Here is a 72,089-nt window from a genome sequence, read left to right on the forward strand (position 1 = left end):
CCCGGGGAACAAGCACACGGCAAAACAAGAAGGGGAGAGAGGCTTGGAGCATCTTCCCTGGGTGACCCCCATAGGGACTCAAAGTCGGGGTCACCCCAAACCACCAAGGGCTAAGGAAGGCGAGTTTGTAGTCACCCTCATACAGTCAGCCGGAAGGATACCTGGTTCCCACCTGGTTCATCCCAGCTACGCCCGGGTTACTCACCCTGCCACCTGAAGTGAGTAAAAACCCTGAAAGACACTCTGCCTGTGTGTGGTCATTCTGCGACTTGTGGTACTACAGCTTTACAAAGGGCCCTGGGGCTTGCCTCACTCTCAGGAGGCTACTACACCCGACTGCACCCACCATCAGCCCCAGGCGTCCTCTAACCTGCAGTGGCGGTCCCCTCTGACCGCAAATACTGAGAGTGGCGTCACGATCAAAAACTGAAGATTCCCTACCTGTGACCAGCACCAGCTACGTGGAGTCCCTGAAGGTATGCACCGACACAACACCTGCGGGGCTTCACATCATGATGTAGACCGTTCAGAGCAGAAGAGAAGGAGCTGCTCTGGTGACATGATGTAGACCGTTCAGAGCAGAAGAGAAGGAGCTGCTCTGGTGACATGATGTAGACCGTTCAGAGCAGAAGAGAAGGAGCTGCTCTGGTGACGTGACCAAGGAGAGTGGAAAACAAGAAGCTGCTCTGCTATAATTTCCTTCACACTTCACAAATACTTGCTCTTTAGTGTTGTTATATCACATAAAATCCCAGTGAAATACATTTAAATTTGTGGGTGTAATGTGAAAAAAAAGTGGTAAAGTTCACAGGGTATGAACACTTTTTCACGGCACTGTGTATATATATTTATTCTCACCGGAGCAGGTTGTGGTGACAGTTATCATGTTACATCTCACGGTAATTGCTGGTAATGAGTTTATATCCTGTATTACTCAGTATATTGAGCTATAGACTCGTGTAATGAAGGAAGTCACATAAAGATGGTAGAAACTTAGACCGATCTAAAGAGGATTTCAGATTTATCAAACGGAATGGACCTCCTTGAACATGAAGATACATTATTCGGGACACCCGCCTTTCAGGAGACTGGGAAAGCTGGATGACAACTGCTGAGGAAGTAGTAAAAATGGAAGCCACCCGACTCTGGAAAAGCTCTAAGTGGATAATATAAAACAAACAAACAAAAAACAAAACAAAACCAAAAACCCATCATAATAAAAATTAAGTAAAAACATCAATCAAAAATGTAGGTCAAAGAGAAAACACAACTCAGCATGACTTTGCATTTATAGTGCTCCAAACGCGAGCAGAGACTGGTGCGACCTGCCTTATCCCGCAGACTTCACACTAGGACCAGTGCTCGGTCTCCAGCTGTTTGGGACACTACAACCCCCAGCATGCCCCGACAACCACATATTTGTTTTCACCTTTAAAGCCAATAGTAAAACGATCCACATTACAAAAACCCTTGTTAGATGGGTCTGACAGTGACATGACCAACACACGTTATTCTGGTGCCCCCAGCGATCAACTGTGATCTGTAACGGAACCTGGTAGGAAGTATTCAATTTCCCTGCAGCGCCTCCACAGGATAAATGAGGTATTACACCATTCTCATTGAAATTAATCACCTGTCCATGGAATTTGTGGATATGATGGGTTCTAGAGGGTTCTTGAGAGTGGAAGAGAAGGATCTGCTCTGGTGACATGACATAGACTGAGCAGAATGGAAGAGAAGGAGCTGCTCTGGTGACATGACGTCGACCAAGCAGAATGAAAAAAAAGAAGCTGCCCTGGTGACATGACGTCGACCGAGCACAGAGGAAGAGAAGGAGCTGCTCTGGTGACATGACGTCGACCGAGCACAGAGGAAGAGAAGGAGCTGCTCTGGTGACATGACGTCGACCGAGCACAGAGGAAGAGAAGGAGCTGCTCTGGTGACATGACGTCGACTGAGCACAGAGGAAGAGAAGGAGCTGCTCTGGTGACATGACGTCGACCGAGCACAGAGGAAGAGAAGGAGCTGCTCTGGTGACATGACGTCGACTGAGCACAGAGGAAGAGAAGGAGCTGCTCTGGTGACATGACGTCGACAGAGCAGAGCAGAAGAGAAGGAGCTGCTCTGGTGACATGACGTCGACTGAGCACAGAGGAAGAGAAGGAGCTGCTCTGGTGACATGACGTCGACAGAGCAGAGCAGAAGAGAAGAAGCTGCTCTGGTGACATGATGTCGACCGAGCACAGAGGAAGAGAAGGAGGTGCTCTGGTAACATGACGTCGACCGAGCACAGAGGAAGAGAAGAAGCTGCTCTGGTGACATGACGTCGACAGAGCACAGAGGAAGAGAAGGAGCTGCTCTGGTGACATGACGTCGACCGAGCACAGAGGAAGAGAAGGAGCTGCTCTGGTGACATGAGGTCGACAGAGCACAGAGGAAGAGAAGGAGGTGCTCTGGTGACATGACATAGACCGAGCAGAGCGGAAGAGAAGGAGCTGCTCTGGTGACATGATGTCGACCGAGCACAGAGGAAGAGAAGGAGGTGCTCTGGTGACATGACGTCGACTGAGCACAGAGGAAGAGAAGAAGCTGCTTTGGTGACATGAGGTCGACAGAGCACAGAGGAAGAGAAGAAGCTGCTCTGGTGACATGACGTCGACTGAGCACAGAGGAAGAGAAGAAGCTGCTCTGGTGACATGACGTCGACTGAGCACAGAGGAAGAGAAGAAGCTGCTCTGGTGACATCACATCGACTGAGCACAGAGGAAGAGAAGGAGCTGCTCTGGTGACATGACGTCGACTGAGCACAGAGGAAGAGAAGAAGCTGCTCTGGTGACATGACGTCGACTGAGCACAGAGGAAGAGAAGAAGCTGCTATGGTGACATGACGTCGACTGAGCACAGAGGAAGAGAAGAAGCTGCTATGGTGACATGACGTCGACTGAGCACAGAGGAAGAGAAGAAGCTGCTATGGTGACATGACGTCGACTGAGCACAGAGGAAGAGAAGGAGCTGCTCTGGTGACATGACGTCGACAGAGCAGAGCAGAAGAGAAGGAGCTGCTCTGGTGACATGCACATAATGTACAGGAATGTCAAAAGTATATTGCTGTGTATTAACCATTTCAAGCTGCAAAAGACATAAAGTGGTTAAAAAAAGTGGCACGCTCGCCGTTCTTTTGGCTAAAGTCACCCGCTATTTAAAATTTAAACAAAAAAAAAGATGATGCTGGTGGAGTAGAAAAAAACACCAACAGCGATGCTTGTAGACGCCGGCGACTCACAGAGTTTTACAAGGATAAGACGCTTCAGGAAAATCTAGAAGACATTGTGTGCACATACCCTAAAGGGGTTTTCCATTTTCAGAAAAAAATTCCCGATGTCTGTGATTGTCTGCAGCGTTGGCACAGGCGCAGTGCCGGAAACTCAGCGTTGGACCAGGGGAGGGGGAGTGAAGAATTTTTATGTTAAATAACCTGCAGCCGGGGAACTGGGGCTTTGTGAAAGCAGAAAACCCTTCAATAAACCTTGTGGAGCTCAGTGTTTTGTTGGTTTTTTTTTTGCATTTTTCCCCTATAGACTTCCATGGGAAGCGTGAAAAGTGCATTCAAATTGGTCAGATTTGTTTTAAAAGGCAGACATCTCTAATAATTAAAAGTATTCTGTCAATAAAGTGAAAACGTAGAATACTCTGGTGTTTTCATCTGTGGGAGAAATGCAGTTTCCTCTATGTGTTAATATAGACTAAGTGATTTTTCACCACAGAGGTCCTTCTGTTTTTCCTTATTTGCTAAGGTTGTATTCACACTTGCAGTTGAAGACTGAGGTGAGACACATTGCGCTAATTGGCCCCATTTTTTTTTATGTCCCTGCCCACATTATATGACCAATTCCAACACTCTATGATTAAAACACAGTATGGAGGGCCAATAACAAATGGCGTCTGACAACAAAATAGTTTCTACACAATTTGTAAGAACGGAACTCCGGCAAGATGGCGCCCATACACTGCGGACACAATGAAGGGACTGAAAGTTTTACAGCTTTTACCTTTGTAACGCTACTACCGTGACGTCTCACAGCGTTATCCAATGAGACGTCTCGACGGAGGAGGCAGACCCGGAAGTAAGTGTTTGTCTCCACACGTGGAGTCTTTACCCTCTGCTGGCGGCTGATGTGAGGTTTGTTTCCTACTTAAATTCCCTGCCATCTTCTTGTCGATAATGTAAATAGTGCGAAATTAGATAGTGACGACAGCTGAGGGTTTGTTGCATTATTACAGTCTAAACAATCAGAATGCAATGCAATGGTGTTTACAGCAGAGGATTGATGAGACTGAAAGCATGGTGACAGATTGCAGCTGTGTGAACAGGACTGAAGTCACAGGTGAGATAAGGGTGTGTGGGTGAGTGTACTGTATGTGTGTGTATATATGAGTATATGTACTGTATGTGGGTATATGTACTGTATGTGGGTATATGTATGTGCATATGTACTGTATGTGAGTATATGTACTGTATGTGTGTGTATATATGTGTATATGTACTGTATGTGGGTATATGTACTGTATGTGGGTATATGTATGTGTATATGTACTGTATGTGTGTGTATATATGTGTATATGTACTGTATGTGTGTGTATATATGTGTATATGTACTGTATGTGGGTATATGTACTGTATGTGGGTATATGTATGTGCATATGTACTGTATGTGTGTATATGTACTGTATGTGTGTGTATATATGTGTATATGTACTGTATGTGTGTATATATGTGTATATGTACTGTATGTGTGTGTATATATGTGTATATGTACTGTATGTGGGTATATGTACTGTATGTGTGTGTATATATGTGTATATGTACTGTATGTGTGTATATATGTGTATATGTACTGTATGTGGGTATATGTACTGTATGTGTGTGTATATATGTGTATATGTACTGTATGTGTGTGTATATATGTGTATATGTACTGTATGTGGGTATATGTACTGTATGTGTGTGTATATATGTGTATATGTACTGTATGTGTGTGTATATATGTGTATATGTACTGTATGTGTGTATATATGTGTATATGTACTGTATGTGTGTGTATATATGTGTATATGTACTGTATGTGGGTATATGTACTGTATGTGTGTGTATATATGTGTATATGTACTGTATGTGTGTGTATATATGTGTATATGTACTGTATGTGTGTATATATGTGTATATGTACTGTATGTGTGTGTATATATGTGTATATGTACTGTATGTGGGTATATGTACTGTATGTGTGTGTATATATGTGTATATGTACTGTATGTGTGTATATATGTGTATATGTACTGTATGTGGGTATATGTACTGTATGTGTGTGTATATATGTGTATATGTACTGTATGTGTGTGTATATATGTGTATATGTACTGTATATGTGTATATGTACTGTATGTGTGTGTATATATGTGTATATGTACTGTATGTGTGTATATGTACTGTATGTGTGTGTATATATGTGTATATGTACTGTATGTGTGTGTATATATGTGTATATGTACTGTATGTGTGTATATGTACTGTATGTGTGTGTATATATGTGTATATGTACTGTATGTGGGTATATGTACTGTATGTGGGTATATGTATGTGCATATGTACTGTATGTGTGTATATGTACTGTATGTGTGTGTATATATGTGTATATGTACTGTATGTGTGTGTATATATGTGTATATGTACTGTATGTGGGTATATATATGTGTATATGTACTGTATGTGGGTATATGTACTGTATGTGTGTGTATATATGTGTATATGTACTGTATGTGTGTGTATATATGTGTATATGTACTGTATGTGGGTATATGTACTGTATGTGTGTGTATATATGTGTATATGTACTGTATGTGTGTGTATATATGTGTATATGTACTGTATGTGGGTATATATATGTGTATATGTACTGTATGTGTGTATATGTACTGTATGTGTGTGTATATATGTGTATATGTACTGTATGTGTGTGTATATATGTGTATATGTACTGTATGTGGGTATATGTACTGTATGTGGGTATATGTATGTGTATATGTACTGTATGTGTGTATATGTACTGTATGTGTGTGTGTATATATATGTGTATATGTACTGTATGTGTGTGTATATATGTGTATATGTACTGTATGTGTGTGTATATATGTGTATATGTACTGTATGTGGGTATATGTACTGTATGTGTGTGTATGTATGTGTATATGTACTGTATGTGTGTATATGTACTATGTGTGTGTGTGTGTGTAAACTCGGCAAGCACCAGTCTTATCTGTTTTCCGGTCCATAGCTGGTTGCCCTTTTTGCAGAATGACTTCCCCATTGTTTCCATCAGGACTGAGCCTTATGCACAATATGACAGATCAGAAGTGTAACTTTGGACATTTTTCCTTTTCATTTCAATTAATTAATTTAGAAACTGATGGTAGAGACATATCTCCAAAAAGTTAGGACGAGGTTAACAAAAGGCTGGAATAGTAAGCGGTACTAATGGAAAGCTACTGGAGGGTCAAATTTCAATGAAGTCACATGACTGTATAAGAGAGAGGCAGAGTCTCTCAGGAGCAAAGATGGTCAGAAGTCACCGATCTGTGAACAACTGTGACTAATGAGAATCGTAATGCATGGCCTGGCTAGCCTCTCTCCTGACCCAAGCGTGACAGCGTGGATTTCTATGCAGCTCTCGCACTCAGGTCAGGAGAGCTGCCGTCCAAGCCATGCACTACGATCGTCCATGTTACTGCGCCTGAAAAATTTCAGAAAAAATTTCCTTTGTGGCAGAGGGTCTTCATTTTTGCTCCCGCTTTCAAGGCACTGGTATGTCATAATATTTGCGATGCCTAGTAAGCGCTGGGGATGGCATGGATTCCTGGTGAAGAAGTGATCGCCTTCCACACCGGACCAGTGCAGATTGGATTGCTCATCAGAGTATAACTTAAAGGGTCTCTGTCAGGTGTAATATGCACCCAGACCCAGGATCAGTTCTGGGTGTATATTGCTAATCCCTGCCTAACTGTCCCTGTATACACTAGCATAGATAAAGAGATCCTTAGAAAAAATATTTGTAAAGATCTTTTACTGTATGCTTATGAGTGCGGGGACTAGTCCCCTGTGCATTAGTTCCCCTGGCTAGTCGGCCCTATTAGCATATTAATACACCCCTGTGGGCTTGCTATCATGCTAATGAATGTGCAGCATCACAGGATGATCACTCACATGCTGGATTTTGTCTCAGAAAGTGCACATGATCCCCGGAATTTGGGACATGCGCACTACTTCAGTTTGAAGCCAGGACGTGTACACCCGGCTTCATAGTGCGCATGAGCGAGACTCCGGGATCATGCGCATTGAGCTGAAATCCGGCGATGGCAGCGGGGAGGTGAGCTGCATATTGCACCTGACAGGTTCCCTTTAATATCTTTAATTTCAGCGCTTGAGGGTTGCCAAATAAATGTACAGCTGAACAATCCCCTTAAAGCCCCCTCATAGAATAGTGTATACAAGGACTCGGGAGGGGGGGGGGGTGTAAAGCGCCCTAAATCTATAAACAGTAAAAGCCATTCGATGGTGAAAGGGAAAGTGTCTGTTATTTCAGACCTCATTTTATGTTGAAAGTTGCGAGGATTCGACCAACACCAGAAACTCCTTCTTGTATGGTCCTAAGTGGCGGGACGCCCTCGTAACGTCTGCATCTAAGTCGCAGGCTGAAATTGTCTTCTGCATTGTAGGAAAAGCACAAAGCAGTATGAAGAATGAAAATGAATCCTAAACAAGGACGGACGGGGAGGCGGAGGAAGAAGAAAGTTCTAGAAACATCCACAGGTAACCGATGCTTACATAGCACCCGCCATTCCCAGCCCCTGGGGCCGTGTAGTCTCCTTCTCCCTACACAGACTGGCGATATGTCCACACTAAGCCAATGTATATATGTGTGTAGTCAGACATCTGGGTCCAGGCCCGTATAATGTGTGACTATGGAAGTCTGCCATGTTGTCATCGCAGATCTTCTAAAAAAAATGCTTGCGTTCCTTATTGACTTCAATTATACTCGTTACACAAATCGCGCCTGTTCGAGCATCCAACTGCTCATTATGAGCACACGAGCATGGTAGTGCCCGCTCATCACTAGTTACGAGTACTGAGTACCCGAGCATGGTAGTGCCCGCTCATCACTAGTTACGAGTACTGAGTACCCGAGCATGGTAGTGCCCGCTCATCACTAGTTACGAGTACTGAGTACCCGAGCATGGTAGTGCCCGCTCATCACTAGTTACGAGTACTGAGTACCCGAGCATGGTAGTGCCCGCTCATCACTAGTTACGAGTACTGAGTACCCGAGCATGGTAGTGCCCGCTCATCACTAGTTACGAGTACTGAGCACCCGAGCATGGTAGTGCCCGCTCATCACTAGTTACGAGTACTGAGCACCCGAGCATGGTAGTGCCCGCTCATCACTAGTTACGAGTACTGAGCACCTGTAAGAAAGAAGGGGTATACCAAACACGGGATCACCACAATTATATGTTACATAGAAATATTATTTTATTGCACACAAAAACAACACATGTCTCCCATCAGGAGTGCTGGACACACAAGGATTCAATTAAAAACACTTAAAAAATGCCCATGGCATGATAAACCAACACATTGGAAACATTAGTGTCAATGTTATTATACACAATACAAATTGCTTCTCCCCACAACAATGATTACACCTATATTTCTAAAGATAATACACTGGCCTTGTACCGTTTAGTGTTTTAGATACCACAATTGGTCCTATTGTATCACAGACCAAAACAAACCCACTATCTGTAGCCTGTATGGGATCCCTAAGGAACTACCCGAGGTCCTTGTGAGATGCTGCAAAAAGACCTAGTATTGATCAAAGATCTATCATACCATCACAGACTGTATAGGTCTGTCTTTATCAGCACCAATATCCACTGGCCATTTAACCTCACTAGCGATGTGTCACACTAAGTCTTAATGCCCACAGTTCATAAGGAGGATACTATGCTTAAAGTGACGCGGTATAGAACTGTGACATTCTACACAATCTACTAATCAGTCAACCAGGACAGACCAATGCCTTGTATTAATGCTCAGCATTCAGCCGTGCCAAACTATACTCACTGTCCGTGACACATCGCTAGGATGAGGAGAGCCATACAGGTATAGGTGACATGTGGAGAGAAGTTTTCCCAATGTGATAACCCCACGCGTATCGCCACCTCTCAGGGTGGCTTCCTCAGGGGAAAGAGAAGAGCTGTGTAATGCCTCCTCGCGTGTCCTATTTAAGGAAGTGTAGTCACACTCACCAATGATGCAGCTGGAGAACCTCGTGCATCGGCAGCGTTCCGATGGCCGTCGCCATCTTGCCTGAGTCACGTGGTGCCCTGAAGGTTCTGCCCTCAGACCCCTTCTGCGCATGCGCACCCCATCAGAGCGGACGCTTCTCAAAAATCATGCTCGCGTGTCGTTAAAGCTTAGCACTATGGATGTGTGTTGTATTACTAAGCTCCAATATCGTATTTATTATTTACACAGAGTTTAACAACGCCTAGCAAAGCCGATCGTTGTCACATGACAGATAGAACCACCCCGATCCCATAATGCGCATGCGCGGGTTCTTGATGCTTATTACGCTACCAGGCTGCAATCATACCTGGCGCGCTACACAACGGATACCTCCCATCAGCACACCATATATATATATCCTGAATGTCTAACATGCAGGCAAGTTCACAGTATGTACACACGGGAGGTCCGAATCTGGTTCCTCTATACGTGCAGTTGCTTCAGCACCTATCATACATTCACATCCTCAGGCTTAGGGTACATGATACATGATCTCATTAACCCTTTGAGAGGTATGCTTGGGGAAAGATAGCATATACCTTGTTCCAAGAACAAATTTGGTTATTGATCATTTGCAAAAGGTACAAGGCCAATGTACCTGACATTATACTGTAACATTGAATAAGTATAGAGACCTTTTCCAGTCAGTACATGGCATACCACACTGATTGCTGCATATCAGAGCCCTGAGAGCAGCTAGACCTGATACAATACATCCTGTTCTCAAACAGAGTTTAGTTAGTTAGTTATTTATAAGAGGTACAAGACCAATGTATCAGACTATCCCATACTGCAGCACTGAGTAGGTGAGATGGCCTCTCCTAGTCCATGCACATCTCACCACATCAATAGCTGCATATTCGTGCCCCATACACAGATGAGCCTGACCCGTCATGTAGCCCCGTCCTCAAGCCTGTGGTATATAGTACCCGATCTCAATAGACTCTAAAAAATATATAATCAGGCAAGATAGAATTCTGCCCCATTTCAAAACTGATTTTAGTCATATACCATCACCAAAGAGTACACCTACAAATTAACATCAGACATTTTTGTATTATACACCATTGAGCCCATACCAAGGCCCTCCTACCCAGTATACAGCCTGCCACACCAAAAAACTGCATATTGAGCCCCTAAGAAGCACAAACGTACTCCAAGCTCTAGGCTCCATACAGGTGACTGGATGCAATCACATCTCCATCAGGGAAAATTATTAACCGCTCAAGGGATAAATATCCCGTCATCAAGCCTTCTGATATTCCAAGATTGATTTGCATTCAGTAGTATGTTCAAAACCAAGCAAATCCAATTTCAACGGTCCCAATCCATGGAACCTACGGACAAGGAAGTACTGCATTTAGTCCCGTGTCTCCAGTTGAAGTCCACTCTTCTTCATGGCATCTCATTTAAGACCAGAATCCTTCAATGAGATCATGTATCATGTACCCTAAGCCTGAGGATGTGAATGTATGATAGGTGCTGAAGCAACTGCACGTATAGAGGAACCAGATTCGGACCTCCCGTGTGTACATACTGTGAACTTGCCTGCATGTTAGACATTCAGGATATATATATATGGTGTGCTGATGGGAGGTATCCGTTGTGTAGCGCGCCAGGTATGATTGCAGCCTGGTAGCGTAATAAGCATCAAGAACCCGCGCATGCGCATTATGGGATCGGGGTGGTTCTATCTGTCATGTGACAACGATCGGCTTTGCTAGGCGTTGTTAAACTCTGTGTAAATAATAAATACGATATTGGAGCTTAGTAATACAACACACATCCATAGTGCTAAGCTTTAACGACACGCGAGCATGATTTTTGAGAAGCGTCCGCTCTGATGGGGTGCGCATGCGCAGAAGGGGTCTGAGGGCAGAACCTTCAGGGCACCACGTGACTCAGGCAAGATGGCGACGGCCATCGGAACGCTGCCGATGCACGAGGTTCTCCAGCTGCATCATTGGTGAGTGTGACTACACTTCCTTAAATAGGACACGCGAGGAGGCATTACACAGCTCTTCTCTTTCCCCTGAGGAAGCCACCCTGAGAGGTGGCGATACGCGTGGGGTTATCACATTGGGAAAACTTCTCTCCACATGTCACCTATACCTGTATGGCTCTCCTCATCCTAGCGATGTGTCACGGACAGTGAGTATAGTTTGGCACGGCTGAATGCTGAGCATTAATACAAGGCATTGGTCTGTCCTGGTTGACTGATTAGTAGATTGTGTAGAATGTCACAGTTCTATACCGCGTCACTTTAAGCATAGTATTTTCCTTATGAACTGTGGGCATTGAGACTTAGTGTGACACATCGCTAGTGAGGTTAAATGGCCAGTGGATATTGGTGCTGTTAAAGACAGACCTATACAGTCTGTGATGGTATGATAGATCTTTGATCAATACTAGGTCTTTTTGCAGCATCTCACAAGGACCTCGGGTAGTTCCTTAGGGATCCCATACAGGCTACAGATAGTGGGTTTGTTTTGGTCTGTGATACAATAGGACCAATTGTGGTATCTAAAACACTAAACGGTACAAGGCCAGTGTATTATCTTTAGAAATATAGGTGTAATCATTGTTGTGGGGAGAAGCAATTTGTATTGTGTATAATAACATTGACACTAATGTTTCCAATGTGTTGGTTTATCATGCCATGGGCATTTTTTAAGTGTTTTTAATTGAATCCTTGTGTGTCCAGCACTCCTGATGGGAGACATGTGTTGTTTTTGTGTGCAATAAAATAATATTTCTATGTAACATATAATTGTGGTGATCCCGTGTTTGGTATACCCCTTCTTTCTTACATTTGCATAGTTTTGTATACCTGGAGATCCCACGGGTTGGTGCCCTTCCCTCCCCCCTCCTTGTCTATAATTGGTTTGGTGCGATTCTTGGCGCCTTTTCTGGAAGGAGGCACACCCTTTTTCTTATTGATGAGATTTATTTTGTTATTTAACAAGTGGATAGATTATATTCTGTGATACAACAAACCACATGGACCTAGCGGCAAGAGAGGCAGCGTGGTCTTGTCAATCTGTAGATATTTTTGGTGCCGTCCCTAATCCTGGAGTTACTAATGCATTGGGGAATCCCCAGGATGAGAACCAACAATTGATGCAAAGTATAATTAACCTACACAAGAGAGTAGTCAAGGTCTGGTGGAACATTAGAACCTTAGAAGAATACACAAAAAACTTAAAATCACACCAAGAGGGTTGCGGGTACAGATATTTCCTGCCTGGGAGACAGATGCGCAGTTTAGAGTCACATGGGAACAGGGGCTGCAAACATGCTCAACAATACTCCTGGATATGCTTGTTGAGCATGACCGCTCCTTGCTTACCCAATTGAAGGAAGAGATAAATAATAAAGAACATATATTGAAACAGCTAGACGCACAAACAGTGGTAGTACCATTCCAAAATAAGCTAAAAAATATTCTTGACACATACGAGAAGGACATAATTAAGGGCAAAAAGAGTAAATTTCAACGAGACAGGAGCGATTACGCTGAAAACAGGGCCTACAAGTGGTTGCATAGGGGGAATAAGCGCAGACCAGTAAATCGAGAACCAGATAATTTGTTGGTGGCTACCGAACCGTTGAGCAGTGATTTTTTATCTACGGATACAAGCGATCCAGAAAGCGTACCAGGAGGGGCCATCGGAAACCAAAGCAACAAGAGAAAAAACAGGAGAGCCCAACCATGGCGGTCACCTCCACAGAGGCAAACGAGGAGTCGGAGGCAGAACTGGTAACAGGTAACATACATGACTTGCAGATAGTTAACCTTTCAGGATATCAACTGACGGAAGCAGAGACCAATCTGCTCACTAGAGGATTATCTTTTGCACCTATGAGCAGATTGGACAAATTTACTGTGACCAAGGATGTTTACCTCTTCTGCAGACAATTAACCTTTAAATATCTTTATAGCCGACCCGAGGTCATCGACACATTGCCTCCGGAGGATCGCCAGGTGTTTAATGATCTTTTGGACCTCCTTGAGGAGAATGAGCGACAAACAGGTACAAAGATCCCCTTTACAGGACGACTGTTGTCCCAAGCCACACCCCCCCTAGGTCTCTGCCCGGCAGTTGGAATCTTTTTCAATAAAGTATGCAGGGATATTGAGAAATTGAAATTAGATAACAACAGAGCCAATAATTTAACTATAGGTGAGAGACGGACTCTATCTAAATTGAAAAACAACAATGAGTTCCTAATAAAGGAAGCAGATAAAGGGGGAAATGTGGTGTTATGGCCGACAGAAATGTATGTAAGGGAAGCGAGGAGACAGTTGGCCAATAGTGATTGTTATACAATACTTCCATCGGACCCCACGAGTACCTTCAAGAAGAACTTAGACAGATTTGTGTCTGCAGCCCACGACCAAGGGACGATAACTTTGAAGGAAAGGAATTTTTTGATTACAAAAGACCCAGTAGTACCAACATTCTATATGTTACCCAAAATCCATAAGGGGCGTCCGGAACCTCCGGGCAGGCCTATAGTATCAGGAATTGGGGGCCTGTTTGAGAGGCCAGGTATCTATTTAGATTTTTACCTTCAACCGCTGGCACAATCTGCCTTATCCTATGTGAGGGATTCCACACACCTCATTGACCAACTGACGCACTTGGAAATTGCACCGGAGGTTCTTTTGGTAACACTAGATGTTGAATCACTCTACACCTCAATTAGCCACGAGTTGGGAGCCAAGGCAGTTTCGTTCCATTTGGATAGCAGAACAACTGGGAACAGGAGACACGATTCCTTTATTCTGGACTTACTTTATCTAGTGCTAGATAGGAATTACTTCCTGTTTGATAGGGTGTTTTACCGTCAGAGATCCGGGACCGCTATGGGGGCTTGCTGTGCACCACCCTATGCTAATATCTTTTTAGGGTGGTGGGAGGAGACACAGGTTTACATCTTGGAGCAGTACAAAACTCACGTAGTTGGTTGGTATAGGTATATCGATGATATACTGTTTTTTTGGTCAGGAACTCTGGAGGAGTGTGAATCCTTCATTGCCACACTGAATGATAATGTCCTGAACATTAGGCTAACATCTAACATCTCTACAGAGACAGTAGAGTTCCTAGACCTTCAGATCACGAAGACAGAGGGCACTATATGCACGTCTCTATACCGAAAACCAACAGCGACAAATAGCCTGTTACATTACAGCAGTTTCCATCCTATGTATGTTAAAAATGGTATCCCCAAAGGACAGTTCATGAGAGTAAAAAGAAATTGCAGCAAAAACGTAGATTTTGAGTCGCATGCCCTTGATCTGTCCAACAGATTTTACAAAAGGGGATATCCGAAGAAAGTGGTCTCTGGAGCCCTTCAAACCTGCAAGACCATGGAACGGCAAACTCTACTGCAATCAAAAATACGGAAAAAACAAGCGACAGTGAGTATCATTACGCCCTATAACAATCAATGGCAGGACCTTTATGGTATACTCCAGACTAACTGGGATATTTTGAGAAGTGATAAGAAGTTGATTCCCTTTCTAGGCGAAAAACCCAGACTCGTGGCGAGGAAAGCCCAGAATTTACGTGGCATACTTTCCAGCAGCCACTTTATTCGATCAAAACAGAGTCTGGGTTCAGGTGTGAAGCTAAGAGGGACTTTTCCTTGTGGAGCATGTACAGTGTGTCCGTACATGGTCGCGGCTGATCATATCTCTCTACCGATTGCTCCTAGGCGGATCACTTCTGAGGCGTATTACAACTGCCGGACCAGGAATGCAATTTATGTCCTTATCTGCAGCTGCCCAAAAGTGTATGTTGGTGAAACCACGCAAGAGGTAAGAAGGAGAGTACAGCAACACTTTTCGAGCATCAATACGGCCAGTGCAGACCTTAAGAAAGGGAAAACGCTTACTTCGGTAGCGGCGCATTTTCTTACTTATCATGGGGGGCGATATGGTACAATGAAGGTCATTATTGTTGACTCAATAAAACAGAACCTCAGAGGTGGGAACTGTACCAAAGAGCTCTTACAGAAGGAATCTCGATGGATCTATACCCTTAATAGCTTGGCACCACATGGGTTGAACGAGGAACTACTGTATACCGGGTTTTATAATATTATTTAATATTATTTAAAACTGTAGGGTTGCGTGAAAATTCTCTCAACTTATCCGTCTCCTTCTTTTTAGCCCTCCTTACCAATCAAGGAGAATGATTACGAACAAATGGAGAAGTAAGAGGACTGTTCAAAAATTAAAGAAATTTAAAAGTGAAAAATGTCGAATGGGCAACGAGATATGAATTGTGGAGTCAAGAGGATACTGGATAGATCTGTTCCCCTCGGCTCGCTGTTTTGGCCAGCCTTTTTCTATATGTGGCATCATTGGGCTTGGCGAAGTGGAGGATCCATAATATGGTGGCGGGATCCGAATAATAAGAACTAGAATAAGAAATAAAGGATGTAAGAAGGATTCTGGTCTTAAATGAGATGCCATGAAGAAGAGTGGACTTCAACTGGAGACACGGGACTAAATGCAGTACTTCCTTGTCCGTAGGTTCCATGGATTGGGACCGTTGAAATTGGATTTGCTTGGTTTTGAACATACTACTGAATGCAAATCAATCTTGGAATATCAGAAGGCTTGATGACGGGATATTTATCCCTTGAGCGGTTAATAATTTTCCCTGATGGAGATGTGATTGCATCCAGTCACCTGTATGGAGCCTAGAGCTTGGAGTACGTTTGTGCTTCTTAGGGGCTCAATATGCAGTTTTTTGGTGTGGCAGGCTGTATACTGGGTAGGAGGGCCTTGGTATGGGCTCAATGGTGTATAATACAAAAATGTCTGATGTTAATTTGTAGGTGTACTCTTTGGTGATGGTATATGACTAAAATCAGTTTTGAAATGGGGCAGAATTCTATCTTGCCTGATTATATATTTTTTAGAGTCTATTGAGATCGGGTACTATATACCACAGGCTTGAGGACGGGGCTACATGACGGGTCAGGCTCATCTGTGTATGGGGCACGAATATGCAGCTATTGATGTGGTGAGATGTGCATGGACTAGGAGAGGCCATCTCACCTACTCAGTGCTGCAGTATGGGATAGTCTGATACATTGGTCTTGTACCTCTTATAAATAACTAACTAACTAAACTCTGTTTGAGAACAGGATGTATTGTATCAGGTCTAGCTGCTCTCAGGGCTCTGATATGCAGCAATCAGTGTGGTATGCCATGTACTGACTGGAAAAGGTCTCTATACTTATTCAATGTTACAGTATAATGTCAGGTACATTGGCCTTGTACCTTTTGCAAATGATCAATAACCAAATTTGTTCTTGGAACAAGGTATATGCTATCTTTCCCCAAGCATACCTCTCAAAGGGTTAATGAGATCATGTATCATGTACCCTAAGCCTGAGGATGTGAATGTATGATAGGTGCTGAAGCAACTGCACGTATAGAGGAACCAGATTCGGACCTCCCGTGTGTACATACTGTGAACTTGCCTGCATGTTAGACATTCAGGATATATATATATGGTGTGCTGATGGGAGGTATCCGTTGTGTAGCGCGCCAGGTATGATTGCAGCCTGGTAGCGTAATAAGCATCAAGAACCCGCGCATGCGCATTATGGGATCGGGGTGGTTCTATCTGTCATGTGACAACGATCGGCTTTGCTAGGCGTTGTTAAACTCTGTGTAAATAATAAATACGATATTGGAGCTTAGTAATACAACACACATCCATAGTGCTAAGCTTTAACGACACGCGAGCATGATTTTTGAGAAGCGTCCGCTCTGATGGGGTGCGCATGCGCAGAAGGGGTCTGAGGGCAGAACCTTCAGGGCACCACGTGACTCAGGCAAGATGGCGACGGCCATCGGAACGCTGCCGATGCACGAGGTTCTCCAGCTGCATCATTGGTGAGTGTGACTACACTTCCTTAAATAGGACACGCGAGGAGGCATTACACAGCTCTTCTCTTTCCCCTGAGGAAGCCACCCTGAGAGGTGGCGATACGCGTGGGGTTATCACATTGGGAAAACTTCTCTCCACATGTCACCTATACCTGTATGGCTCTCCTCATCCTAGCGATGTGTCACGGACAGTGAGTATAGTTTGGCACGGCTGAATGCTGAGCATTAATACAAGGCATTGGTCTGTCCTGGTTGACTGATTAGTAGATTGTGTAGAATGTCACAGTTCTATACCGCGTCACTTTAAGCATAGTATCCTCCTTATGAACTGTGGGCATTAAGACTTAGTGTGACACATCGCTAGTGAGGTTAAATGGCCAGTGGATATTGGTGCTGATAAAGACAGACCTATACAGTCTGTGATGGTATGATAGATCTTTGATCAATACTAGGTCTTTTTGCAGCATCTCACAAGGACCTCGGGTAGTTCCTTAGGGATCCCATACAGGCTACAGATAGTGGGTTTGTTTTGGTCTGTGATACAATAGGACCAATTGTGGTATCTAAAACACTAAACGGTACAAGGCCAGTGTATTATCTTTAGAAATATAGGTGTAATCATTGTTGTGGGGAGAAGCAATTTGTATTGTGTATAATAACATTGACACTAATGTTTCCAATGTGTTGGTTTATCATGCCATGGGCATTTTTTAAGTGTTTTTAATTGAATCCTTGTGTGTCCAGCACTCCTGATGGGAGACATGTGTTGTTTTTGTGTGCAATAAAATAATATTTCTATGTAACATATAATTGTGGTGATCCCGTGTTTGGTATACCCCTTCTTTCTTACATTTGCATAGTTTTGTATACCTGGAGATCCCACGGGTTGGTGCCCTTCCCTCCCCCCTCCTTGAGTACTGAGCACCTGAGCATGGTAGTGCCCGCTCATCACTAGTTACCAGTACAGAGCACCCGAGCATGGTAGTGCCCGCTCATCACTAGTTACGAGTACTGAGCACCCGAGCATGGTAGTGCCCGCTCATCACTAGTTACCAGTACAGAGCACCCGAGCATGGTAGTGCCCGCTCATCACTAGTTATGAGTACTGAGCACCCGAGCATGGTAGTGCCCGCTCATCACTAGTTACGAGTACTTAGCACCCAAGCATGGTAGTGCCCGCTCATCACTAGTTACGAGTACTTAGCACCCGAGCATGGTAGTGCCCGCTCATCACTAGTTACCAGTACAGAGCTCCCAAGCATGGTAGTGCCCGCTCATCACTAGTTACCAGTACTGAGCACCTGAGCATGGTAGTGCCCGCTCATCACTAGTTACGAGTACTGAGCACCCGAGCATGGTAGTGCCCGCTCATCACTAGTTATGAGTACTGAGCACCCGAGCATGGTAGTGCCCGCTCATCACTAGTTACCAGTACTGAGCACCTGAGCATGGTAGTGCTCGCTCATCACTAGTTACGAGTACTTAGCACCCGAGCATGGTAGTGCTCGCTCATCACTAGTTAGGAGTACTGAGCACCCGAGCATGGTAGTGCCCGCTCATCACTAGTTAGGAGTACTGAGCACCGGAGCATGGTAGTGCCCGCTCATCACTAGTTACGAGTACAGAGCACCCGAGCATGGTAGTGCCCGCTCATCACTAGTTACGAGTACTGAGCACCCGAGCATGGTAGTGCCCGCTCATCACTAGTAGTAAAACATAAAAAGCCTATAAAATTTGGTATCTCTATAACTGTTCTGACCGTGGAACAAAGGTAATTTTTACTGTCCAGTAAAAGTGGTAAAAACAAAACCCCAAAGACAACAGAAAATGGCATTTTTTTTTCACAACATTTTGCTGTGGTTTCTTGTAGTGAATGCGAGTCATGAATGGCGGTACGTCCGGCTGATGAGGTGGATGAAGGAGAGAGGATTTCGGGACAAGCGGCTGAGGACGGCACATTTCCCAGGTAACAATGATGAAGATAATGAAGCTAATCTGCCATATTGGAGTGAAAGTCCTACGTGTGTATTTACCAGAAAATGGCGGCCTAGAGAGCCAATTGCCACCCAAGTAGTCACAGGTATAATCACATCAAGGCATTTTTTATTTCAAAAAGTCACAAAAAATGTATTTATCTCATGTATTCGAGCGTATGGACGTCCTAGTATGAGGAGGCCCCTTTATGAGGCAGACTCCTGTTTCGTAGGCTGCTGTTCCTCAATGTGTGACTTTTCCTGGTGAAAGCAGTTGCCATGGCTACTAGGTGATCTCTCCTTTCTGAAAGGGGAACTGACTACATACTTTGTGTATCCAGCTCCTTGTCAGACCATTGTGTCTCCATGGTTACAGACTACAAACAAACCCTGTGTAGTCTGATCCTGTTTATCTGCCTCCTCTTATTGCGGGCCTATACAGCACATTGTTCCCTCTGTTTTCCTCATTCACGGTTCATGTTTAACTCCTGGTTTACTTTGTCTTCCAGATACAGGGAGGGGACTGATGAGCGCTCAGCGGCTGCAGGTCGGTGAGGAGATCCTTCCAGAAATGATTATTATAGAGCTTGGAATTAAAGTCGTATTCAGGTCTAGATAGGTGATAATTATTAGATCAGAGTGGGGGCCACCACTGGAACATCTCCGATCTCCTGATCCTTGTGTCCTCCATTCTCCCCTGACAACTAGACCACAACCAGGAGGGGCTGAATGAAGCGGCAGGCGTATAAACCACTCAATCAACTCTCTGTCTATCTCTCTCTCTGTTTGTGTCTGTCTGCCTCTGTCTCTCTTTCCCTGTCTCTCTTTCCCTGTCTTTCTTTCCCTGTCTTTCTTTCCCTGTCTTTCTTTCCCTGTCTCTCTTTCCCTGTCTCTCTTTCCCTGTCTGTCTCTTTCCCTGTCTCTCTTTCCCTGTCTCTCTTTCCCTGTCTTTCTTTCCCTGTCTTTCTTTCCCTGTCTCTCTTTCCCTGTCTCTCTTTCCCTGTCTCTCTTTCCCTGTCTGTCTCTTTCCCTGTCTGTCTCTTTCCCTGTCTGTCTCTTTCCTTTTCTCTTTCCCCGTCTGTCTCTCCCTGTCTCTTTCCCTGTTTGTCTGTCTGTCTCTTTCCCTGTCTCTTTCCCTGTCTGTCTCTTTCCCTGTTTGTCTTTGTCTGTGTCTATCTGTGTCTGTCTCTTTCTTTGTCTGTCTGTCTCTGCCTGTCTGTCTTTTTCTCTGTCTCTTTCCCTGTCTGTGTCTTTCCCTGTGTCTATCTGTGTCTGTCTCTGTCTCTTTGTCTGTGTTTGTCTGTGTGTCTGTCTCTGTGTGTCTGTCTCTTTCCCTGGATGCATTGTGACACGCCAGTATTCCCATTCAAGGGTGTGGCTGCGCGTTCTTCTGAAGTTCTGGCTGCATTGTGGCTCCCAGCTCCATTGACTTTAATGGAGGCAGATTTTTTGGTGAACAACTGTAAAGCGCGGGGTTAAAATTTCCCCATCAAAACATAGTTTATGACGTTCCCTGAGCCAAATGGGGTGTCTGTGCAAAAGTTTGTGATCGTAAATGTGACGGTGTAGATTCCTTTAGTGGACACACACACACACACACACACACACACACACACACACACACACACACACACACACACACACACACACACACACACACACACACGAACACACACAATCAGCTGAAAGGAGCACAGAAAATGACAGCTAGGAGAAGGAAACTCTCCTATTATACCATCAGGATGAGCTCACTGATTGTTTCTCAGGTAACTCATTTTGCAGCCAGAAATTGACTGTGCAACACAGAGGCTAAGGATGCAAACTGGTGATTTTATTAAATGAAAACCGGACTACAAAATGGATTTTTAGCCAAAAATACATGTATTTAAGTAAGAAAATGGCCCTAATGGTGGATAACCCCATAGGTGCATGGCTCATTGTAAACTATGCTGCCTTGATTTTTGGTAAATTTCTTTAGGAAAAGGAATATGTGACCTGAGACTCCATGTTCTCTGATTTCTGTTCTTTTCCCAGCCAGGAGAGCTGATCATTTCCTTACCAGAGTCTTGCCTGCTGACCACCAGCACCGTCCTCTGCAGTTACCTTGGCAACTATATCCGCGGGTGAGGATTTCATGACTCCATTTTGGTTTTGGTACCTATCTACCATTAAGGTGGATAAGATGTGACATCAAAAACAATTGTTTTTCTTTTGTGTTTCTGGCTAGGTGGCGCCCGCCTGTGTCCCCTCTGCTGGCTCTGTGCACATTTTTGGTCCTTGAAAGATATTTAGGAGAACGGTCCCCATGGCAACCGTACTTGGATATATTACCCAGCGCCTACGACTGTCCAGTGTACTGGGAAGCGGAGACTGTGAATTATTTGCCAGATCCTGTTAAACAGAAAGCCGTGGAGCAGCGGCGCGCGGTGCAGGACTTCTTCTCCTCAGCGCAGCCGTTCTTCAGGTCCCTGGACCCCTTGTTTCCGAGGATCCTGGAGGACATAGTGACCTATGAAGCCGTGCGGTGGGCCTGGTGCACGGTGAATACAAGGACAGTGTATAAGAAGCACGTCCACAAGGAATGTTTTTCTGCTGAGCAGGATGTGTACGCTCTGGCGCCATATTTAGATCTACTGAACCACAATGCAGGGGTGCAGGTAACCCGAAATACACGGCAGAAAGCCTGACTGAGGGCTATGTACGGAGAGCGTAAGGACAAGTGCTGCGTATGGTGGGGGTGCGTAGGGACAAGTGCCGTGTATGGGGGGGGCGTAGGGACGAGGGCCGCGTGTGTGGGCCGTAGGGACGAGGGCCGCGTGTGTGGGCCGTAGGGACGAGGGCCGCGTGTGTGGGCCGTAGGGACGAGGGCCGTGTGTGTGGGCCGTAGGGACGAGGGCCGCGTGTGTGGGCCGTAGGGACGAGGGCCGCGTGTGTGGGCCGTAGGGACGAGGGCCTCGTGTGTGGGCCGTAGGGACGAGGGCCTCGTGTAGGGGCCGTAGGGACGAGGGCCTCGTGTGGGGGCCCGTAGTGAGCGAAGGCTGCGTGTGGGAGCGTAGAGATGAGGGCCGCGTGTGGGAGAGTGTGGGGGGGGGGGGGCGTAGGGACAAGGGCCATGTATAGGGGTCGTAGGGACGAGGGCCACGTATGGAGAGCGTAGGGACAAGTGGCGCGTATGGGGGGGAGTAAGAACAAGTGCCGCGTATGGGGGGTGTAGGGATGAGGGCCGCGTGTGGGGGGCGCAGGGATGAGGCCGTGTGTGTGGGGGGCATAGGGATAAGGCTGCATGTGGGGTAGAAGGCCGTGTGTGGTGGCGTAGAGATGAGGGACGCGCGTGGGAGTGTTACCAAGTGCAAATGGTCAAGATCATTTTGGCTTCTAACAAGTTTATGGATATTTTTTCTTGTCCTCACTTTGCGCTTTTCATTATTCTGACTTTTTAATGTATTCTTTCCATACAAGGTTGAAGCTGCCTTCAATGAGAAGACTCGATGTTACGAGATCAGGACTAAGGAACTGTATAAGAAATATGAGCAGGTGTTTATATGCTACGGACACCATGATAACCAGCGCCTCCTGCTGGAGTACGGCTTTACTGCAGCTGACAACCCTCATCAAAGTGTGTATGTGACAGAAGGTCAGTATAGGCTTCAGTGTATGGTATCTATCTATCTATCTATCTATCTATCTATCTATCTATCTATCTATCTATCTATCTATCCCTCTATCTATCTATCTATCTATCCCTCTATCTATCTATCCCTCTATCTATCTATCTATCTATCTATCTATCCCTCTATCTATCTATCTATCTATCCCTCTATCTATCTATCTATCTATCTATCCCTCTATCTATCTATCCCTCTATCTATCTATCTATCTATCTATCTATCTATCTATCTATCTATCTATCTATCCCTCTATCTATCTATCCCTCTATCTATCTATCTATCTATCTATCTATCTATCTATCTATCTATCTATCCCTCTATCTATCTATCCCGCTATCTATCTATCTATCTATCTATCTATCTATCTATCTATCTATCTATCTATCTATCTATCTATCTATCTATCTATCCCTCTATCTATCTATCTATCCCTCTATCTATCTATCTATCTATCCCTCTATCTATCTATCTATCTATCTATCTATCCCTCTATCTATCTATCCCTCTATCTATCTATCTATTATCCCCTATCTATCTATCTATCTATCTATCTATCCTATCTCTATCCCTATCTCTATCTACTTCTATCTACTCTATCATCATCCCTATCTATCTATCTATCTATCTATCTATCCCCTATCTATCTACCCTCTATCTATCTATCTATCTACTTCTATCTACTATCTATCTATCATCTATCTTCTATCTTCTTCTATCTATCTCTATCCCTCTACTATCTATCTATCTATCTATCTATCTATCTATCTATCTATCTATCTATCTATCTATCTATCTATCTATCTATCTATCTATCCCTCTATCTATCTATCTATCTATCCCTCTATCTATCTATCTATCTATCCCTCTATCTATCTATCTATCCCTCTATCTATCTATCTATCTATCCCTCTATCTATCTATCCCTCTATCTATCTATCTATCTATCTATCTATCTATCTATCTATCTGTCTATCTATCCCTCTATCTATCTATCTATCTATCCCGCTATCTATCTATCTATCTATCTATCTATCTATCTATCTATCTATCTATCTATCTATCCCTCTATCTATCTATCCCTCTATCTATCTATCCCTCTATCTATCTATCTATCTATCTATCTATCTATCTATCTATCTATCCCTCTATCTATCTATCCCTCTATCTATCTATCCCTCTATCTATCTATCCCTCTATCTATCTATCCCTCTATCTATCTATCCCTCTATCTATCCCTCTATCTATGTATCTATCTATCCATCTATCTATCTATCTATCTATCTATCTATCTATCTATCTATCTATCCCTCTATCTATCTATCCCTCTATCTATCTATCCCTCTATCTATCTATCCCTCTATCTATCTATCCCTCTATCTATCTATCTATCTATCTATCTATCTATCTATCTATCTATCTATCTATCTATCTATCTATCCCTCTATCTATCTATCCCTCTATCTATCTATCCCTCTATCTATCTATCCCTCTATCTATCTATCTATCTATCTATCTATCTATCTATCTATCTATCTATCTATCTATCTATCTATCTATCTATCCCTCTATCAAATCAAATCAAATAAGCTTTATTGGCAGGACCAAATACAAATTAGTTTTGCCAAAGCAAGTGTACATTAGGGACTGGGGCTGTGGGGATGGTGGGTGGGGACTGTAGGAAGGATGGATGGGGCACATCCAAGGTGGGGACTGTGGGGGCACTTCTAGGATGGGGGCTATGGAAGTCCATGGCTTATGATGGGGCATATCCAGGGTGGGGACTGTAGTAACGGTGGTTGGGGCATATCCATGGTGGGGTCTGGGGGGGCCACATCTGGGATGGGGGGCTATGGAAGTCCATGACTTATCATAGTTCTCTTTCTGGAAGTCTATGACATTCGCTCACATACCGCGCTGCTATCTCCACTGCGCTCTCTTCTTCCCCCAGCAGGATATATATTTTCTCTTCCTCCTTCATGGAGCTGAAATCCGGGAAGAGATGGGAGAGTCTCCTGAAGTGAGTGTCCCTCACTGCTGAGTACTTGGTGCAGTGTAGCAGGAAGTGGGTTTCATCCTCCAGGGCCTCCAGGTCACAGTGTTGGCACAGTCTGTCCTCCCTGGGCTTGTAGCTCTGCTTGTGTCGGCCGGATTCGATGGCTAGACTGTGGGCACTGAGTCTATATCGGCTCAGGGTGCTGCGGTCTCTGGGGTCCGGGATTTTCTCCAGATACGGGGCCAGTCTGTAGTCTCTCTGTAGACTCTGGTACGTGGTCAGTTTCTGTGAGGTGTTGATGTCGGTCCTCCAGTCACTGACATACCTCTCCTGGCCCTCGTCTACCATCTTCCTGATTCTGGTTCTTGTCAGGCTGCTGTGATTAGTTATTTTGTCCAGTTGGGTTTGGGAGAGCTGTGCCAGGGGTCCTGGTTCATCTGGCCCACGTATATATATCAGAGCTTTGTGGTGATGGGAGCTTGGATTGCTACTCTGTAGGTGAGCCTGAAATGATAGTGACCTCTTCAGAGCTGCTAGGTGTAGAGGGAATCTGCCCAGCTCAGCTCGACAGGCACTGTTGGAGGTGCTTCGATGGACCTGGAGAAGGTGCTTACAGAATTCCAGGTGGAATATTTCTGTTGGGCTGGAATCCCACCTTGACCAATCTGGGTAAGTGTGAGGGCCCCAGACTTCGCTGCCGTACAGGAGGATTGGGGCAATGATGGAATCGAAGATTTTTAGCCAGACCCTCACTGGTGGCTTCAGATGATACAATTTCCTTCGGATGGCATAAAAGGTTTTGCAGGCCTTGTTTTTCAGGGTCTCTATGGCTTGTTTGAAGCTCCCTGACTGGTGAATTTCCAGGCCCAAGTAGGTGTATTTGTCTGTTCCTGTTAGAGTGCAGCCGTTTACGACAAATGAAGGATGCTGGTCAAATCTTCTTTTTCTCTTCTGGAACACCATGATGTTGGTTTTCTTTAGATTGATCGGTAGTGCCCATGTGGAGCTGAATTTCTCCAAGATTTGTAGGTTGTCTTGGAGACCTTTCTCGGTTGGTGACACCAGCAGTAGGTCATCTGCATAGAGCAAGAATTTCACCTGGGCGTCATGGAGTGTGAGACCCGGAGCAGGTGAAGATTCCAGAGCAGTAGCCGCTCATTGATGTAAATATTGAAGAGCGTTGGACTTAGGCTGCAGCCCTGTCTGACTCCTCGGCTCTGCTGGAAATAAGCCGTTCTTCTACCGTTCACACTCACGCTGCAGAGGTTCTCAGTGTAGGAGCTTTTGATGACATCGTAGGTCTTTCCTCCTATTCCGCTTTCCAGCATTTTTAAGAACAAGCCCGGGTGCCACACTGAGTCAAAGGCCTTTTTAAAGTCTACAAAGCAGTCGTATATCTTCCCATGGTTTGTATTGTGGACGTGGCTCTGAATGAGACTGTGCAGGGTGTAGATGTGGTCCGTGGTGCGGTGGTTTGGCACGAACCCTGCTTGGCTTTTGCTCAGGACATTGTGCTCGGTAAGGAAGCTGATGATCCTTTTGTTTAGGATGCTGTTGAACAGTTTTCCCAAGTTACTGCTGACACATATGCCTCTGTAGTTGGCAGGGTCATACCTGTCCCCACTCTTGTGGATCGGTGTAATGAGTCCTTGGTTCCAGGTACGAGGGAAGTAGCCAGCACTCAGCACAATGTTGAACAGTTTAACCATTGCAGCTTGAATTTCTGGTGGGCTGTACTTCAACATCTCTGGGGGGATTCCATCCAGACCACTAGATTTTTTACACTTTATGGAAGTGATTTTCTCGGCAACTTCCTGTAATGTAATTGGTGTGTCCAGTGGGTTTTGGAAGTTTTTGATTTTCTCTTCCATTGCCTTTAGTTTTGATGTTATGTTTTCCTGCTCTTGGCTTAGTCCTTCTTTTGGGATGTCTTTGTAGAGGTCTCTGAAGTACTGGAGCCAGATGTTGCCATTTTGGATATGGGTGTCATTCTTTTTCTTGCTCTTTGTGTCCATGTGGTTCCATATTTCCCAGAAGGAGTTGTCTTGGAGGGCGTCTTGGAGTTGGCTAAGTTTGGTAGAGATGTAGCTCTGCTTCTTCCTCCTGAGGATGGTTTTGTACTGCTTTTGTATGGTGTCATAGGCTTCCCTCAGGTCTGGGTTGTTGGGGTCTCTGTGTTTATTGTTTGAGGCTGTTCTCAGGGTCTTTCGAACGGCTTTACACTCTTTGTCAAACCAACCATTGATCTGCTTTTCTTTTGGCCTCTTGTACTTGACTTGTTTGAGGTCGGACAATTTGGCCATGGTGTGGAATATTTTGTTGAGGTCTTTTGCAGCTTGATTCACTCCTTCTGGGTTTGACTTGTACTTGTAGCTGTAGAAGTTGTGGAGCATCTCCTGTAATTCCGGTCTGTTGGGAGCCTCTTTATATTTTATTTCTGACGTCTTGGACCATTTATAGGATGGAGGTCGGTTGTAGAGGCTGCTCTGCTGTGGCTTTTGTGTGGATGGTTTCTCTGTAGATTTCATGTACAGGAGAAGTTGGCTGTGGTCTGACAGGTGCGTTTGTGGGGTGACTATGAAGGCGCTAATATTTGCCGGGTCCATATCTGTAATGGCGTAGTCTACTACACTCCTTCCTACATGGGAGTTTAGTGTATATCTTCCCAGTGAGTCTGCCTTTGTACGTCCATTAAGAATGTGAAGACCTAAACTTTTACATAAGTTCAGGAGCTTTTTGCCACTTTTGTTGACTGTACTGTCATAGCTGTTTCTCTCTGAGTGTTCTGAGTCGTGACTGTCGTTCTCTGCCCCAAATATGTAGATGTTTCCATCTGTGGTCAGAAAGTCTTTTTCTCTCCCTGTTCTTGCATTGAGGTCTCCAAAGATGAGAACTTTGCCCAGGACCTGATAATGGGTGGCTTCTTCTTGTAAGATCTCAAAGCTGTCTGGATTGAAGTAGGGGGACTCTGGCGGTGGTATATAGGTGGTGCAGAGGTAGACATCGGACTGAGAGGTGAGGATGGAGCTGCTGATTCTGATCCATATGTGGCTGCCTCCTCTCTTCACTGGTGTGATGTACTGGTGGAGCTCTTCTTTATACCAGATCAGTATTCCTCCTGAGCAGCGGCCCTGTTTGGTGTTTTTATTTTTAAGGGCAGGGACAGAGATTTCCCTGTATCCGATTGGCACCAGAGATTCGTTTTCAGCTCTGGTCCATGTTTCCAGGAGGATCTGAATGTCTATATTCTTCAGTCTTTGAATAAAGTCGGGGTCATTTGTTTTACATCCAAAGGCCGAGGTGCTCAGGCCTTGGATGTTCCAGCTGCTGATTGTGAATGAGGTCATTTTTTTTTTTTTTTTTCTAAATACCTCATGTGTATATACCTTGTAATGAGTGCGGCTGTGTAAGACACTCTGGATTTACGACTGGTTTATAGGTGTGTTAGTTTCCTGCACAATGTGCTGAGCAGGGTTCTAATCTCTTCCATATCTCTGCCCTGCATGTCTCTGTGTGGGGCTGATGGTCCCCTCCATGGTGGTCTTCTCCTCTGATGGCCCGATGTTGGGTGAAGGGCTTTGTTTCTGGCCTCCTGTGATGAAATTAGGGTTTCCTGTCTTTTTATTGTTGGGGGTCTTTCCATGGGATTTTGGTTGTTGTTGAGTCCAGGCATGGGGTCTCTGTTTAGTATAATGTCCTTCAGCTCTTTGGCCAGTAGGCTGACCCCTTGTTTGTTTAGGTGCTTGTCGTCATAGAGGTGTTGGTGATTTATGGAGGGGTGTTGTGCCAGGATCACGTCAGGCACAGCCTTGATTCTTGTGGTCAGGTCCGTGTTGATGCTCTGGGTAGTTTGGCTGGATACATCATTTCTTGGGAGCAGAGATGATAGAATTATTTTGCTGTCTGGGAATTTTAGTTTTGCAGTCTTTGCTAGTTGGGTCAGTTGTCCTGCGATCTGCTGGTGTTGGGCTGGCAGATTGTTTGTTCCTGTGTGTATAAAAATATGATTTGGGCTTGTGAACCGTGGGTTATTGATGACTGCTGTCACCTGCTCAATTGTTGCACAGTGGATTTTTTTGACCCTTTTTCCTGGAAATGGTCGCCATGTTTTCAGGTATTTCCCATTTGAGTCCATTATTAGGATGGTATCAAAACGTTGTGAGGTCACGGGTGGGGTACGTGGGTGAAGCTGGGGGTCTGTGCTGGAGATTTTGCTGGTGGCTGGTTCTCTTCTCTTTTCTATATCTCTGGTTTGTGGTTCACTTCTGTTATTTTCAGGAGCATTCATATTGTTGGAGTTATTTGGTATCTCAGTGTCCTGGCCAGTGGAGGCCATTGTGTCTGTACTGGTGTTAGTTACCATAGCTCCCTCCTGGCCAGTGGAGGCCATGTTGTCTGTACTGGTGTTAGTTACCATAGCTCCCTCCTGGCCAGTGGAGGTCATGGTGTCTGTACTGGTGTTAGTTACCATAGCTCCCCCCTGGCCAGTGGAGGCCATGGTGTCTGTACTGGTGTTAGTTACCATAGCTCCCCCCTGGCCAGTGGAGGCCATGGTGTCTGTACTGGTGTTAGTTACCATAGCTCCCTCCTGGCCAGTGGAGGCCATGGTGTCTGTACTGGTGTTAGTTACCATAGCTCCCCCCTGGCCAGTGGAGGCCATGGTGTCTGTACTGGTGTTAGTTACCATAGCTCCCTCCTGGCCAGTGGAGGCCATGGTGTCTGTACTGGTGTTAGTTACCATAGCTCCCCCCTGGCCAGTGGAGGCCATGGTGTCTGTACTGGTGTTAGTTACCATAGCTCCCTCCTGGCCAGTGGGGGCCATGGTGTCTGTACTGGTGTTAGTTACCATAGCTCCCTCCTGGCCAGTGGAGGCCATGTTGTCTTCACTCCTCTGTGTTTCTATGGCGTCCTCCTGTTTCAGGCGTCCAGGAGTCTTCAGCTCTGTTATCTCCTGTCTCAGTTGGGCATTTTCTTGCTGCAGTTCACACATTTTGCTTCTTATTTCCTGCATAGACCACCTGTATTCACATCTCAGTTTGCTTATCTCATTCATTACTTGGTCATTTGCATTTCTGTCACCAAGGTTTCTTTGAAGTTCTTCTTTAAATTGTACAAAGTCTCTTTCTAGTTGAGATAAACAGTCTCTGAGGGTCTCCGGTGAAGGGTGTGAAGTGTTGGGGGCTGCAGTTCTGTCTCTGGAGGTCTCTGTAGAGGTGATGGTGGCTGCTGGGGTTTGTTGTTCTTTGCAATTTTGTGCCTGGAGTTTAATTTGAGAAAAGCTGTCTTCAAATTTCTGTAAGTTTTCCTCAGCCCCTTGTACCATGATTATGCCATTATTGTACACGTTTATGGTCAGTGAGTTGGTCTCGTCTTCTTTTTGGTTTCTAATTCTGATCTGCCGGCCCTTATTAATGCCGTTCTTGGATATATACTTATATTGATTGCACAGAGCGGTGTGCCAGGCTAAGGGCTGGTCTGTGAAAAATAATAAATTGGTTTTCCTTTTATCTTTCTCTTTAGAGGTAAAATCAGAAAAGAGGGTCTCTGGATCTTCTCTAATCTTTGCATGTTTTATGGCTTTTTGCGCATGAATGCTTTTCTGCCCTTCAGGGTATGTGATTTCCAGAGTGTGTGACCTCCTGGTGTCCCGTGTCTCCAGCTCTGCTCTCTGCCCAGTTACTTGTTCTACATTTATATTTTCCATTTTTATAATAATCCTTATTTATCAGAGATGTAATTACAGCACTGTCTGTAGGTTGTGGTATGGATGGAGGATGGTCCTACCTTTGGATGTGCAGATCTCTGGGTGTCAGATGTCAGTTTGGAGTCCTCCTGTTGTATGTGATCTGTCTTTCAACAGGTTTTTTCTTATGTCCTTTAAATCCTCTATTTCCTCTTTTTTCATAAAAATCTTTAGTCCAGCTCAGTCCAGCTCGCTTTCCTGTTCCACAGAGTCCAATTTTTCCAGGTTTTGTCTTACTGTTTGCTCATTACAAGGTATAAATGATGAAAAACTCAGGAGCTCATCTTCAATGCTGCTTATTCCTAGGAATGGTGGGCGGGATCTATCTATCTATCTATCTATCCCGCTATCTATCTATCCCTCTATCTATCTATCTATCCCTCTATCTATCTATCCCTCTATCTATCTATCCCTCTATCTATCTATTCCTCTATCTATCCCTCTATCTATCTATCCCTCTATCTATCTATCTATCTATCTATCTATCTATCTATCTATCTATCTATCTATCTATCTATCTATCTATCTATCTATCATTCTTTCTGATTGTAGATACCATCCTGCAGTTTGTGTCCAGAAAAGACAAACAATTACAGAAGAAATTGTCACTGCTAAAAGAAAATGGCTTTTTAGAGTAAGTTCATGTCTTTTTGCCATTAAAAAATTGTTTAGTTTTGTTTTACAAATTTTTTTTTTTTTTTTAAATTTGTGTTAGTGATATAGAAGATTGAAGAAAATCCCCCTCCTCGCGAAAGTATTCGGTCCCTTGAATTTTTCAACCTTTTCCCGCATTTCAGGCTTCAAACATAAAAGATAAAAATGTTAATGTTCTGGTGAAGAATCAACAACAAGTGGACACAATTGTGAAGGTGAACGAAATTTATTGCTTATTTTACACTTTTGTAGAAAAGAATAAACTGAAAATTGGGGCATGCAATATTATTCATCCCCTTTACTTTCAGTGCAGCAAACTCACTCCAGAAGGTTACTGAGGATCTCTGAATGATCCAATGTTGTCCTAAATGACTGATGATGATCAATATAATCCCCTGTGTGTAATCAAGTCTCCGTATAAATGCACCTGCTCTGTGATAGTCTCAGGGTTCTGTTTAAAGCACAGAGAGCATCATGAAGACCAAGGAACACAACAGGCAGGTCCATGATACTGTTGTGGAGAAGTTTAAAGTCGGATTTGGTTACAAAAGGATTTCCAAAACTTTAAACATCCCAAGAAGCACTGTGCAAGCGATCATATTGAAATGGAAGGAGTATCATACCACTGCAAATCTACCAAGACCCGGCCGTCCATCCAAACTTTCATCTCAAACAAAGAGAAGACTGATCAGAGATGCAGCCAAGAGGCCCATGATCACTCTGGATGAACTGCAGAGATCTACAGCTGAGGTGGCAGAGTCTGTCCATAGGACAACAATCAGTCGTACACTGCACAAATCTGGCCTTTATGGAAGAGTGGCAAGGAGAAAGCCATTTCTTAAAGATATCCATAAAAAGTGTTGTTTAAAGGTTGCCACAAGCCACCTGGAGACACCACACATGTGGAAGAAGGTGCTCTGGTCAGATGAAACCAAAATCAAACTATTTGGGCACAATGCCAAATGATATATTTGGGGTAAAAGCAACACAGCTCATCACCCTGAACACACCATCCCCACTGTCAAACATGGTGGTGTCAGCATCATGGTTTGGGCCTGCTTTTCTTCAGCAGGGACAGGGAAGATGGTTAAAATTGTTGGCAAGATGGATGGAGCCAAATACAGGACCATTCTTGAAGAAAACCTGTTGGACTCTGCAAAAGACCTGAGACTGGGACGGAGATTTGTCTTCCAACAAGACAATGATCCCAAAGATAAAGCAAAATCTACAATGGAATGGTTCACAAATAAACGTATCCAGGTGTTAGAATGGCCAAGTCACAGTCCAGACCTGAACCCAATCGAGAATCTGTGGAAAGAGCTGAAAACTGCTGTTCACAAACGCCTCCATCCAACCTCACTCAGCTCCAGCTGTTTACAAAGGAAGAATGGGCGAGAATTTCAGCCTCTCCATGTGCAAAACTGATAGACACATACCCCAAGAGACTGCAGCTGTAATCGCAGCAAAAGGGGGCACTACAAAGTATTAACTTAAAGGGGATGAATAATATTGCACGCCCCAATTTTCAGTTATTTATTTTTTTATAAAAGTTTAACATAAGCAATAAATTTCATTCAACTTCACAATTGTGTCCACTTGTTGTTGATTCTTCACCAGAACATTAACATTTTTATCTTTATTTTTGAAGCCTGAAATGTGGGAGAAGGTTGAAAAGTTCAAGGGGGCTGAATACTTTCACAAGGCACTGTATATATATATATATATATATATATATATATATATATATATATATATATATATATATATATATATATATATATATATATATATATATATATAATATATTGTGAGGTAGCGTCGTCGGCTGCGCTGCAGAAGACACGGGATCCAGGCACCAAGGTTCACAGCACACGGTTTATTATTCAAAGAACAAGTCCACAATAGTACATATGGGCCTTTCCGGCAGAGAACTCAGGGAGATGTGATCACTCCCTCACACCCGGCACACCTGCCCTCGTTCCTGTTTCCTTTTAACCCTTCCTGAAGCCTGTAGGGAAACAGCATTAACCCCGGAGTGGAGTTGCTTTCTATCATGGAGTGAGCACAACCGGGGCGAGACATACCGGCCGTCATAGATAACCCCAGTCACAGTCTCACATATCCCCCCCCTCAGTTCAAGCGTGCGGGGTTGAACTCCTGCCATCAAACACGGGCCGCGGGACAAGGCATCGGCGTTGCCCTGCAACCTACCGGCCCGGTGTTCAACCGTAAACCGGAAGTTCTGCAGCGAAAGGAACCACCGGGTAACCCGGGCATTCCGTTCCTTGGCGGACCTCATCCAGACCAGTGGAGAGTGATCCGTCACCAAGCGAAACTGACGTCCCAGCAGGTAATAGCGTAGGGACTCCAAGGCCCACTTGATCGCCAGGCACTCCTTCTCCACTACGCTATAATTCCGCTCGGGAGGGGTGAGCTTCCTACTCAAGAAGGTGACGGGGTGTTCCTCCCCCTGAACCACCTGAGACAGCACTGCCCCCAGGCCGACCTCCGAGGCGTCAGTCTGTACTATGAACTCCTTCCGGAAATCAGGGTTGACCAGAACGGGCTGTCCGCACAGGACCTCCTTCAGGGCCCGGAAGGAGTCCTCGGCCTGCGGAGTCCAGCGCACCATGACGGACTTCTTGCCTTTGAGAAGGTCCGTCAAGGGGGCTGATAGTCCCGCAAAATCTTTTACAAACCTCCTGTAGTACCCCACGATACCCAGGAAGGCCCTAACCTGCTTCGTGGTCAGGGGTCTAGGCCACTTCTGGATCGCCTCAACCTTGTTAATTTGGGGCTTAATCACTCCTTGGCCTATCACGTAGCCCAAGTAGCGGGCTTCCGTGAGTCCCAATGCACATTTCTTGGGATTGGCTGTCAATCCGGCTGTTCGAAGCGCGTCCACCACCGCTTGTACCTGTTCCAAGTGGGTCTGCCAATCGGAGCTGTAAATAATGATGTCATCAAGGTACGCTGATGCATACGCCTGGTGGGGTTCCAGCACTAAGTCCATCAACCTCTGGAACGTGGCCGGAGCGCCATGTAACCCAAAAGGCAAGACAACATAGTGGAAGAGACCCTCTGGCGTAACAAAAGCGGTTTTCTCCTTGGCGGACTCCGTCAGTGGCACCTGCCAGTACCCCTTGGTCAGGTCGAGCGTGGTAAAATATCGCGCCTGTCCCAGCCTATCAATCAGCTCATCCACCCGGGGCATGGGGTAGAGATCGAACTTGGATATTTCGTTCAATCTCCTAAAGTCATTGCAGAACCTTAAGGAGCCATCGGGTTTTGGTATTAGGACAATCGGACTAGCCCATTCACTCCGGGATTTTTCGATGACCCCCAGGCGTAACATTGTCTTTACTTCCTCCGATATGGCTTGTCGTCGAGCCTCCGGTACCCGGTATGACTTCAGGCGTACCTTCAGGTGGGGCTCGGTGACAATATCATGTCGTATCAGACTGGTCCTACCGGGCAGCTCAGAGAAGACATCGGGGTTCTGCTGAACCAACCGTCTGGCCTCTCGCCTCTGTTGCTTGGTGAGGGCTTCTCCAATCCTTACTTCCGGTTCGTCCTCTCCGGAGGTCGCTGGAGCCGGATGTGAACGACCCGAAGAGGAGGGAGATGGGGAGAAAACAGCCATCAGGCTTTCCCGTTCCTGCCAAGGTTTTAATAAGTTGACATGGTATATTTGTTCAGGTTTCCGCCTACCGGGCTGCAATACTTTATAGTTAACCACCCCAACTCTTTCCTTTATCTCGTAGGGGCCGTGCCACTGAGCCAGGAATTTACTCTCCGCCGTGGGGATCAATACCAACACCCGATCCCCGGGATTAAAGGTCCGCACGGTGGCTTGTCTATTGTAGCGGCCGCTTTGCGCGGCCTGAGCCTCCTGTAAATGCTCCTTCACAATTGGCATGACCGCGCTTATGCGGTTCTGCATACCCAAAATGTGTTCAATCACACTTTTATGGGGGGTGGGCTCCTGCTCCCAGGTTTCTTTTGCCAGGTCCAACAATCCCCGGGGATGTCGCCCGTATAACAATTCAAAAGGCGAAAACCCCGTGGATGCCTGTGGCACCTCTCGTATGGCAAACATCAAATAGGGAAGCATCATATCCCAGTCTTTCCCGTCTTTGGAAATCACCCTTTTGAGCATGGTTTTCAGGGTTTTATTGAATCGTTCCACTAAACCGTCCGTCTGAGGATGATACACAGACGTACGCAACTGCTTGATCTGGAGTAGCCGGCATAGTTCTTTGGTCACTTTAGACATGAATGGGGTCCCCTGATCCGTAAGGATCTCCTTGGGCAACCCCACCCGGCAGAACACAGCAAACAACTCCCGAGCTATAAGCTTTGCTGCAGTATGTCTGAGAGGTATCGCCTCTGGATAACGGGTGGCATAGTCAACGATCACTAGGATATGCTGGTGCCCTCGAGCAGACTTTACGAGGGGCCCCACCAGATCCATCCCTATCCGTTCAAAAGGGACTTCTATAATGGGTAACGGTACCAACGGACTGCGAAAGTGGGTCAGGGGTGCGGTAAGCTGACACTCCGGGCAGGTTTCGCAGAACCGTTTTACCTCCCCAAAGACCCCGGGCCAATAGAACCTTTGCAATATTCGCTCCTGCGTTTTCTTGACCCCTAGGTGACCACTCATCAGGTGTTTATGAGCCAAGTCGAGGACCCGCCGGCGATACGGCTGGGGCACCACCAACTGCTCTACCCCTACGCCCCGTATTTCATCTACCCGGTAGAGTAAATCCTGCTTAAGAGCGAAATGGGGGTATCTTACCTGGGCACCAGGCAGCTGTGCCACCCCGTCAACTACTGTCACCCGACTCCGGGCATGTATTAATGTAGGGTCCTGGAGTTGGGCTGTCCCAAACGTATCCGGGGATGCCTCCAACTCCGGGATGGGCTCGACCGTCTCAGCCTCTCCTGCCAATACCTCTAGGGGCGACCTATCAGGTTCACATCCTGTCCCTATCATGGGGACCCCTACGGCAGGCGTCCCGGATTCAGGATTGTAGGGCTCAGGTCCCGGACTGACCAATATCTGAGGGGACTTAGGAGGTCCCTTCCATAAAGTCCAAAAATAGGGCAGATCCCTTCCTAGGATCACATCATAGGGAAGAGTATTAATAAGTCCCACCTCATGTTGCACCTGACCGCAAGGTGCTGTGATGGTGACTATCCCCGTGGGATAGTCTCGGCGGTCCCCATGTATGCAAACCACCCCCACGGTACGTCCTGTGGCCTTTACTTTAGCCCTTAGGGTTGATCGCACAAGGGTCACTAAGCTTCCGGAATCCAACAAGCCTGTAACCGGACATCCATTCACCTGTATTTGGCACAAGTGGGGCTCAGTCTCTGGGTAGACCAGGTCAGCGGTACACACCACCTGAGCATACATTGAACCCCGTCGGGTAACCCCACAATCCATGGGCTCCGTGGTGAGGGGACACTGGGCTTCCATATGTCCCACCCGCTGGCACCGCCAACATCTAATAGGGAAGGACACCCCCTTGACGAGTTGTCGTTTAGGGTACATAGTTTTCCGGACCTCAGGGACGGAGGGTGCGGCCTCAGACGGGACGGTAGCGGACTCGCGCACCGGTGTCAGCGGTGGGTCCTTGGCCCTAGGCTTGGAGGGGCCGGACCGACGGGCGGTACGCAAAGTCTCAGTGTCCCGTATCAAGTCCTGCGTAGCCACATGCCGCTCTACCAGGCATACTAATTGGTCCAGGGTACTTGGGTCGCCCTGTCCAACCCACCGTTGAATGGTGACGGGTAAAGTGCGTACAAAACGGTCAACAACTACCCTTTCTACCATTTGCGCCGGGCTCAGAGTGTCAGGCTGCAACCACTTTTTTACGAGATGCAACAAGTCATAGGCCTGGGAGCGTACAGGTTTGGTTTCCTCAAAGAACCACTGATTTACCCGCTGAGCTCGTACATAGGTATTCACCCCCAACCGAGCCAGTATTTCGGCTTTCAGGGTCACATAGTCAATGGCGTCCTCGGTACAGAGGTCCAGGTACGCTTTTTGGGGTTCCCCCGTCAGATAGGGTGACAATACCTCAGCCCACTGCGGGGTCGGCAGCTTTTCCCGCTCGGCCACCCGCTCAAACACCGCCAGGAACGCTTCCACATCATCCCCCAGGGTCATCTTTTGCAACGCTTGTCTCACCGTTTTCCGGACGCTGCTGTCGTCACCCGGTCCCTGGGTTGTTGCTGCCGGTCCGGCACGGATCGACTTGGCCAGGAGAACCATCTGTTCTTGGTGCCTTTTTTCCTGCAATTGCAAGGCTTGCTGCTGACGTGCATTGGCCTGATCCATCTGTTCTTGGAATTTTTTTTCCTGCACTTGCAAGGATTGGAGCAGGTGTGCATTGGTCTGTTACTGCTGTGCATTAGCCTGTTGCTGCTGTGCATTAGCCTGAGCCAAATGCTTTAGTATGTCCTCCATGGCGTCGCCGGGTTTGGGCTGTAGTATAGCCGCTCGAATCCAGGACATGCGCAGCTGGGTCACCAGGGATGAATGCTACACCTCACCGGCTGTCATGCCCGCATTCTCCACCATATGTGAGGTAGCGTCGTCGGCTGCGCTGCAGAAGACACGGGATCCAGGCACCAAGGTTCACAGCACACGGTTTATTATTCAAAGAACAAGTCCACAATAGTACATATGGGCCTTTCCGGCAGAGAACTCAGGGAGATGTGATCACTCCCTCACACCCGGCACACCTGCCCTCGTTCCTGTTTCCTTTTAACCCTTCCTGAAGCCTGTAGGGAAACAGCATTAACCCCGGAGTGGAGTTGCTTTCTATCATGGAGTGAGCACAACCGGGGCGAGACATACCGGCCGTCATAGATAACCCCAGTCACAGTCTCACAATATATATAAAAAGTTAAAATACTTTCAACTGTTAGGCTACATGCCCACGGGAGCTCGCACCTGCGGTTATATCCGCAGGTAGGTCCACAGGTTTCCTGTAGCAGCTCCCCGAAATCTGCAGCTATCCATATATACATTGCTGCGGGATTCCAGCTAAATATCTGCGGTAAACCTGCGGATATTCATGTAACTTACCTGCAGAAGTCCCGGCCTCTATCTCCATAGTGGAGGGCCGGGACATCCACAGATATTTCCGCATGAATAATTGACATGCAGTTCCATGCGGCTGTGGGACATCCGCAGCATATTCCGCAGCCGCACATACCGCAGCATGTTCACAGCACTCCCCATGTCCCATAGGATAACATGGGGAGTGTCTGTACTTGCTAAGACCTGCTGATTTATCTAGAAAATTCAGATAAATCTGCAGGTTTTCCGTGGCAAAATCCGCGGGTACACAGTCCCGTGAGCACATAGCCTGAAGGGCTGCTTTACACGCTGCGACATCGCTAGCGATAGCACCTGCCCCCGTCGCTCGTGTGACATTTGGTGATCGCTGCCGTAGCGAACATTATCGCTACGGCAGCGTCACACGCACATACCTTGTCAGCGACGTCGCTGTGACCGCCGAACAATCCCTTCCTCAAGGGGGAGGTGCATTCGGCGTCATAGCGACGTCACTGCGGCGTCACTAAGCGGCCGGCCAATAGAAGCGGAGGGGCGGAGATGAGCGGGACATAACATCCCGCCCACCTCCTTCCTTCCTCATTGCCGGTCGATGCAGGTGAGGAGAGCTTCCTCGTTCCTGCGGTGTCACACATAGCGATGTGTGCTGCCGCAGGAACGAGGAACAACCAGCGGCATGCACCACCAACGATATTATGAAAAGGAGCGACGTGTCAACGATCAACGTTTCTCAACGTTTTTGCGCTCGTTGATTATCGCTCCTTGGAGTCACACGCTGCAATGTCACTAACGACGCCGGACGTGCATCACTAATGACGTGACCCTGACGATATATCGGTAGTGATGTCGCAGCGTGTATAGCACCCTTTAGGCTACCCAACAGGTGTTATACCAGACTAATACTTCCTATAGTGTATAGAAATACCGTACATCACACAGGATCCACCATTCACAATAGGTGATGTCACAGTTCACCTTCTCCTCCTCCTGTACAATGACTGATAACACCTCTGTATACAGTAGATAACACAGGATTCACCATTCACAATAGGTGATATCACAGCTCACCTCCTCCTCCTGTACAATGACTGATAACACCTCTATTAACAGTAGATAACACAGAAGCCACCATTTACAATAGGTGATATCACAGCTCACCTCCTCCTCCTGTACAATGACTGATAACACCTCTGTATACAGTAGATAACATAGGATTAACCATTCACAATAGGTGATGTCACAGCTCACCTCCTCCTCCTCCTGTACAATGACTGATAACACCTCTATATACAGTAGATAACACAGGATCCACCATTTACAATAGGTGAAGTCACAGCTCACCTCCTCCTCCTCCTGTAAAATGACAGATAACACCTCTATTTACAGTAGATAACACAGGAGCCACCATTCACAATAGGTGATGTCACAGCTCACCTCCTCTTCCTCCTGTACAATGACTGATAACACCTCTATATACAGTAGATAACACAGGATCCACCATTTACAATAGGTGAAGTCACAGCTCACCTCCTCCTCCTCCTGTAAAATGACAGATAACACCTCTATTTACAGTAGATAACACAGGAGCCACCATTTACAATAGGTGATGTCACAGATCACCTCCTCCTCCTCCTGTACAATGACTGATAACACCTCTGTATACAGTAAATAACACAGGATTAACCATTCACAATAGGTGATGTCACAGCTCACCTCCTCATCCTGTAAAATAACGGATAACACCTCCTATTTACAGTAGATAACACAGGAGCCACTATTTACCACAGGTGATGTCACAGCTCACCTCCTCCTCCCATCACAGCGATATTTGCCTAGATTGTTTCTATATAAATAAATAGTGTGTGAATCAGTCTGTTGCTGGTAATGTCCATGTGAAGATCGCCTTCTCCCACCCCCCGGCCTCCATCAGTCTTGTATCTTCGGACCTGCACTGTCACCAGTGTGTAAGCTGCTTATCTTGATCTTGCAGTATCTTCTGACCTACACAGACAATATTGAGTCTTCACAGTACAAATTGTCCCGTGATTTGGGCGTCTTTGAATGTCGCCCCTCTCTGGGGGATTGGGGAAAACTCACCATTCACTCATTTTTCCCAGAAAATTTGATTAGCAGAAAAGTTATTCTGCGCTAGTTTAATATCTATTATTATAGTCTGTAATTTGCAGACCCCAGAACATAAAAAAACATAGTATGTAAAAAAGTAAGGAACCCTTACACTCCCCTCTCGGCCCCTCTGTTCCTCACCGCCATCCTCCTGCTCCACTGCACTTCTGCTACTCTGTAACTTTCCAATCACTTGTTTTTTTCATGAGGCGGTTCCATTTTTTCCAGTATTCTGCCTGCACGATAGGTGCTAGAATATCCTTTCCCTAACTTCTTATTGTCCAATGACAAGTTGGTTTTAAACAAAGAGCTTGCCACTCTGTGAAGCATCAGACAACCTTTTTTTTTGTATCTCCAGGATGTATTTTGTGCCTCCTGTAACCCTTTGTTATCCATTAGTGACTCTCACAATTTTGTCTCCTCCCAGGAATCTGACGTTCGGGAAGGATGGTCCCTCCTGGAGGCTCCTGACGGCGAGCAGACTCCTGTGCCTCGGAGCTGATGAATTGTATGAAGTGCCTTGTGTCTTCAGGTCTTTTCTTTCTGAGAATATACAGACTTTACAGATGATGAGCTCCACCGAGTCACTGATCACTATGAGTCACTCCACCTATTCTAATGTCTCCTTTTCTGCTGCAGAACCTCTTTGAAACAAAACAAATGGCTGTTATTTCAATCAGTGACTGACATGAATATTTCTTTTCTCTTTTCAAAGAGGTTCTGCAGCAGCTAGAGTGTATAGTGAAACAACTGCAGTAATGCACCTTCTAATATATATTGATACCATTCATTTTACCTTCTAATGGACTGAAAAACAGGAAAAAAAATCCAAGTCAGGCGAAAAAGTGAAAAAAAAAATGGAATTCCTCCATTGTTTCTTTTTTTTTTTTTAGATCTTGTTTTTAAGGTGTTCATTGCCGATTAAAAATGACCTGGTGACATGTTTCTCCAGGCCAAAAAATTTTGGATAATACCAAAAGTGTTTATTTTTTTATTTTATCTCTTTTTCTTTGTCGCTCCATTGGGAGACCCAGACAATTGGGGTGTATGGCTTCTGCCTCCGGAGGCCACACAAAGTATTACACTTTAAAAAGTGTAACCCCTCCCCTCTGCCTATACACCCCCCCGTGCATCACGGGCTCCTCAGTTTTATGCTTTGTGTTGAAGGAGGCACACATGCACTCATGCTCCCATTTTTAGTCAGCAGCAGCTGCTGATTGTATCGGATGGAAGAAAAGAGGGCCCCCACAGGGCTCCCGGCATGCTCCCTTCTCACCCCACTAAGTCGGCGGTGTTGTTAAGGTTGAGGTACCCATTGCGGGTACACAGGCCGGAGCCACATGCCGTTTTCCTTCCCCATCCCTTAGGGGCTCTGGGAGAAGTGGGATCCTATCCGGTCATCCAGGCACTGGGACCGGGCTCCCTCCGCAGCCCCTGTGGGATTCTGTCGGACAGGAGACTGAGTATCATCAGGGACAGGGCCCTGCATCTACAGGTACTCTGTGTCCCCTTGGGGACGGTGCATGGAACACCTTGACCTCAGACGCTGCAGCGACTGCGCTGTTGGTATGAGACCGGGACTACCGCGCCGACCGCGCCTGCTTGCCGGCCGCGGTTTTTAACTTTAGTCCCCGGCTTTTGCGGCCTAGTGCCTTAAACTCCCGCCCCCGGGCCTGCCAGTCAGGGGGAAGGGCGGGACGGTCGGTCTGACGCCGACAGTGAGGGCTGGAGCACACTTGGCTGTCCTCCGCCCCCCTCACTATTCACTCTGGGGCACCAGATTCCCGCACTTTTGTGGTTACGCCCACGGCTGCCTCCTCCCCTGTGAACGCCAACGGCCATGTTTTAAGCACATTCTGCCGGTGGAGGACTTCTGGCAGCACCTCTGGGAGACCCGAGGCAGGGAATCTGGTGACCACACACTGCTTGAGCGGTCGGTAAGCCAGGTGGCTTCTTCCCACCGGTGCTGGGCCCCCTAGAGTGCTGAACTGTATATATATATATATTATATTGTATACATTTTCTCGGTTCGGCTGTACTGTTAGCTTGTGGCTATATATCCCTCAGTGATCACTCTCCTGGGAGACTACAGCATGTCGTTCACAAGGAGCAAGGGTGCCAAGACACAGGGTTATTTTGCAACCTGTACCTCTTGTGCGGCTATGCTACCTGCAGGTTCCACCTACCCTCACTGTGAGCAATGCTCGGGCCATGTGGCACTCGCTCAGCCGGAGCCTGGGGCACTGGTGGGACCCTCGGCCCAGGTAGAACCGCCGGCTTCCCCTGTCCAGGCGGCAGGGACAGAGTTTGCAGCTTTTGCTGAGAAACTCTCTGAGTCACTTTCACAATCCATGGCTCAGTCTATGGACAAATGGTCTGCCAAGCTACTAGAAGCCTTGCAGTCCAGACCGGTCCTTACACAGGCCCCGGGCACTGCGGGATCGCCCCCAGGCCCCTCTCGGTCTGCGACGAAGCGTGCTCCTGGGGTGGCCTCTAGTTATTACGTGGAGGACTCCGGCACGGACCGCAGTCCCAGACCGGCTAAGCGGGCTCGATTAGAATCTTCCCCGACTTCATCACGCTGTTCAGGGTCTCAGCTTGAGGACTCTCTAGAGGATGAAGCGGAGGTCGCAGCCCAGGACTCTGACCCTGACGTTGCTCTCAATCTTGATACACCTGAAGGGGACGCCATAGTAAATGACCTTATAGCGTCCATCAACCAGGTGCTAGATCTTTCTCCCCCAACTCTACCTATAGAGGAGTCGGCTTCACAGCAGGAGAAACACCAATTTAGGTTTCCCAAACGTACTCGGAGTGTTTTCTTCGATCACTCGAACTTCAGAGATGCTGTCCAGAAGCACAGGGCTTTCCCGGACAAGCGCTTTACTAAACGCCTTAATGACTCACGTTACCCCTTCCCCTCTGACGTAGTTAAGGGTTGGGCTCAGTGTCCCAAGGTGGATCCTCCAGTCTCTAGACTGGCGGCTAGATCCGTAGTAGCAGTGGCTGACGGTTCAACGCTCAAGGATGCCACGGACAGGCAGATAGAGCTCCTAATGAAATCCATCTATGAAGCCATAGGCGCGTCCTTTGCCCCAGCCTTTGCAGCAGTGTGGGCACTCCAAGCTATCTCAGCTTGTCTGTCTGAGATTAATGCAGTCACACGTACCTCTGCTCCGCAAGTAGCGTCTTTAACGTCTCAGGCGTCGGTATTTTCATCCTACGCCATGAATGCTGTCCTGGACTCGGCTAGCCGTACAGCGGTAGCATCCGCCAATTCGGTGGCAGTCCGCAGGGCCATGTGGCTATGCGAATGGAAGGCAGACTCTGCTTCCAAGAAGTTCTTGACCGGTTTGCCCTTTTCTGGCGACCGATTGTTTGGCGAACAATTGGATGAAATTATTAAGCAATCCAAGGGAAAGGACTCGTCCTTACCCCAGCCCAAACCAAAGAGACCTCAGCAACGAAAAATTCAAGCGAGGTTTCGGTCCTTTCGGCCCTCAGCCAGGTCCCAATCCTCATCGTCCAACAGGCCACAGAAGAGCCAGAGAAACTCTTCTGCATGGCGGTCTAAGTCACGTCCTCCAAAGACCGCCGGAGGCACCGTCTCAAAGGCGGCCTCCTCATGACTTTTGGCCTCCCCAAACCGCATCCTCGGTCGGTGGCAGGCTCTCCCGCTTTTGCGACGCCTGGTGGCCACATGTCCAAGACCGATGGGTGAGGGACATTCTGTCTCACGGTTACAGGATAGAGTTCAGCTCTCGTCCTCCGACTCGTTTTTTCAGAACATCTCCGCCCCCCGAGCGAACCGTTGCACTTTTTCAGGCGGTGTACACTCTGAAGACAGAAGGAGTTGTGATCCCCGTTCCCCTTCAGGAATGTGGTCGCGGCTTTTACTCGAAACTGTTCGTGGTACCAAAAAAGGACGGTTCATTCCGTCCCGTTTTGGACCTCAAATTGCTCAACAGACATGTGAGAACCAGGCGGTTTCGCATGGAATCCCTCCGCTCTGTCATCGCTTCGATGTCCCAAGGAGACTTCCTGGCATCAGTCGACATCAGGGATGCCTATCTCCACGTGCCGATCGCTCCAGAGCATCAACGCTTCCTGCGTTTCGCCATTGGGGACGAACACCTTCAGTTTGTGGCACTGCCTTTCGGCCTGGCGACAGCCCCACGGGTCTTCACCAAGGTCATGGCATCCGTGGTGGCGGTCCTACATTCTCAGGGCCACTCGGTGATCCCTTACTTAGACGATCTCCTAGTCAAGGCACCCTCCCGGGTGGCATGTCAACACAGTCTGACCGTGGCTCTGGAGACGCTCCAGAGGTTCAGGTGGATCATCAATTTCCCAAAGTCAAAATTGACTCCGACCCAATCACTGACTTACCTCGGGATGGAGTTTCATACTCTCTCAGCGATAGTCAAGCTACCGCTGGACAAACAGCGTTCGCTGCAAACAGGGGTGCAATCTCTCCTTCGGGCCCAGTCACACCCCTTGAGGCGCCTCATGCACTTCCTGGGGAAGATGGTGGCAGCAATGGAGGCAGTTCCCTTTGCGCAGTTTCATCTGCGTCCACTCCAATGGGACATTCTCAGCAAATGGGACAAGAGGTCGACATCCTTAGACAGGAACGTCTCTTTCTCTGGCAGCCAAGGCTTCCCTTCAGTGGTGGCTTCTTCCCACTTCCCTGTCGAAGGGAAAATCTTTCCTGCCCCCATCCTGGGCTGTGGTCACGACGGACGCGAGTCTGTCAGGGTGGGGAGCGGTTTTTCTCCACCACAAGGCTCAGGGAACCTGGTCTCCGACAGAGTCTTCCCTTCAGATCAATGTTCTGGAGATAAGGGCAGTGTATCTAGCCCTAAAAGCGTTCCATCGGTGGCTGGAGGGCAGGCAGATCCGCATACAGTCGGACAACGCCACGGCGGTCGCGTACATCAACCACCAGGGCGGCACTCGCAGTCGTCAAGCCTTCCAAGAAGTTCGGCGGATTCTGCTGTGGGCGGAGGCCACAGCCTCCACCATCTCCGCGGTTCACATCCCAGGCGTAGAAAACTGGGAAGCAGACTTTCTCAGTCGCCAGGGCATGGACGCAGGGGAATGGTCTCTTCACCCGGACGTGTTTCAAGAGATCTGTTGCCGCTGGGGAACGCCGGACGTCGATCTAATGGCGTCTCGGCACAACAACAAAGTCCCGGCATTCATGGCACGGTCTCAGGATCACAGAGCTCTGGCGGCGGACGCCTTAGTTCAGGATTGGTCGCAGTTTCGACTGCCTTATGTATTCCCTCCTCTGGCAATGCTGCCCAGAGTGTTGCGCAAGATCAGGTCCGACTGCCGCCGCGCCATCCTCGTCGCTCCAGACTGGCCGAGGAGGTCTTGGTACCCGGACTTGTGGCACCTCACGGTGGGTCAGCCGTGGGCGCTCCCAGACCGACCAGACTTGCTGTCTCAAGGGCCATTTTTCCATCTGAATTCTGCGGCCCTCAACCTGACTGTGTGGCCATTGAGTCCTGGCTCCTAGCGTCCTCAGGGTTATCTCAAGAGGTCATTGCCACTATGAGACAGGCCAGGAAACCAACGTCAGCCAAGATCTATCACAGGGCTTGGAGGATCTTCTTAGCCTGGTGCTCTGATAAGGGGTTTACCCCCTGGCCGTTTGCCTTACCCACTTTTCTTTCCTTCCTACAATCCGGAATGGACAAGGGTTTGTCTCTCGGCTCTCTCAAGGGACAAGTCTCGGCGCTTTTCGTGTTTGTTCAAAAGCGTCTAGCCAGGCTTCCGCAGGTCCGCACGTTCCTGCAGGGAGTTTGCCACATAGTCCCACCTTACAAGTGTCCACTGGAACCCTGGGATCTCAACAGGGTTCTACGGGCTCTTCAGAAACCACCTTTCGAGCCGCTGCGGGATGTCTCTCTATCACGTCTTTCGCAGAAGGTGGCCTTTCTAGTGGCAGTCACATCACTCCGAAGAGTGTCAGAGCTTGCAGCGCTGTCATGCAAAGCCCCCTTCCTGGTATTTCACCAGGATAAGGTGGTTCTGCGTCCGGTCCCTGACTTTCTCCCCAAAGTGGTGTCCCCTTTTCATCTCAATCAGGATATTTCCTTACCTTCATTTTGCCCTCATCCAATTCACCAATGTGAAAAGGATTTGCATTTGTTAGATCTAGTGAGAGCACTCCGGATCTACGTGTCTCGCACGACGCCACTGCGCCGTTCTGATGCGCTCTTTGTCCTTGTCGCTGGCCAGCGTAAGGGGTCGCAGGCTTCCAAGTCAACCTTGGCTCGGTGGATCAAGGAACCGATTTTTGAAGCCTACCGTTCTTCTGGGCTTCCGATTCCTTCAGGGCTGAAAGCCCATTCTACCAGAGCCGTGGATGCATCCTGGGCATTGTGGCACCAGGCTACGGCTCAGCAGGTGTGTCAGGCAGCTACCTGGTCTAGTCTGCACACTTTCACGAAACACTATCAGGTGCATACCTATGCTTCGGCGGATGCCAGTCTAGGTAGGCTTGTCCTTCAGGCGGCGGTTGCCCACCTGTAAGAGGAGGGCCGTTGTTGGCTCTTTTTATCAGGGTATTCTTTTACCCACCCAGGGACTGCTCTTGGACGTCCCAATTGTCTGGGTCTCCCAATGGAGCGACAAAGAAGAAGGGAATTTGTTTTACTTACCGTAAATTCCTTTTCTTCTAGCTCCTATTGGGAGACCCAGCACCTGCCCCTGTTCCCTTCGGGCTGTTGTTCTTTTGTGTACACATGTTGTTCATGTTGAATTGTTCTTTTGGTTCATGGTTTTCAGTTCTCCGAACATCCTTCGGATTGAATTTACCTTAGACCAATTTATAAGTTTCCTCCTTCCTGCTTTTGCACCAAAACTGAGGAGCCCGTGATCCACGGGAGGGTGTATAGGCAGAGGGGAGGGGTTACACTTTTTAAAGTGTAATACTTTGTGTGGCCTCCGGAGGCAGAAGCTATACACCCAATTGTCTGGGTCTCCCAATAGGAGCTAGAAGAAAAGGAATTTACGGTAAGTAAACAAAATTCCCTTCTTTTAATATATATATATATATATATATATATATATATATATATATATATATATATATTTATTTATTTATATATATATATATATATATATACATGCACACACTGTGTGTGTATATATATATATATATATATATATATATATATATATATATACTGTATATATACAGTACAGACCAAACGTTTGGACACACCTTCTCATTCAAAGAGTTTTCTTTATTTCTTCGGCGCTCCATTGGGAGACCCAGACGATTGGGTGTATAGCTACTGCCTCCGGAGGCCACACAAAGCATTACACTAAAAAGTGTAAGGCCCCTCCCCTTCTGGCTATACACCCCCCGTGGGATCACGGGCTGCTCAGTTTTCAAGCTTTGTGCGAAGGAGGTCAGACATCCACGCATAGCTCCACTGTTTAGTCAGCAGTAGCTGCTGACTATATCGGATGGAAGAAAAGAGGGCCCTTGCTAAAGGGCCCCCAGCATGCTCCCTTCTCACCCCACTCTTGTTGGCGGTGTTTGTAAAGGTTGAGGTACCCATTGCGGGTACGGAGGCTGGAGCCCACATGCTGTTTTCCTTCCCCATCCCCCTGAGGGCTCTGGTGAAGTGGGATCTTACCGACCTCCAGACTCTGAGGCCGGGCTCCATCCACAGACCCGGAGATCCTGCTGGATACGGAGCTGGGTACCGTCAGGGACAAGGCCCTGCAACATTCAGGTACTCTGTGTCCCCATACAGACAGGCACAGACACACTCCAGCGTTGCTGGGTGTTCTAGTGCGCCGGGGACAGTAGCGCTGCGCGCTTGGGTTATACTCACTGCAGCTTAGCTGAGTGAGTTTGTGTGGGGAACTACCGCGCCGGCCGCCCCCGGGGACTGCGGCGCGGCTGAGACTTGTGGTGCGCCGGGGACTTCGCGCCGGCCGTTCTTTTACGACGGCAGCGCTGATAAATCTAGTCCCTGGCTTCTGCGGCCTAGTTACGTTTCGTTCCCGCCCCCAGCCCTGTCAGTCAGGGAAGGGGAGAGACGCTGTACAATAGTCAGCACCGAGGGCTGGAGTCTTATTTACATACTCCAGCCCTCTCACTGGGCACAGTGGGACGCCAGTTTCCCGCTCTTTGTCTGCAGCACGCCCACGGCCCGCCCCTCTTCACAGGACGCCGGCAGCCATTCCTGCACGCAGTCTGAGCTGGAGAACGGACATAGCCCTGGGAGACCCAGACAGGGGATTCTGGCGACCACACACCCGCTGTTAAGCGGGCGGTAAGCAGCACCTAGGTGCTGACCCCACTAGTGCCACAGTGTTGTTTTGTGTACTTTTACCTGTACCTATATATATTGCACTGTACGGTCGCTTCTTGGCTTATACCCCTATATTGCTCTGAGGAGACAACAGCATGTCATCCGCAAAAAGCAAGGGTGCCAAGGCACGGGCTTTATATGCTGCCTGTACCGCATGTGGGGCTGATCTACCGGCAGGTTCCACTGACCCCCATTGTGTGCAATGTTCGGTCCCTGTGCCACTTCGTCAGCCGGAGTCTATGCTAGTAGTGGCCCAGGCAGAGACGCCTGTGAACCCTGCCCCGGTGACGGGGACAGACTTTGCAGTTTTTGCTGATAAGATGTCTGTGACTATGACAAAAATTCTAGAAACGTTGCAGTCCAGACCGGTCACTCAGACCATGGGCACTGCTGATTCAATGTTCCCCGGTCCCCCTCAGTTGGAACTAATCCGTGCTCCAAGGGGGTCCCAGGCATCACAGGCTGAAGGCTCTGACTCGGACGACAGTCCCAGGCAGCCTAAGCGAGCTCGCTGGGAGAGACCCTCGGCGTCATCACGCTGGTCAGGGTCTCAGCGAGAGGATTCTCTGTATGATGAGACAGAGTTAGGTGATCAGGAGTCTAATCCTGAGACCGCTCTAAACCTGGATACCCCTGATGGTGACGCCATGGTGAATGATCTTATAGCGGCCATCAATAGACTGCTGGATATTTCTCCTCCAGCCCCTTCAGCAGAGGAGGCAGCAGCACAGCAGGAGAAATTCCATTTCAGGTATCCCAAGCGTAAATTGAGTACTTTTCTGGACCACGCTGACTTCAGAGAAGCAGTCCAGAAACACAATGCTTATCCAGATAAGCGTTTCTCCAAACGTCTTAAGGATACACGTTATCCCTTTCCCCCTGACGTGGTCAAACGCTGGACCCAGTGTCCAAAGGTGGATCCCCAATCTCCAGGCTTGCGGCGAGATCCATAGTTGCAGTGGAAGATGGGGCTTCACTTAAAGATGCCAATGACAGACAGATGGACCTTTGGTTGAAATCTGTCTATGAAGCTATCGGCGCGTCGTTTGCTCCAGCATTCGCAGCCGTGTGGGCACTCCAAGCTATTTCAGCTGGTCTGGCGCAGGTGGACTCTGTCATACGTCCATCAGTGCCGCAAGTGGCGTCATTGACCTCGCAAATGTCTGCGTTTGCGACTTACGCTATCAATGCGGTCTTAGACTCTACCAGCCGTACGTCAATGGCGTCCGCCAACTCTGTGGTTTTACGCAGAGCCTTATGGTTAAAGGAATGGAAAGCAGATTCTGCTTCCAAAAAATGCTTAACCAGTTTGCCATTATCTCAAGACAGGCTGTTTGGTGAGCAATTGGCTGAAATCATTAAACAGTCCAAGGGTAAGGACTCTTCCTTACCCCAGCCCAGATCAAGCAAACCTCAACAGTGGAGGGGACAGTCGAGGTTTCGGTCCTTTCGAGGTTCGGGCAGGGCCCAATTCTCCTCGTCCAAAAGGACTCAGAAGGAGCAGAGGAGCTCAGCGCTTGTCTCCGTTTTCCCGCTCTGCGTGTCGGAATGGCTGCCGGCGTCCAGAGGAGAGGGGCGGGCCGAGGGCGTGCCCGAGACAAGAGCGGGAACCCGGCGCCCACTGTGTCTAGTGAAGGGGGCTGGAGAATGCAAATAAGGCTCCAGCCCTCGGCGCTGCTATAGAACAGCGTCTCTCCCTTTCCCTGAGTGACAGGGTGGGGGCGGGAACGAAGCGGCGCTAGGCCGCAAAAGCCGGGGACTAAAGTTAGAAGCGCCGCCGCCGTAAAAGCGCGGTCGGCGCGTCCCCGGCGCACTACAAGTCGCAGCTGCGCCGCCGCTCCAGGGGCGGTCGGCGCGGCGGTCCCCACACGTAAAGTCCCCCAGTAATCTGCAGGGATTATAAGCCCAGCGCACAGCGCTACAGTCCCCGGCGCACTAGCACACCCAATCGTCTGGGTCTCCCAATAGGAGCTAGAAGAAAAGGAATTTACGGTAAGTAACAAAATTCCCTTCTTCTGTGAGGTAAAACTACCTGTTTTTAAGCAATGTTTTACCTCACAGAAATAATAATTTATGATTCCATGCAGTAATGTCTGTATACTCTATTTTGCATCCTCCCCTGCCCAGGAGATGTGGTCCGGGGAGGATGCAAAAGACAGTATACAGGCAAAATCGCAAATAATTCTTTCTGTGATGTAAAAACATTTAAAAAAAAAAAAACAGGTAAGGAAATGTTTTACCTCACAAAAAGAATCAGCTGTGATCCAGTGCTGTAATGTCTTTATTCTCTCTTGCTCCCTCCCCGACCCAGGAGCTGTGGTATGGTCAGATCATGCCCCTGTACGGTCAGACACGGCCATTACACAGTACATAGCAGGGGCAGATATATAAGATTATCTCAGCACATGAACATTTTAATTACACACATCCAATTATGGCAATTATTATTATTCCAAGATCTATTGATTAAAATCCATTTTGTTTGTGGGGGAAAAAAAACCTTTAAATTCTGCTGTCAGAGATGGACAGTGGCATTTAAGTGGTTAAGCAGCAAGCTCAGTCCATATACCTGTACTTGACGGAGTTAATTAAATGATACAGAAATTTTTATTCTTCTCACACATTTTTGGATAAAATATGGGGTTTCATGATATCTGTCTTCTCTGTGAATTCATCAGTGAAGTTTTTTTTTTTTTTTCTGTATCTTTAAAGGGAATGTGTCGTCAAAAATGACCTATTCTTTAAATCCCTTTTTTGTGCTACTTTTTTTTTGGGGGGGGCATTTTTTTTATTTTATTTTTTATATTACGATCTTTATTAAAAGTAACAAAATTAGCAATCCTGATCTTGGCACTACCACTGTGGGGGTTTTTTTTAAAATTTTTTTTAGACTAATACTTCCTGTGTTTTCAGCAGTCTCATGATCATCAGAGGCAGGATTACAATGGCAAGACAAAGCTCTATACACAGCTGATACTGTGAAGGCCCGGGCTATGAATCAATTGGCCATATAATAAGATAATCTGTCTTTGTAGAACCATTGCTTACATGCTATCGTGTATACTAGGATGCACCTTCTGGAATGTATTATTGAAACTAATTATACTAAGCTGAACAATGCAGGCATTCAGGAGACCACCTCAAACTGGTCCCTTGGGTGTCAGTAACAAGCTGCTGACGTACCTGCATAGACTTTTGCTCATCTCCGGGTGCCTTACCAAGGACAGTATAGTCATGTAGGAAACTCTAGCCAAATAAGGGAGTAAGTGAAACCAAGTTAGATATTGGTTAATAGCAATACGAATGTATTGAGTGAACTGTATAACTGTGTTTTTTTTACAATACACGGGTTAGAAGAGCATTGTGCTTTTCTCATTTTTCCTGATTCATATACATCTGCGCAGACCTGATTTGGAATCCTCCTCCGAGACCCTGAGAGCCCCCTAGAGGAGGTCTCCCCCAACAATACCAGAGGATCCACCAATCATATTAGATGATGAGCACATATTTCTCCCCGCTCCCCGTCCCTTCACAATGATATTTGCACACGCACACTAGACGCATCGATAAATTGATTGCTGCTAATGTTCATGTGTCATTTGCTGAGCATAAGGAAGTTTGAGTCTAAAAAAAAAAAAGCCCCATTTAATCACTGCCATGTTTGTACAACTTTGAAGTCCAGCGACATTGTTATATTGTTAGGATATATAGTATCAGCCATTAGTGGACGTCAGAAGAACGGGAACTGTGCAGGAATTAGAGTTAGATCAGATTGGTGGTAAATCCTCCCGCTTCGCCCAGCCCGGATGTCAGTGTTGCTCATTTGAAACTATTATTTCTGGAAGGTTTTCTGCAAAGAAGATTGAAAATGAATGAAATGAAAATAAGTCCGGTCGTTCTCTTTATTTTATGCCCTTTATCTTCTCATTTCAGCACAAACTGGAAAAAAGTCCTTCTGGGAAGATTTGTTTCTGAGTCCAATGAAGGAGCCTCCGAGGATCTGGTGAGGAAAATCTGCCTCCATTTACTAGATCAGACCTCCCGGGTGCTGGCCGAGGTGAGTCAGGGACACGTGGGCATCTAAATGGGAGTGACGACATTTGTGCCAAATTAAAGGGATGTTGTACTTAGAAAAATGTATCTCTGTAGACCCTTAAAGGGAACCTGTCAGGTGTAATATGCAGCCAGGACCACGAGCAGATCTGGGTGAATATTGCTAATTCCTGCCTAACTGTCCCTGTGTACACCAGCATAGATACACAGATCTATAGAAAAAGTATTACTAAAGATTCTTCATTATATGCTAATGAGCGCAGGGACTAGTCACAAGGACGTTAGTTAGGTAGTGCCCACTCATCACTAGTTACTAGTACTGAGCTCCTGAGCATGGTAGTGCCCGCTCATCACTAGTTACTAGTACTGAGCTCCTGAGCATGGTAGTGCCCGCTCATCACTAGTTACCAGTACAGAGCACCCGAGCATGGTAGTGCCCGCTCATCACTAGTTACAAGTACAGAGCACCCGAGCATGGTAGTGCCCGCTCATCACTAGTTACGAGTACTGAGCACCCGAGCATGGTAGTGCCCGCTCATCACTAGTTACCAGTACTGAGCACCTGAGCATGGTAGTGCCCGCTCATCACTAGTTACCAGTACAGAGCACCCGAGCATGGTAGTGCCCGCTCATCACTAGTTACCAGTACAGAGCACCCGAGCATGGTAGTGCCCACTCATCATTAGTTACCAGTACAGAGCACCCGAGCATGGTAGTGCCCGCTCATCATTAGTTACCAGTACAGAGCACCCGAGCATGGTAGTGCCCGCTCATCACTAGTTACGAGCACTGAGCACCCGAGCATGGTAGTGCCCGCTCATCACTAGTTACGAGTACTGAGCACCCGAGCATGGTAGTGCCCGCTCATCACTAGTTACGAGTACTGAGCACCCGAGCATGGTAGTGCCCGCTCATCACTAGTTACGAGTACTGAGCACCTGAGCATGGTAGTGCCCGCTCATCACTAGTTACTAGTACTGAGCACCCGAGCATGGTAGTGCCCGCTCATCACTAATTACAAGTACTGAGCACCTGAGCATGGTAGTGCCCGCTCATCACTAGTTACGAGTACAGAGCACCCGAGCATGGTAGTGCCCGCTCATCACTAGTTACGAGCACTGAGCACCCGAGCATGGTAGTGTCCGCTCATCACTAGTTACGAGTACTGAGCACCTGAGCATGGTAGTGCCCGCTCATCACTAGTTACGAGTACTGAGCACCTGAGCATGGTAGTACCCGCTCATCACTAGTTACCAGTACTGAGCACCCGAGCATGGTAGTACCCGCTCATCACTAGTTACGAGTACTCAGCACCCGAGCATGATAGTGCCCGCTCATCGCTAGTTACGAGTACAGAGCACCCGAGCATGGTAGTGCCCGCTCATCACTAGTTACGAGTACTGGGCACTCGAGCATGGTAGTGCCCGCTCATCGCTAGTTACGAGTACTGAGCACCTGAGCATGGTAGTGCCCGCTCATCGCTAGTTACGAGTACTGAGCACCTGAGCATGGTAGTGCCCGCTCATATATGTATATATGGCAGTATATTATTATAGGAAGTCATAAATAATCACACACAATATGTTAAAGGATTAAAAGAATCTGTGACCAGGTTCTTTTTCAACCAAATCTGAGAGCAGAATAATGTAGAGACAGAGACCCTGATTCCAGTGATATGTCACTTACTTGGCTTCTTGCCATAGTTTTGATAAAATCAGTGTTTTCTATTCTACAAATCTAATGTTTTCTGTACACTGTGCATAGGCAGAAAGCTGCCAATCAGTGCTGGAGGAAGGGTTATACAGCAGGAGAACTAGGAGACATGAGTCTTTTAGTGATAATCTCCTGCTGATAAAACACTGATTTTATTGAAACTACAACAAGCAGCCCAGTAAGTGATAATATGGCTGGGGCGCAAACGGCCTGTGGCTGAGAGCTGCGCTGTGCTGATATTCCCCTGCCCGCCTGATTGCTGCAGTAATGTGTTGTTTTTGCTCTTGCAACATTGTCATTTTAGATCTCATCTCGGAAAAGCGAGGAGACGGCAGACCCTCACCTTGTTTTAGTGGAAGCTTTAAGACAAGAAGAAAAAGAGATTCTGACCTCATCTGCCAATATCCTACAGAATGGAGGAGCAACGTGAGGGAGGGACCTGGAAGATTGGCCTCTATTTGCAGAGGACGACGCTCTGAATGCCTGTCCGCCACTAGGGGGAGCTAGAGGTCAATTGTGTCTTAGGGATAATAGAGGTATCACCTATGCTGCAGGGGTTAGAAATGTTTTCAGGGGCTCTCCACTACTACACAACCTTTCCCGAACTGGCATATTAAATGTGGTATTGTGTGTGTGTGTATATATATATATATATATATATATATATATATATATATATCTCTATATATCTCTATATATCTCTATATATCTCTCTCTCTCTCTCTATATTATATATATATATATATATATATATATATATATATATATATATATATATATATATATATATATATATATTATGTCTGCATATCTATCTGTTTTATATATGTTTGTGACTTTTATAAAACTAACTGAATTTATTTTAAGACAATGCGTTTATAATATGTTTGCTTTTTTGCCATTCCGCAATATGACTTTTCATTTGTCCAATATTTTTCTATTTAGTGTGAGAGCAGCATAATATTAGCAAGTGACCCTGATTTCAGGGATGCGTCACTTAGTAGGCTGTGTGCTGTGGTTTCGATACAATCAGTGTTTTATCAGCAGGAGATTATCACTCCCGGATTAGGTGACATCTGCAGAGTAGTCAAGCTCATCTGTATAATCCTGCCCCCTCCACTGATTGGCTGCTTGTTCAGCATGCACACAGGAAGCGGCCAATTAAAGGTATGGGCGGGGTTATACACAGCTCAGCATTTTATGGTAGTCTACATCTACAGCAGAGAAAAGAGGGATTGTATCAAAACTGCACCGAGGAGTCCAGTAAGTGTCATATTGCTGGAATCAGGCTCTCTTGCCCTGTAATATTCTGCTGCCAGATTACATAGTAAAAATGTGCTGACAGATCCCCTTTAAGGCTTTTGTTCAGATTTGCACCCTTCTCTTCTAACAGTTTTTTGTGTGATTTCCTTAATTATTTTACATCCCTAAAAGATTTACAGTCAATTTTGGAATTGTTCCTATTGGCCAGTGATGGAATCTATTAGGTTTATATTTATTTAGTATATATATTTAGTTAGTATTAGGCTATGAGCTGCAATTATCTGACCATTGGGTGTGTGTGTGCGTGTGTGTATGTATATGTGTGGGTGGGTGTGTGTGTGCGTGTGCGTGTGCGGGCACTAGAGGTAACGTCTTTCCAGCAGGTACGCCTATCCTGGGAAATGGACACCTTTCAGCCCGGTTGCGATATATCGTCCTGATCATTCCGCCCATTGGGAATATAGGTCCTGTAACTGTTCTATGCAATATGAGTTGAACATGAGTAAGACTATGTGTCGAAACGCGTAGTTCTATGGGGTCCTTATAACCTGTATCCCCTGTATTTTCCTGCTGACCGCTTTGTACATTATTGTTTTTTATTGGATTTTCATGAATAAACGCCGATGATTTTAAAATCTACACTCTGAGGACTGCGCTGGATTTTTTCCTATGTTCTATGCAATATGGGATCTTTCCTGATCTATGCCCTTCTCATGGGAAGACACAAGTGAGGAAAAGGAGAAGGTGAGCTGTGACATCAGCTATTGTGAATGGTGGATCCTGTGTTATCTACTGTATATAGAGGTATTATCAGTCATTGTACAGGAGGAGGTGAGCTGTGACACCACCTATTGTGAATGGTGGATTCTGTGTTAGCTACTGTATATGGAGGTGTTATCAGTCATTGTATAGGAGGAGGAGGTGAGCTGTGACATCACCTATTGTGAATGGTGGAACCTGTGTTATCTACTGTATATAGAGGTGTTACCAGTCATTGTACAGGAGGAGGAGGAGGAAGTGAGCTGTGACATCACCTATTGTAAATGGAGGTTCCTGTTATCTACTGTATATAGAGGTGTTATCAATTGTTGTACAGGAGGAGGAGGAGGTGAGCTGTGACATCACCTATTGTGAATGATGGATTCTGTGTTTTCTTCTGCATCTAGATGTTTTTCCTTTCATTGTAATCATTGCTGCGATAATAATGAGACTCCCGAAGAGCCTTCTGAACACTAAAAGTAAGAATCTTGCACTAGGTGTAGTGGTTATTGTAAATATTCTAATTTTTTATTAATATACTCATACATAAAAATTTAAAGTATGATCAATAAAAAATACATTTAATATAAAAACTTAATGTAAACAATATTTGAATATATATTCCCTTTAAGTAGTGTTGTTGAATTGATGGCGTCATTCTTCACTGGTCTTCCTGTCTGGTAGAGTATGAAGGGAATCTCTTGGCTTATCGGCCTCCTTGTTGTGATATAGACCTTAGCGTGGTTTACCATGAGACGACTGCAGATGTGGTCTTCAGAGGTGGGCACCAGACTGCAGGATGTCTCCTGTATCGCTGGGGATAGTGATTGCTGCAGAAGATCCTGTCAGAGACCAGATATCTGCCATTAAGAAACCTTCATGCTCCTCCTGAGGAACATTGCAGTGATGTTGCAGGGGTGGATGGGCGTCTTCGTTCTCCCGGTGCGGCGCCTCCTCTTTTGGCCATCTTTGTCCTCCTTCTTCTGAAGCCTGGGTACATGACGCGTCCTACGTCATCCACGCTCGCCGGTATTGAGGTCCTGCGCAGGCGCACTTTGATCTGCCCTGAGCAGAGAAGATCAAAGTATTGTAGTGCGCCTGCGCAGGACCTCCATAGCGGCGAGTGTGGATGACGTAGGACGCGTCATGCACCCAGGCTTCAGAAGGAGGACAAAGATGGCCAAAAGAGGAGGCTCCGGTACCGGAGAATAGAGACACCCATCCGACCAGTCTGCACCGCACCGCTACTTAGGTGAGTATTATAAAGTGTTTTTTATGTTCTACATCGCGGCCTGGGCTCTTATATACAGCATGTTAGAATGGTGTATATAAGAGCCCACTGGTGGTGGCCGCAGCTTCGGTCCCTTTCCTTCGTTATTGTGAATAGAGAGGATATTTTAATTAGAGATAAATTGAAAATTTTGCTTCTTTTGACAAACTCATTACAATTTTAAATTTTAGGAGCTGAGAAAATCCCTTTAAGGAGCAATCACCAGATGAAAAAGGGCCAGCTTATACTCTCATTTTATTCCCATTACTCCCTTGAGTTTTCCGTTTTTTGTTTCTTTTAAATCCGCTATACCGTTCCAGAGATATGAGTTTTTTCTATTTAGAGCTAATTTTTATGGTCCCCCGGGGGCGGTGCTTACAGAGCAGCCAAAAGACACGCCCCTGAGGAACCCTTGACAAAGATAATACAAATCAGCACTAGCTAAAAAGGCGATATCTCTGGAACCGTATGACGGATTTCAAAAAAAGAAAAAATGGATTGCTCAGAGGAGCAGCGGGGATAAACTAAAAGCAAAAATGGCCACTTATGACCTTTAACAAGTCCTCTTTAACACACTTAGCTGCTACACAGGATATTGCCGCAATGATTGATTTATTCTCGGACTATTTGACAACGGGTTGTTCTGACCGTCACAATTTGTGAGCTCTAGAGATGTAGATTTAACGTTAATGGACTGTAAAGAATTACGCTTGCATTTTGCGCACTGCCCTGTAGGTGTCACTGTTGGCTTTAGGATTCCGCCATTGCACAGCCTCGTAAGGACTGCGATTTATGAGCAGAGGAAATGGCTCACACTTTATAAAGTATATCGCAGACTTTCAAGGGCTTTTCATGATGTCAGACTGAAAATAAACTGCACTGAATATTCCCGTACTTCACAGGATTTGGCAGCTGTAAACTTTTAACTTGGCAGGAACCAGTAGCTGAGCCGCAGTCTGCGGGGAGGTGAGAGGTGGAGGTTACGAGTGCGAAATGATGGAGTCACAGACGGGTGCAGGATGCTCAAACCAGGGAAGTCCCTCAATCTGGTAAATCCCAAATGTCAGGAAGCAGATCCAGCGTTAGCCAAAATTTTGCATTTTTTTTATGCTTTTTGTATTTTTTCCCCTATTTCTTCCAAAAGTCATAACTTTTTTTTAGTTTTCAATAAACAGATGTATGAGGGTTATCTTTTTTTGGCAGCGCGCGTTGTAGTTTTGATTGACGTCATTCATTTTTACCGTGAAAAATATGAAGAGACTCAATTCAGCCATTGTTTTTTTTGTTTTTATGTCGTTTATCGTGCAGTAAAAATTAGCTGGTAATTGTTCAAGGTTAGTATAATTATAGCAGGATCAAACTTGCGTAGATTTTTTATTTATTTTTTTTGTATTTTAGTGGTTGAAAAAAATTGAGACATTTTGTAAAAAAAACAAATTTAGAAAACGGCGTCAATTTTTTTTTTAAATTTATTTTTTTTACAAAATTTCTCAATTTTTTTTTCAACCACTGAAATACAAAAAAAAATCTACACAGGTTTGAAAATTTTTGACAAACTTGAGTAGATTTTTTTTGTATTTTAGTGGTTGAAAAAAAATTGAGAAATTTTGTAAAAAATAAATGAATAAAAAAAAAAATTGACGCTGTTTTCTAAATTTATTTATTTTTTTACAAAATTTCTCAATTTTTTTTCAACCACTAGATTACAAAAAAAATCTACACAAGTTTGACAAAAATTAAGTTAAAAGCAATTAAAATATCATATATACCCTAAAAAGGTAAAAATTAAACCATCAACTCAGGGCGCAAAAAAAGAAAAAAAAAAGATCCCTAACACATCTCCAGCCACAGAAAAATAAAAAAACGTTATGGCTTAGAAAATAGCGTCAATTTTTTTTTTATTTATTTTTTTTTTAAGACATAAGTTCTTTTATTTTTATGTCGATGGAGATGTGTTGGGGATTTTTTTTTTGCGCCCTGAGTTGATGGTTTTATTTTTACCTTTTTAGGCTATATATGATATCTTAATCACTTTTGACCTAATTTTTGTGGGAGTAAAAGTTACCCCCCAAATTGTATTTTCCTTGTGTTAATTAATTTAATAGTTTCATAGATGGGACTTTTGCAGACACTGAAATAAATATATATATATTTTTTTATTATTTTTATTTTGAGTTGGGAAAAAAAGGATTGATTCAGAACTTATTTTTATATATTTTTAAAAACATTATTTTGTTATTAAATGGTCATATTTTAACCCCACTCCCCCCAGGAAACTGTATACTGTATACGGCAATGTAAAGGGAAAAAGATCCAGCATCCAAATCCACGTAATAATAAAACTTCGGCTTTATTGGAAAATAATCTTAAAATACGTCATTGCTTTACTATTGCAGCATATAGTAAAAATATTGATCTCCTAAGGGTTGTGCAATAATGGCGAAGACCTTCAGTTTGGCATCCCATAATTGCTGGATCTGTCACACCATGCAGAAATTAACAGTAGCGGTTAAACAGTAGGGATTGCAGTTGGCTCTGGTTGCTGCTGGCTGTATAATGCAGCTCTCACCCCCAGTGTATGGTGCAGGCTCAGCTTATGAGTCCGTATGATACAATCTCTTCACCTGTATGATATATATTTACATTAAATGGTCTCGAAGGGAAATTTCATCCCATAAATCCACCTGATTGATGCAAAGAAGCAAAATGTTTATACAGTACTACTATATTCTGGTAAATAGAGCAGAAGAGGCTTCAGCAATCCTCCAATGTTGCCCCCCTTTCAAACAGCTGATTGGTAGCAGCGCTAATCGTGGGGTCCCACCGATCTGTTATGGATAGCTTAGAAGGATAGGCCATCAATATTTTCTGGAAAACCCCTTTAATAAGACCCAGAAAGGTTCCTGTTCCCCTTTGGTCAGCACAGTATACCAGTTTTCTTCCTTTTCCCGGGAAGCATTGTCTGTAAGATGTCTCTGCAAGAGAAGCAGAAGTTCAGGCTCAAGAGCAGCTCCTCCCCGTGTATGTGGTGGAAGTAAGTTGTAACCATTGTCCACCATTTTAAAAAAGTATGGAAAGTCTTTGGTCACTTGGTCACCTAACGTTGTAACAAGGCTTTTCTTCACCTTGTGTCTAAATACCCAAGACGAGACACAGTGGCTGGTTGGCTCCTCTCTGTGACCTCAAGCATCCAGGCCACTCGCCCACCTGTACCCCCTAAAGGCACAAATCCATATGGGTTTTTACTAAGTTTTTATTTCTGATGTGTTTTATTTTTGCTATCTTTTGGACTTTGTGATGGAGTTTCCACAAGGAATCTGCATCAAGAAATTACACGTCACTTTTTACCTTTTGGTGCCCCATTTTACAAAACTGAGAATCCCTATGTTCGGATCACGTCCAGTCTGTACGTCTTGTGTATGTCATGTAGCCACTATGCAATTACTTCAATTAGAGGGGCTTTCCCATATGAACCCCCCCCCCCCCAAAAAAAAGCCATTGATCACCTAAATCATGGATACGATCGGTGGGATGGGTGGACCGTGCGTCCTTAATGCACTAGGTAAGACGGCGCAGCTGCGCAGTGGAGCAGCGGCGCACATTGGTGCTGTATTCACAGTCTGAAGGCTGAGCAGAATTTTGTAAACTTAGGTTTCTGTGTGGAAATTGCAGCGTGTGGCCACTGAGTGTCGCTATTGTCCTACACAAGACATCATTTTGTCCATGCTCTGTAAAGACTCCTGATCTGAGGGACGGCTCATGCCCGGCTGTGCAGAGTACAGCGCCATAGTTTGCTCCGACAGGCGAGGTGTGAGGAGATATTCTGCCCTACAAGCTTCATTATACACTATATGGACAAAAGTATCAGACACACATATTACTCATAGAATTCAAGTTTTTTACCAATCCCATTGCCCCCAGTGTATAATATCTGCCTCTCTGTCCCCAGCGTATAATATCTGTCGCGGGCGGAGGAGGGGACGCTGCGCTCACCCACTGCTCGGGTCCGGCTGCTGCTGCTGTTGCTCGGTGGCTCGAGCGGTGGGCCGGATCCCGGGGACTCGAGCGGTGCTCCTCGCCCGTGAGTGAAAGGGGGGTGGTTTGGTTTAGGGATATTGTCCGTGACGCCACCCACGGTTGTGGTGAGGTTATGACACCACCGCTGCTCTGGACGGGGATCCCGGGAGCGATGACAGGGAGCAGCTTGGATGTTATTTCTCCCCTCCGTGGGTAGGGGGGTTGGTTGTCCCGGGGCCCCGGTGAGGGTTAGGGATGGCAGGCGGGTTACGGGGCCTGGTGAGGTGCCGCACGGCACGGTGGTACTCACTCAGCCAATGACGAATGCAAAGTCTCCGGTAAAACAAACGGCTGGATGGACGGGTCCCACAGACGGCTGCGGTAGCTCTCCCGGTAGGTTGGTGGTGACTGCCTTTCCCTGCACCTGTGTTGTGTTCACGGTTCCAATGGCTTCCCACCGGTATACCCGCTCCCCAGCTTGGATGGATGCTGAGGGAGCCCCTTTTGCCCGCAGGCTCTGGCCCTGGGAACTGTAACCTTGGCGGTGACTGTGTTTCCCTTCACGGTGTGAGCTGTTGCCTTCAATCGGGTCTTGACTGCTGGGCAACCCCGGAGGTTCCCTTCGCTAACGGATTTGACCAGTTTTACGGCGCCTCCTAGCCTGGTCGGGGTCCGTAGGCCCTGCCAAATGGTGCTGGCTTCTCTTCACTCCCCGATCCGGTACTGGCGGGCCACAGCCCATCCCCGGTCCTTACGGTTCACTCTAATCAGCCTCTCCTGCAGACGGTCACCACTGTCTGCCAACCTTGCTGTATGTGCCCGGGCCACGCACCCGGACACGGTCAGTCTCCTCTACTACCACTTCACTCCTCAAACTCAAAACTCTATCTGAAAAACTCCCTTCCTTTTCCCGCCTCCAGGACTGTGAACTCCTCGGTGGGCAGGGCCAACCGCCTGGCCCACCCCCTGGTGTGGACATCAGCCCCTGGAGGGAGGCAACAAGGATTTGTGTTTGACCTAGATGTGCCTAGCCGGGGTGTGGGGTGTGTTGTTGTAGTACCTGTGACGTCCTGGCTTGTCCAGGGTGCCACACATCCACCCCTCTGCCCCGGTGTATAACATCCACCCCTCTGCCCCGGTGTATAACATCCACCCCTCTGCCCCGGTGTATAACATCCACCCCTCTGCCCCAGTGTATAATATCCACCCCTCTGCCCCCGGTGTATAACATCCACCTCTCTGCCCCCGGTGTATAACATCCACCCCTCTGCCCCCGGTGTATAACATCCACCCCTCTCCCCCCGGTGTATAACATCCGCCCCTCTGCCCCGGTGTATAACATCCACCCCTCTGCCCCGGTGTATAACATCCACCCCTATGCCCCCGGTGTATAACATCCACCCCTATGCCCCCGGTGTATAACATCCACCCCTATGCCCCCGGTGTATAACATCCACCCCTCTGCCCCAGTGTATAACATCCGCCCCTCTGTCCCCAGCGTATAACATCCGCCCCTCTGCCCCCAGCATATAATATCTGCCCCTCTGCCCCAGTGTATAACATCCACCCCTCTGCCCCGGTGTATAACATCCACCCTTCTGCCCCCGTTGTATAACATCCACCCCTCTGCCCCCGGTGTATAACATCCGCCCCTCTGCCCCCGGTTATAACATCCGCCCCTCTGCCCCGGTGTATAACATCCGCCCCTCTGCCCCCCGGTGTATAACATCCGCCCCTCTGCCCCGGTGTATAACATCCACCCCTCTGCCCCCCGGTGTATAACATCCACCCCTTTGCCCCCGGTGTATAACAACCACCCCTCTGCCCCGGTGTATAACATCCACCCCTCTGCCCCAGTGTATAATATCCACCCCTCTGCCCCCGGTGTATAACATCCACCTCTCTGCCCCGGTGTATAACATCCACCCCTCTGCCCCCCGGTGTATAACATCCACCCCTTTGCCCCCGGTGTATAACATCCACCCCTCTGCCCCAGTGTATAATATCCACCCCTCTGCCCCCGGTGTATAACATCCGCCCCTCTGCCCCGGTGTATAACATCCACCCCTCTGCCCCCCGGTGTATAACATCCACCCCTTTGCCCCCGGTGTATAACATCCACCCCTCTGCCCCGGTGTATAATATCCACCCCTCTGCCCCCGGTGTATAACATCCACCTCTCTGCCCCCGGTGTATAACATCCACCCCTCTGCCCCCGGTGTATAACATCCGCCCCTCTGCCCCCGGTGTATAACATCCGCCCCTCTGCCCCGGTGTATAACATCCACCCCTCTGCCCCGGTGTATAACATCCACCCCTATGCCCCCGGTGTATAACATCCACCCCTATGCCCCCGGTGTATAACATCCACCCCTATGCCCCCGGTGTATAACATCCACCCCTATGCCCCCCGGTGTATAACATCCACCCCTCTGCCCCCGGTGTATAACATCCACCCCTCTGCCCCCCGGTGTATAACATCCACCCCTCTGCCCCCCGGTGTATAACATCCACCCCTCTGCCCCCCGGTGTATAACAACCACCCCTCTGCCCCCCGGTGTATAACAACCACCCCTCTGCCCCCCGGTGTATAACATCCACCCCTCTGCCCCCGGTGTATAACAACCACCCCTCTGCCCCCAGTGCATAACATCCTCCCCTCCGCCACCAGTGTATCCGCCCCTGTTGCATAATATAAACCCCCAGTATATAACATCTGTCCCCTCTCCATGCCATTTGCCTTTACGGACATGTGACAGAACAGCTGGTGGTGCAGAGCTCACTGATCCTAGTAATAGGAACCACAAGTCCGCTCATGACATTTCTTCCCTCCTAAATCTTCCTCCATCACATGTGAGTGATATTATTGAAAAGTGAAAGGAAGCGCAGCAAATCAGCCATGAAGACCCCGTTACGTTACAGAGCGGGGGCCGGGTGCTGAGCAGCAGAGGCTAGAGAAGTCACCGACGCTCTGCTGACCCCAAAACTGCAGAGACCAGACCTCCTCTGGTAACATCAGCATAAACCCTGCACCCACCGGAGGCTTCATGGCCGAGCAGCTGCAGCAGTCATACATCACCAAGCACAATGCCGAGCCGTACATCAAGCACAATGCCGACCCGTACATCACCAAGCACAATGCCGACCCGTACATCACCAAGCACAATGCCGACCCGTACATCACCAAGCACAATGCCGAGCCGTACATCACCAAGCCCAATGCTGAGCCGTACATCACCAAGCCCAATGCCGAGCCGTACATCACCAAGCACAATGCCGAGCCGTACATCACTGAGCACAATGCCGAGCCGTACATCACCAAGCACAATGCCGAGCCGTACATCACCAAACACAATGCCGAGCCGTACATCACCAAGCCCAATGCCGAGCCGTACATCACCGAGCACAATGCCGAGCCGTACATCACTGAGCACAATGCCGAGCCGTACATCACCAAGCACAATGCCGACCCGTACATCACCAAGCACAATGCCGACCCGTACATCACCAAGCACAATGCCGAGCCGTACATCACCAAGCCCAATGCCGAGCCGTACATCACCAAGCCCAATGCCGAGCCGTACATCACCAAGCCCAATGCCGAGCCGTACATCACCAAGCACAATGCCGAGCCGTACATCACTGAGCACAATGCCGAGCCGTACATCACCAAACACAATGCCGAGCCGTACATCACCAAGCCCAATGCCGAGCCGTACATCACCAAGCACAATGCCGAGCCGTACATCACTGAGCACAATGCCGAGCCGTACATCACCAAGCACAATGCCGAGCCGTACATCACCAAGCACAATGCCGAGCCGTACATCACCAAGCACAATGCTGAGCCATACATCACCAAGCACAATGCCGAGCCGTACATCACCAAGCCCAATGCCGAGCCGTACATCACCAAGCCCAATGCCGAGCCGTACATCACCAAGCACAATGCCGAGCCGTACATCACCAAGCCCAATGCCGAGCCGTACATCACCGAGCACAATGCCGAGCCATACATCACCAAGCACAATGCCAAGCCATACATCACCAAGCACAATGCCGAGCCGTACATCACCAAGCACAATGCCATGCGTCGGATGGAGGGGTGTAAAGCTGGCACCACTGGACTCTGAAGGAGACCTGTCCTGTGCAGTGACGAATCACACTGCTCTACAGTATCTGCGTCTGATGGACGAGTCTGGATTTGGTGAATGTCAGGATGACGTTACCCCCTGACTGCATTTTGCCTGCTGTACAATTTGGTGGAGGAGGATGATGCTCTGGGCTGTTATCAGGCGTCAGCCTCTTGGTTCCGGTGAAGGGAAACCTTAATTTTACAGCACAAGACATTGTGGACAATTGTATCTTCCAGTTTTGTGGGAACAGTTTGGAGAAGGCCCTTTTCTGTTTTCCATAACTGCGCCCCGTGCACAAGGTCCATACAGACATGGAGGGGGGAATTGGTGGAAGAACATGACCGGCCTCACAGAGCCTGGACCTCAACCCCATCCAGCAACTGGTCCGGAGATAGTGAGCCCGACCTCGGTGCCTCACCTCACCAATGCCCTTTTGGGTGAAGGGGCAAAAATCCCCACAGACACCTCCAAAATCTTGTAGAAATACTTCCCAGACAAGTGGGAGCTGTTATATCTGCAGGGGGGCCGACTCCATATTAGTATTGATGGGAGGTCAAAAAAACTCTTGTAGATGAATGTGAAGGGGCACGAGACCTCCCTCAGTATAATATACCTCCTAATCCTAGTCGGAAGGACAAATCATATCACAATTTTGTTTTGTCTGATTGAAACGGAAACTGGAAGGAAATCACTGACGTCGTGTTTTAATCCAGTCAAATCTTTCCATTAAACCTCACAATGCCCCTCATAGATACGGTAGCACTACAAGTGGCATCACAGATGGTACGGTGGCATGACCGGTGAGCAGAAACAGGTCTATCATTGATCTTCACAGTCACCAGCCAGTTATTGGTAAGATTGCTCGGATTCTGCAGAATCATAACGATAATGATCACTATAAACAGATGCTAGAATTATTACCGTAAGTCTCCAAGGAAGAACATTTCCATTCTCTGACAACAAACAGAGATCTTGAACACCTCAGGGAATAACAGCCATAGAAAGCTGAATCCGGCCTGACACCAGTTTTTAGGATTCCATTAAGCTGGCGTTATTTGGTGACTAGAAAATCACACTGTAATTCGTGATGAGCGAGCATACTCGCCACTGTTCAATACTCAGCCGAGTATCACAGGTGCTCTAGCACCATGCTCAAGTCCCTGTATATTTCACGGCCATTAGATAGCCAATAAACATTCGTTGATTGCCTGCCATACATAGTAGGTAATGCCATGGCCATAGTGGCTACTGGCATTACTGTGACTGGCCGGCTGCATCGAGTCATCGGGTCTTATATGAGACCGGGGGGTGCGATGCTCGGCACACTGTCCCCTGGAAGTCGTTCAGGGATAGTTGATCTAGGAGGTAGAGTTAAGATTAGATTATAGGCAGGGTTTAATTGCTACTTCAGTACATTGTTTATTGTACACTTATACCCTTTGATGCCATTCATTTGGCACTAAATGGTGTTTTTAGCCTTTTTTAATCTATTAAATAAATAAAAAAAAAAATACGGGAAGTCCCCCGTATTTTTGATAACCAGCAAAGGTAAAGCAGACAGCTGGAGGCTGGTATTATCAGACTGGAAAGGTCCATGGTTATTTGGCCCTCCCCAGCCTAAAAATACCAGCCCGCAGCCAGCTCAGAATAGGCACATCACATTAAATGCGCCAATTCTGGCTCTTTGCCCTGCTTCTCCCGATTGCAATGGTGCAGTGGTAACCGGGGTAATAGTTTTTAGGGTTGATGTCAGCTGTGTAATGTCAGCTGCCATCAAGCCCAAGGGTTAGTAATGGAGAGGCGTCTATCAGACACCCGCTTTACGAACCCAATAATTAAAAAAAAACAAACCCACACACACAGGAAAAAATAGTTTATTTGAATAAAGACTCCCACACACTATTCCTCGTTGATCATTTAACAAATGACCAAAATTGCCAAAACAGCAAGGGTTAAAAAATTAATAGATGTAAAATATTATAAACCCAAGCATTCTAATCACAATGGCGGAAAATGAATCCAGCCAGGCTAATTGCAGTATATTCAATTGAAACACCAAAAAAAGAGACAAAGCAAACAGCCAAAATAAAATGTAACTTTTATTGATAAATTAAATAAAAAGACAAGGTACAAGAATACTAAATAAAGGGCAACAGAACACAGCAGGAGAAGGGGTTAAGATTGCAACCGTACATAGGCTCGAAGTAGCCCCATGTCTCCAAACATGAGGGGGTAGACTAAGTAAATTACAATGTGAATCATATACCCCTGATGCTATAGAGAAATAAGATAGAAGTAAAGTACGGTACTGAAATAATGCTGTACTATAGACAAAGTATCAATGGTTAAAGCAATAAGAGATTAAACATACCAAGTGGCAGCTCCTCCTGCCGGTGCCGGCGCCAAGCTCCCTACGCACGTTTCGGCTACAAAGCCTTCATCAGCACTCCAGCAAATCTTGACACGTCATGAGATAGATCATGTGATTTTTTTTGCTAGGGGGTGAATTTTTTTTATCTATCTTATTCCGTCATTTATCCAGGCAGATCCTATTTATAGAAGGCTGCACTGACACCGCTAAGTAAATGTGAGGATTTATTTGTACAGATTCCTATATTATGAGCCATTACGAGGGCTTAGAGATCGACTGCAATCAGATATGTAATAGTGGTGGACTATTGCTGTCGCGTCCCTGACCCTGAAGCAGGGCCGGCTCTAGATTTTTGTGGGCCCCGTGGACACAAAGACACGCACATACACATATACATACACATACAGGCATACGTATATATACATATTTGAAAACAAATTCAGAACAATATATATAAAGAGACATAAATCTATACTCAATCATATACACTCACATACATAGACACACATTATACATACACATACAGACACATTAGAGATATTATTAATATGGAGAAGCCGGTAGCAGCCTTACCTCCCCCACTTGTCTCCCGTGCAGCTCCTCCTCGGCGTGTGGCTCTGCAGGCCGCGCTGCGTGATGGCTATCACTAATAGACATGGCCGCGCACAGTGCACACAGAGACTGCTGTATATACATCACAGGAGGGGCTGGGGTCTACACAATATATATCACAGGAGAAGCAGGGGGCATACATGTTACTGAGGGCATACATGTTACTGAGGAGGCATAAGATTACAGGGTGGCATAGATGTTACTGGGGTGGCATAAGTGGCGCCCCTGGGCTTCAGGCACCACAGGGTATTACACCACTTTTATGGGGTAATATCTATCCCGGGTCAGAAGGGGGTTATTTGCCGGTGCCTTCACAAAACACACATACAAAACAGTAAGGTGCTTACTCACAAGGGGTTGGACCAGGGTAGACAGGGGAGACAGCCATCATGAAGCATGGGACTTCCCCAGTCGCTAGGACAAGCACTGGGGGAGGGCACCACATGGGGTAGAAGTAGGAGCAACCAACACTCTTTAGACAGAACCTTCCTAGGCACAGCTTGGGATAACGTCTAGCACTGACAACTGGAGTTAGTGTTTCCCTCTCTTCATGGGTCCACGGCTTGGAGCACGAGGCTCGGACCGGTTTCTGGATAGCAACTGGGGGACACTTCACTAACAGACATGCACGGGCATCAGCTGTGACTGCCGACGGATCCGGGATCAGTTGGAGCCCATCGTGGCAGAGATCGGTACTCTGGGGCAGAGCTTGAACAACTTGTGAGTATAGAGACTTGGAGCCGCAGCCCATGCCTCTGTTTCTCCTTTGCCTTTGCCGTTGCCCAGCACTGCGGCACCAACGGGGACTACAATCACCCCCATCCATCCTCCATCTTCCTCCCGGGATAATCCCACTCCGCCTGTGGAAAGTACCACCATCCCGGCTGCGGCCATTACCATCAGCCCTGGAGAGCAACACCCGCAGAGGCAGCCCATACCTGTCCGCGTACCACATGTCGCGTCACGATCATCTAAAGACTTTCCTCACCGTCACTCCCCATCCTCCACCTCCAACTACCACCTCCATCCTTGCTACCACCCTCCACCCTCCTTTCTGTACGCCTTCGGGCAACGGAACCGGGCCAGGCCACCCCGTGACGACATACGGCTCTGGGGGGCTAGTACATACAGCTCTGGGGGACAGTAACGTGCCCGCGGGGTCTAAGGGGGGGTTATGCGTCGCCGGGCCGGTTAGGGGTTTGGGATGTCACAGTGGCCTTGCCCGGTTTCGTGACCCCGGCGTTGTCAATAAAATGGGGGATGATGATGGGAGTTGTAGTCTATTCGTGACACCACTTGTGGTATGCGGCTGTGATTTGGAGCCGCCGCTGCAAGTGGTTTCCTCTGAGGGCTCATAGTAGTGCAGCTAGGTTGGTACAGCTCTCCACAGGCAGAGCTTAGGCCCAAAGGGAGGATGGGAGTTGTAGTCCACTCCGTCTGCTATGCAGCTAAAGCGCGGGAAGAATCGGACAACACAGGGGTTGCAGTTAAAGTTCTTTACTCACTGAGATGTCTCCGCCTTTCGACTGCCGGACTCCACTGTCATGGGCTCCTGCCGATTCCAGATAGTTCGGAGGTTAGAACCGGGGTTTCATTCAGTGAGTCCGTCCTCCATGTTGTGTGAGTCCTTGCGGCTTGAAGCTACGCTGGGACCCGAGTCCTGGGAATAGTTCTGTTCCAGTCCCGTATGGAAGGCAGTGCAAGTCCATTACTGGTGTCGCCCTTTGGTCATCATTCCTGGCTCTATTTGCTGCTGGGGCACTGTGTGTGGGCCAGAAGACTTGAAATCCTCTGCCCAGCAGATTCTGCTGGCGGGACGTGCAGTGCCCACCAGCCTAGGGCTCCGCACCCTGTTGTGTGCAGCGGTCCTGAGGGAGCTATGGCGCAGCCCTCCAAACAGCGACCGTGTCCTCTTATGTCTCATTGGCATCCCAGTTTCTGACTAACTAGTCACTGACTGCATGTCTGCGTGTATGTGTCGCCTTATTCCCCATAACCGTCATTCTACCACCCCAGGTTGCTGAACTATTGGGTGGGAGGCCCCATACCTTGCGGTGACCATCCTAAATGACCCTACCCTAACCCAGTCCCGGTGAGAGGGCAACTAACTGTGTGTTTTGATGGATTGTGGTGGTTTACTGGCAATGACCTCCTCTGTACCCGGGATGACTACTGCACCTCTGGTGAGGTGCAGTACCCTGTGGAGAATGAAGCCCCAGGGGCGCCACAACAGCACATACAGCTCTGGGGGGCCCATACAGCTTTGGGGGGCACATACTGCTTAGGAGGGGTGCCCATACAGCTCACTTGGGCTCGTAAAGCTTGGGGGGCACATACAGCTTAGGAAGTGTGTGAAACATATAGCTCAGGTCACGGTGGAGGGGGGTCGAAACAGCACCGGAGAGCAGCAATGTGTTGGGGGATGCTGGCTGGCGCTGAGCGGCGGCTTCTCTTCATCTGTTGGACTGGTGCACACCGTGCATTAGCTCCGCCCACAGATGAAGTTCAGTGCAGGTCCACAGAGCATTCAGCAGTGAACGCTGTGATCTGAGTGCTAGTGTGGATTAAAGGACCGTCAGGCAGGAAAGTGCAGCTGCCGGCCCGAGCACTTTGGTCCCTGGAACTCGGCCCGGGTGCCTGCAGAACTGACTATGGAAAGTGGGCACCCCCAGCTGTCCAGGGCCCCGACACTTGCCCAGGTGCGCCGGCTGCTGACGCTGGCCCTGCCCTAAAGAAACCAAGTGTATAGTGCTACAGTATGTGAATAATGTCGTGCGTCTCTTGCAAATATTGTGATATATGAATTGTATTGTGAATTGTACTGTGATGTATTGTATAGTGTAACCTGTAAGGTGTAGTGTTGATAATGTGTAATGGTAAGTATGACATAGCACTTGTGTAGGAAGGTACCAGACCATAGGGTAAGCAACAGTTAAGTGTTGGGACTAGCCCAAAATGGGAGGGGTTAGGTGACAGGGTAAGAG

At 47.1% G+C, this 72,089-nt stretch overlaps 1 protein-coding gene across 2 annotated transcripts; it reads left to right on the forward strand.

Moving 5' to 3' along the window:
* The first annotated feature begins 4,122 nt into the window (after positions 1 to 4,122).
* SETD4 (SET domain containing 4) lies at positions 4,123 to 55,389 on the forward strand. 2 transcript variants are annotated; one of them, XM_075334993.1, is made up of 11 exons: positions 4,123 to 4,180; positions 7,771 to 7,864; positions 19,192 to 19,287; positions 19,804 to 19,841; positions 21,329 to 21,417; positions 21,522 to 21,951; positions 22,754 to 22,928; positions 31,251 to 31,332; positions 40,997 to 41,077; positions 52,845 to 52,968; positions 54,982 to 55,389. In XM_075334993.1, the coding sequence occupies exons 2-11, from the start codon at positions 7,795 to 7,797 to the stop codon at positions 55,105 to 55,107; spliced, it is 1,311 nt and encodes a 436-aa protein (XP_075191108.1). In that variant the 5' UTR covers positions 4,123 to 4,180; positions 7,771 to 7,794; the 3' UTR covers positions 55,108 to 55,389. The 2 variants fall into 2 exon arrangements, with proteins under 2 accessions (XP_075191108.1, XP_075191107.1); XM_075334992.1 differs by lacking the exon at positions 4,123 to 4,180 and adding an exon at positions 4,221 to 4,385.
* The last annotated feature ends 16,700 nt before the right edge of the window (positions 55,390 to 72,089 follow it).

Source organism: Anomaloglossus baeobatrachus, chromosome 2 (genome assembly GCF_048569485.1).
Source record: "Anomaloglossus baeobatrachus isolate aAnoBae1 chromosome 2, aAnoBae1.hap1, whole genome shotgun sequence".
Classification (NCBI taxonomy): domain Eukaryota; kingdom Metazoa; phylum Chordata; class Amphibia; order Anura; family Aromobatidae; genus Anomaloglossus; species Anomaloglossus baeobatrachus.

Coding starts and splice junctions, on each gene's coding strand:
- SETD4 (XM_075334993.1), top strand. CDS start 7,795: ATGAAAATGAATCCTAAACAAGGACGGACGGGGAGGCGGAGGAAGAAG. Junction 21,952..22,753: donor ACCACAATGCAGGGGTGCAG/GTAACCCGAAAT, acceptor TTTCCATACAAG/GTTGAAGCTGCCTTCAATGA. Junction 31,333..40,996: donor AAAGAAAATGGCTTTTTAGA/GTAAGTTCATGT, acceptor GTCTCCTCCCAG/GAATCTGACGTTCGGGAAGG.